The sequence below is a fragment of the Podarcis erhardii genome (assembly GCF_964252035.2).
Source record: "Podarcis erhardii genome assembly, chromosome: 5".
In the NCBI taxonomy this organism is placed as follows: domain Eukaryota; kingdom Metazoa; phylum Chordata; class Lepidosauria; order Squamata; family Lacertidae; genus Podarcis; species Podarcis erhardii.
Window position 1 is genome coordinate 37,014,356 of NC_138509.1, and position 71,202 is coordinate 37,085,557.

The following is a 71,202-nucleotide window of genomic DNA, read 5'->3' on the forward strand; positions in this document are numbered from 1 at the left end:
AGGGTAGTCATCAAAGATTTCTGACAGAAAGCAAGCCTCTGTGCCTGTTTTTAGACTCCATATCCAGGACTGCCGGTCTTTATTCTCTTCCACATAGAGATCCTTGATGTTGTCTCCAGGAAAGGGAGAGGGAAGAAATACACCCTTCCAAAAGGATATCCAGCTACTAGCTATGTGCAGCAACACATCACCTGTGCTTCGCCATCTCTTTACTTACTGCAAGGGTCCATTTCCCCAGCAAAAGGACACCTGGCAACATAAACTGCTTTGTCTCTTTTAAAAACCTGTATGTGTGTGTGTGTGTGTGGTCCCTCCCTGCCCCCCGCCCCATGCCCCCAAAATAAATTTTGTAACTCTGGTCTCTTTTTACAACCAGAGTCACAATATTTTTGGGTTGGGGGAGGGACCACAAAAACCCATTTAGTCCAACCCCAATCTCATTATGATATACTGTTTTAAGAACTGTGTATTGGTCATTAATCAAAATCCAATGCTTGTTTGCTCAGAAGTAAATGATTAATCCCATTGTGCCTAACTTTGAGGTAAGAATTTTGGATTGGATTGTCAATTTCTCCTCAGCATTCCTTCATATATTAGCAACTTTCATAGCAGACGATGGTGTTTTTAGTGTGGCAGTGGTCAGGTGGCTCTTCTTAACTTCAGCGTAGGTAATTCTGTGATAGTTTGTTCTTCACTTATGCCAAAGCAAGGCAAACTTTTTTTGCACAGATTGCTATGGATTCTGTTTCTCGATCTGCGCAGCTCTGATCGCTTTGACACAAGGCTTCTTGTCAGCTGCAAGGCAGACTAATTTAGCTACAGAAGATGAGTCAACCTTTGTTTTGTTTTTTTTGCCTTTCTGGCTCTCATACAGCTTCTGACCACAGTTCAGCCGACAACACATTCTTGGAGGTAATTGCAGTCCTGTTAAAGGGAGTAAGGGAAGTTCTGTGGTTAGGCCACAGAAATGTGTCAGGAAATTATCTGCACACTTGTTTCTCAGAACAATCTCATTGATGCTTTAGGGGCTTCTGTATAATAATAATGTCTCACCTGCTCCAATTGAATCTATTCTCCCAGTGGCGTAGCGTGGGGGGTGCAGGGGGGGCCGGCCGCACCGGGCGCAACATCTGGGGTTAGGGCAAATCCACAGGTTAGGGGGCGCAAATCCACGGGTTAGGGGGCGCAAATCCACAGGTTAGGGGGCGCAAATTACTTGCCTTGCCCCGGGTGCTGACAACCCACGCTACGCCACTGTATTCTCCTACTGGGCAAACTAGGCTAGATATGCTCTCTAAATCCCTAATGCACATTCAAAACATGTTTTCCCTCTCAAAGAATTCTAGGCACTGTAGTTTGTTATGGGTCGCTTATAATTATTACTCTGTGAGAGGTGGAGTACAGGTCCCAGAATTCCTTGAGGGAAAGACTCTGTTGCAAATGTGCTTTATAGAATGTGCACAGCCCAAGTTTCTAGAGTTTGCCACATTTGCACCTAGAACTTGCAGACTGCATATTATTATTACTATTACTATTACTATTATTATTATTATTATTATTATTATTATTATTATTATTATTATTATTATTAAACTATGCACCGATTCAAGAATGATATGTACTGCAGCAATACAAATGCATACCTTTAAGATACCTAGACATTGAGGGGGAAATTCATTTTATGCAAATACAGTGGTACCTTGGTTCTCAAACTTAACCCGTTCCGGAAGTCCGTTCCAAAGCATTCCAAAACCAAGGCATACTCTCCCATAGAAAGTAATGCAAAATGGATTAATCCATTCCAGACTTTTAAAAACAACCCCTAAAACAGCAATTTAACATGTATTTTACTATCTAGCGAGACCATTGATCCCTAAAATGAAAGCAATAATCAATGTACTGTAAATAAGACAGTATTGTAGATGATAAAAATTAAAATTATTATTATTTTCTTACTTGCACTGATGATAGTCATTGTTTGGATGGGAAGCTTTTATCCATTTCTGCGGTCACAATCAGTAGCTGAACAGGGTTCCACACAGTCACAAAAACAAATTAACTGAAAAAGCCTCAAAAACAAAAATGCAAAATAAATAGCAAAAACAAAAGCACCAGACTTAATACATTCTGGAAGTTCATTTGACTTCCGAAATGTTAAAAAACCAAGGTGCAGTTTCTGATTGGTGCAGGCACCCAGGAAACCATAGCCAACAGCCGCATGGGACATTCGGCTTCCAAAAAACGTTCAAAAATTGGAACACCTACTTTCGGGTTTTTGGCGTTTGGGAATCAAGGCATTTGAGAACCAAGGCATTTGAGAACCAAGGTACTACTGTACCATAAAAGTTCTTGGAGTGGGGCATACAGTGGGAAAGCCAAGGGAAAGCTCATTTACTACCATAACAGCCTTAGAGACCTAGAGCAAATAAATGAAACAGAATAAAATCCATCCATAGTATTCACAACAAAGGGCAACACAACCTAAGATCTCAGAGCAAACATTCTCAACAGGAGGGAAACTGGAAGACAATTTCAAGGTGGGGAAAACAGATAGTGGGGGGGAAAATGGAGCATCTTCCTCCCCACCATTCTTCTCCCAATTTCAGCCTCCCAATGCCACCTTTTATTTTTTTTAATCAAAAAAATGCAGTGCACATGATATGTGGTTTCAGCCTCTGTCACCAGGGCTAAATAGTAACAATGGTGACTCCCCGCCCCCCTTCCTTCCGCTAATGTTTTTAGATCCAACGTTAGCAGTTTATAATTTTGGCAAATTAGTTGGGTATGTGGGTGAAGAATGGGGAAAAGGCAACAATATTGCAACAGGTATAATCCTCCAACTCCTGCTCCATAAATTATACATTGACTTTGGGAAGTGAGTGCCATTCTTGCAGCCAGTCAGTCTTCGATTTCATAAAGGCAGGTTTGTAAATCTCTTTGGAAATAGACGCAAGCTGTGTAAAGAAGCAAAAAAGCAAATTCTATGTGAATAAGTTTTCCAAGACCAGTTATATACAAAGATGCAGATGAAACGGAGCTTTTTGTTCGTATAGATTTCTGCTCATGCAGGCCTGCGCGTAGATTTAACATTTAATTATATGTCTTTGGGGGAGGGTAAAGCCAGCCAAAAACTGTAATTAGATTCCACGTACTGCCGAGATATTTCTGGAGATAATCGTGTGGTGGGAGAAGAAGCAATTCATGCAAGGTCTGTGCCCAAATGTAGATTTATGAAACACAAACTGTAAGGGCAGAGGGACGTGTGTGCTATTTTCTGCCATCTGAATGTAATTTATATTCTTGTATGAATATTTTAATAGCATGCAAATATTGCACTCTAAACTGAAGAACCAAACGAATTCCCCAATAGAGCAACTGCCACAAATGATCACAACTTAATACTGCAGAATTAATATAGGACATCTTCTTTCTCCCATTATCAAGGAATAGGCTAACCTCCAACATCCCAAACATTTCTGCTGACATATCTGTCTCGCAACATTCAACAGTGGGCTGTTTCCGTGGTGTGAGGATAGTATAGTGTTTTCTGGTGGCATGTACTGGAGGAGTCAAATGAGCTGTGCCCCTGCCACGTGTCTGTTCAGTTGTTTTATTATTAGACTGCAAACGTACAGGGTAAGAACCAAAAAATGTTTGTCAAATTGAGGAGCTGCATAACTCCATGGCAATCTGCTGCAATGCACTTTTATTTAAAAATCATGCATACGATCGCTTCCTTGCAAGGTTCTTTACACACACACACACACACACACACACACACACACACGCACACACACTGTCCTTGTTCCAAATATAGGCTCGGTGTTGAGGGATACCTTTTCTCCTGCATGTGGCAGCCTCTTATGTGAATTGAATGATGGTAAACGACATCGCACCCTCTGCTCATGGTGGGATCCTTAAGATGGTCAATTTGCCATGAAAATGGAGCTCCCTGATTAAGGGCAGAAAACAGACACCACTAGCAGATGGGAATTGCAATTTACAACCCAACAGGGGGAGCAGTAGCAATGATGTAAAATTCTGAGCAACGACTTAAGCAAAGAATCATTGGGTCTAGTGCACAGGAGGAGGGCAGTGTTGGAACTCTTAATTCCGATCCTGGGGTGACGTGCGTGCCCTGTGACTTGGGCAGGGCCAGCCAGCCACGGGGGCACTGTGGGGCCTCTGAGGAGTCTGCCTGCCTCCTCCCACTCAGCTGCCCTACAACTGAGGGGGAGGCAATGGGCGGACTGTTTGGGGCAATGCAGAGCCTGTGGGCGCTCAAGCCACCGCGTCACTCCCAGGAGAGACACGTGCCTCGGGTGCACTGCAGGCCCCGCGGTGAGTCCTGCCCACCATTTTGTCACACACACCCCTCAGTAGGGACACCCGGGGCGGGCCGCACCTACCACACACCCCTTGCTACGCCCCTGTATAGGTCTCCTCTAAATCATGGATAATATCTGTTGTTATATTGTATTTTATGTTGTGAACTGCCATGAGCTCTACAGATGAAGGGCAGTATAAAATAGTAATAGCAATAGTAATAGTTAAGGTAAAGGTAAAGGACCCCTGGACGATTAAGTCCAGTCAAAGGCAACTATGGGATGCAGTGCTCATCTTGCTTTTCAGGCCAAGGGAGCCGTGTTTGTCCACAGACAGCTTTCCGGGTCATGTGGCCAGCATGACTGAACCGCTACTGGCACAAAGGGACACCATGACGGAAACCAGAGTGCACAGAAATGCTGTTTACCTTCCCACTACAGTGGTACCTATTTATCTACTTGCACTGGTGTGCTTTTGAACTGCTACATTAGCAGGAGCTTGGACAGAGCAACAGGAGCTCACTCCGTCATGCAGATTCAAGCCGCCAACTTTCTGATCGGCAAGCCCAAGAGGCTCAGTGGTTTAGGCCACAGCGCCACCCGCTTCCCTTAATAATAGTAATAATAAGCCCCTCCCAACTGTCCCCCAGACAGCCGCTTGAGGCAGTTGCCTCACCAAGCCTCCTGGTTTTACTCCACATTTGTAAAATAACTGCAAGGAAGGGGAGAAAGACAGCATCAGTGAAGTGAACTTATATCTGTGTGTCTGACCCATGAGGAATCGGGAAGGCTGTCATCACTTAAGCCTCAAGTTTTAGACCTGTTGGGTAAATTTCGGAGATAGGAACTCTTAGCTCATGCCACAGGAAAAGTTGCTGAGCTCATGAAACTCTAGAGATCTAATGAGCTCCTGCTCTTGACATTGTTTTCTACTTATAGTAACTGAATGGTGTCCAAGTGCCTTATCCCCTCTGCTGCTGCAATTCTATGCTCCACCGAGAAGTTGGCTTGGAAGAGACTCTGCATTCCTTTCTGACTCCCCTCACAGACACTCAGCTCAGGGCTCAGAATAAATCCAGCAGCTATTAACACTTTGCAGTCTCTGTGTCTGCTTTCCCTCTTTTTAAAACAATCGTCTGTCAGCAGGGTGACCTGTGAGGGAAGCCTGTGCTCCCCTTGCTAGGTTGGGGTGAGGGCACTGCCAACTTCTTTCTCCAAGGTGCAAGGGAGTCTGGCCACTTGCTGTGTTTTCCCTGGGATTGATTTAAAGTCCAGTTGCCTGCAGTAGCCCCCCATGAGATAGTTCCGGACTGAGAACCACCATTAAAACTGATATTTCCCCAGTGTTTTCATACAGTTGCATTTCATAAGCCTGAATGAAAGCATTAATACAACCATTGGTAATATGAATCACTTAGTTGGTGAAATCTATGAGTGTGTGTGTGTTCTTTATAAGATTTTAATCTAAGCTTTCCTCTCTAGCTGTATGCTCAGGCTTTTGGCTCTGAATTTAGATCATAATGTGGTATGAGTTATGGCTTTTTGTGTGTGTTTGTCCTTTTTATTATTGTTGATGGATGAATGTTTTTATATACGTTGTTTTGGGGTGTTCTTTGTTTTAAGTCACTTTGAGACATTTCATAAAAAGTGAAGAATGAGTATAATAAATAATTCTTCATTAAGTGAAGAAAGCCCTAAATGGTCATAGTAGTGAGAGAAGGGGCAGATGATCTGGATAGTTGTCCACGTTTTCCATTGGAGAGCTAAACAAATCTAACTGTGTACCGTACTGTAATAAAGAAAGAAAAGCTGGATATTCTGTTTTTTGGAGAAAATAGATTTGCCATGTCACAGAGAAGTTACCATGCTAACTTCCTAGACAGGAAGGAAGAACATCACATAGATCTTTGAGGTCAGAATCCTTTGGATGTACTTTTCAAAGGATGCATACCTATGTAATGGAAAACTTTCTCACTGTCCACTGCAGAATGTTATCACTGTGAGAGTGTAAATGTGGAGATAAATGAGAGTAAATGCAGAGATGTGCATGGTATACACATTCCAAACACTTAGACAGGCTCTGATACATAGACTAATTTGGAAGCTCTCTCATGTTTTTCCTCTACCATTGAACTGATATAGCCTGTCACACAGAGGGATGAATGAACGAAGGATGATATCGTCCCTTTTTCCCCACCAGCCTTTTAGCACGTTGGTGTGAGAGACAAGAGTCCAACTGACCTGTGTCCGAACCCTGAGTGTGATGAGACCTCTGAAAAGAAGAAAGAGAACATCACCACAGGACTTAACCTATATTGGGACCCAAGGAATTTAACATCCTCTTACCATCAGCATAAGGGACCCTGGGGTTTCCCATAAGTCTGCTGTTATCTTCCTCTTCCTGAACCATTGTTGCTGTTTCAACTATATAAGTAGCCACACTTGGAGAATTCTAACAAGCTGCTAGAATGTAGGATATCATTAAATAGCTTTAAAGAAAGATCACAGCAGATCACTGATATTTGGCTTCTGCAACAATGTGACACTGGAAAAACATGTCAAACTATTTCCCACCGCTGGGCAGCAGAGTTACAGCTTAGCCACATGTGTGATGGGGCAACACAGGGGATGAGGAATGGAGCTTTCTGTAGGTGGAACATGTTGAAAAGGGGGCTTGGTGTGAGAAGGTTGAAGAGTTCTTCTCCTTGCAGCTGCTGATGGTGTGGGAAGCATCTGAGATCCAGAAATTGCTGGCAAGGAAGAATGGCAGAGTACTCGGGTCATTTTATGCTCAGCTTCGTTGGGACCTGCTACCAGGAATATCACAAGGGGCTATTTAAAGATACCATCCACCTACCATCCAAGTAGGAAAAACTTGTCATCATAAAGATTCTGGCCACCAGAGTCCTATCCCTTCTTACTCAGTAATGAACTTTGGAAAGGTCACACAAGCTTAATGGACAAGTTTTCTGCTGTGGGTGACTTTAGACAAGTTCAGCTGACTCACAAGCTGAGACAGGGATCTAGACACCATGACACACACACCCTAGGCAAGGCTGCTGTGGTGCAGTCTACATGGGGCTGTCCCTTGGAGACTGCGCAGAAAGAGTCGTTCATTGAGAGCCAGTATGGTGGAGTGGTTAAGAGCGGTAGACTCGTAATCTGGGGAACCGGGTTTGCGTCTCCACTGGGTGACCTTCAGCTAGTCACACTTCTCTGAAGTCTCTCAGCCTCACTCACCTCACAGAGTGTTTGTTGTGGGGGAGGAAGGAAAAGGAGAATGTTAGCCACTTTGAGACTGCTTCAGGTAGTGATAAAGCGGGATACCCAATCCAATCTCTTCATTCATTTTATTTGTATGCCGCTTTTCCAAACACAAAAATCATGCTGAAAGTAGCTCACAACAAAGAGTGCTTCCTTCACTTTCCATCTTCCCACTTCTGCTTCCAGTTTCTTTACACCTTCCAGGTCAAGGTCTGGGTATAGTTACACACAGCCCAGCAAGATTCTGGCAAATGAGCCTCATTTCTTCATTCAGGTGCTTCTGTTGTGGTTCCTGTTCACTCTTATTGCTACTCAGAGCAACATTTGGACGAGAAACAAAATATGAAGGAGCTGACACCTAAAATGCCCACCCCTGGCCATTCCCCCCCTCCCAACACACACACACTTAAGTAGAATCATAGAATTGTAGACTTGAAAAGGACCCTGGTGATCATCTAATCTAATCCCCTTGCAATGCAGGAATATCCAGTTATATCCATATGCGGATTGCATCTGCAACCTTGGCATTATCAGTACCAGGCCCTAACCAACTGTGCGATCCAGGCCTCGAGGAGCAATACTGGTTTTAGCTAGGAAAAAGATATATGTATATCAGTTAATCAAATGTTCTAGATTATAGACTTCTCCTTGAAAGATTGTTTTTTTATCCCGGTCCCGGACATCTCTCCTTGCAACTTAATTTCCGAGTCATTTGCTTAAGCCTTAAGACCACAGCTGCTTGCAATGCTTACTTGAAAGCAAGTTCCATCGCAATAAATGAGAGCAACTTCTGAGTCCAAAAGAAGCACACGCTCAACTGGAAAACGGTTCCTTTTCCCCCCATTCCTGTTGGAAGCGAACAGATTGAATTGAGGAGGTGAGGTGAGTGATGCCTTTTCCTGCATGCCAGGCTTGACTCCAACCCCCTTGGATTTCTGCCTGCCATATTTTTACCCCGTTCTTCTCCCTCTCTCTGGCTATGTGTGCAATGCGGAGGAAGCGCCTAATGCTTGGCAATCAGCGTGGGAAGATTGGAACTGGTGGCGAGTTTTAATACAGCGCTGTGGAAACCATCCAGAGACTCTTGTCTACCGCTCCCCCATTGTTCTGTCTCATGCTACACACGTCACCAATTTATGAGGGTACAAAGACACTTAATTTAAGCCACGGCATGAATGAATTTCCCCGCTAAGGGAAAGAGGCCACGAGAGAAGGGGCAGGAGAAAAGAATGATTTGTGGCATCAAAAGTAGCTGCTGTGCAAAATCTCAGGGAAGGGAGCTGGAAAGCACTAGGCCAGGCTCTGCTGAGGGGTCGTGAAGGCTGAGCCCCACTGATTTTATAACGAATTACCCACAAGAACTAATTTTACCCCATGACTCAAACTGAATTGAACAAAAATAGGTAGCACCTAGGTTTTTATTAGGCGTTGAGGGTCAAAGATAATTTTAAATGCTTAAAGCTTAAATAGGAATAGGAAATAAAAGTAAATAGGTACCGTACTCCTACTGGATGTTTCTAAGTCTGTGGATATTTGGGGCTAATACTCCTAAAGCATTGTTTACTTCCTCTCTCCTCTCCTCCCATTGCTCGGTCCCTGCTCCTGCCAACCTAGCAGTTCAAAAGCACATCAAAGTGCAAGTAGATAAATAGGTACCGCTCCGGCAGGAAGGTAAACGGCGTTTCTGTGCACTGCTCTGGTTTGCCAGAAGTGGCTTAGTCATGCTGGCCACATGACCCGGAAGCTGTACTCCAGCTCCCTTGGCCAGTAAAGCGAGATGAGCGCCACAACCCCAGAGTCTCCCCAACCGGACCTAACAGTCAGGGGTCCCTTTACCTTTAAATTTCACAGGGGTAATCCTATAAACAGGCTTTTCCCAGGAAAGGTTAACAGATAATGCATACCTAACTACTCTGCTCATCACCTTGTTAACAGACAGTTACCTTGAGCATCTGAAGAATTTTTCTTCACTATGCTTTTGTATACATTAATAGTGAAAAGCACTTGCTGATGGTCAGTTGTGTGTGTGAAACCATTTCTAAAAACTCAAGTATAGCAAAGCTGGGGCGGGTGGGAGAGGAATATCTATGTTTGTTCAATATAGTATGAGAAATGCAAACAGTACAAATCTCCCCCTTGTTAAAGGGAAAAAGGGAATCAGACTGTGGAGAGGAAAATCTGGAATGTATTTCTAAGGAGGGAAGATAATTTTACATAGGGAACAGTCACAGCAGGAGGATATATGGTATGAAGTATCAGCATTCAATGCTGCCCAAGTTTGGGGTGAAGTCTCTGAAATGCATCCTCTACTATTTCCAGCTGTTTTCAATCAGCATAATTAACAACTAAGCCTATTCATCTGTTTAAAAAATTGCATGAACTGCTTGAATCTCATGTCATTGCTGGCCCAAAGTGTGGCCCATGCACACAGTCCCTCCAACTTATGCAAAGCAGCAGAAAGAATTATCAGGAGGAAACAGACTCATAGAAGTCAGTGCCAGTCTTTGTTTGATTCTCCTCCAAAAGGTCTCTGCTTCAATGTAAGACTTGTCACAAGTTTATTTTAATACAGTGGTAAAGAGCCCTGCATTTCTGAAGCCACAAGGCATGCACAGACAAATAGCATAACTCTCCTCTCTTAAAAGCCAGCACAAAAATAAAATGAAAACTTTGAGAGGTTCTTTCTGTCTGAGAGGCACCCTCTGAGATGTTCTTATGGTTGTGTGATTTTTAAATCCATGAGAGCAATTTTGTTAATAGTTTTACCTTGAGGCATGAAAAGACATTTGGTAAACAAAAAGGATTTGAACAAAAAGCTAAGACTTTGAGAGGAATTGTAAGGGCATTGCAAATAATGAAATGTCCTCACTGTTAACAACTTTCCACTGAAATGGGGAGGGGGGGATGCAGCAAAGGATAGCCTGGACTCTTTTAATCGTTTTCCGTGAAAATAACATGTTGCCTTTGTGCATTTAGAGCCTAACAAATAGAAAGCAACTACTTCTTCTTCTCATTTGCTGACACCCAATGTTACTATGAAGGCAACAAGACATTTCACTTCTGTTTACTGGATTTGCTTACCAAATAATACGAAATAATTCACTTCTGTTTACTGGATTTGCTTACCAAACAAACGCACATCAAGGGTTCACCCCATTCAAATGTGAAGTTCATATTTTTGCATCTGATGATGGATGTTGATTCTAGTCCACAAAATATTGTGCCATAATACATTTCTTAGGGTTGTAGCCAATGTTGTGTGTCCAGAGTTTCACTTGCACAACAGAACTTCTCCTTCTCCTTCTTTCCTTGCAGGTGCACAACATTTGCTCCAGAGGATCTCTTGATCCTTCGGAACAGATTTGGGGGATGGAGAGAGAAGAGGGGAAGGAGAAGTTCTGTTGTGCAAGTTGAAGTCACTGAGGTTGAGGACAAAAAATAGGGACATATTTTCCATTTCTCTCTTCTGACAGAGGTTATCCTACACGGTGACCCAAACTGGGCCTAAACCCCGATTGAAATGGATCTCAAAAAAGTACCATATTTTCCCATGTATAAGATGCCCCTTATTTTTGGGGACTCAGATTTAAGAAAATGGGGGGAGACACTATCCGTGTATAAGACACCCCCTAATTTTTCACAATATTTTTCGGGGGGAAACCTAGTCTTATACACAGAAAAATACGGTATGTTTCTTTCAAGAGTGCCTGAATAAAGTGCTTTGGGGCAAGTTTTGTGTTTTTTGTGAAGGCCCAAAAAACCTACCCAGATCCTTTGCAACAGTGCTATATCTAACAGATAACTCTACATTATTATTTGGAAAAAAGGCTTGGTAGCCAAACATCTCAAGGCTAATCTACTGAAGCAAGATATTGTTTGCTTATCAATTATTGCAGTTGACTGAAGTTCCTAGTTATCAAATAACCTATATTAGTAATTTAAAAATCCAGGTGACATATGCCTAGTCATATAAGCAGAAAGGAGGAGGGGAAATTGTATTAAAGAATGATCCAGCCTTTGTTTGCATTTGCAAAGGGCAGGGTGCAGAGATACTGATATATGCAAACAGAACGATTCATGTACCACCCACACTCAGCTACCAGGGCATGCACACAATGCATGCCATTTCATTGATGCACCAGACATGCTATTGAATACCAGACTGTGAGACTCCTCCATAGGAGGGCACATACATACCCTCAGCCCTACAGCAGGGCATCAAATCTAGCAAGTTCTGGTGAATCAGAGCCCACAGCTTGCTGACATGAGAAAGCATGGACATGGGGGATACTGGAGCTTGTGTGTTTGTGTGTGTCCTCTGTATACCCAGCAGCCATCTTCATATGCAACATCATAGATGAATAGATGACAGAATGTAAGAGCATGACAAAGTGAGAATGTGGGCAGGGGCGGAGTTAGGGGGTGTGGACCACCCTGGGTGTCTTCGCTGAGGGGGGTGACATGTGGCAGTCGTGGGTGGGCATCGCGCCAAATGTCCGCCATTGGTGGATTGCTCCGTGCACCCTCTGTGCCCCGCCACCCTTGGGAGCACGCCCACCCTGGGCAGCACGGGCATATGCTCTGCCGCTGAATGTGGGGAACTGTGGAAGAGATTATACTGCAGACACAGCCAGGGGTGTTGACATATTGGAAGCTTTGTGGGTTAAACAGTAGCTTTTAACTGTTCTCTGCTCTTCAGCAGCACACACAGCCATTAGCTGATGATTAGGAGCTCTGGAAGAGGGAGGTCTTAGATATGGGCAACAGCAGGTGGGAACATATCCCCTGGGCTTCTTGTTTGTTTGTTTGTTTGCCACCTGATTCAGCCACTGACTGAACAACCCAGTGAATCCCAGCTTTTACCTTTCCCTCAGCAAAGGCCATGCTATGATGTTCAAGTCCTTCACAAGAAAAAGATTGCCACAATTATCAAAACACAATTTATTTTTTAAAGTGAACTGTTTACACAGTAGTGTGGTACAGTGGGGGGGCAGGGGGAGAAGAGGCTTTTCCCTTTTTTGCGATACAAATTCCATGTCAGTACTGGTGGAACAAACAGTATAATGATGTGATTTGCATTTTCCATAGACACCACCACTACAAAACAAGTTAAGTGAACACAGAGATATGTACACATACTCCTATTACGATTGGCTTTTTCGTATACAGTCCGTGCCAAAATTACACTATTATTTACAAAATGCTATATATCTGGGGAAGATTAAAGACTATAATCAGAAAGTCACAACAACAACAACAGCTTTCTGTGTCTGTAACAGCTACAAAAAAAAATGAGGTATGAGAAAGTGTATAGAAAACTATTTCTATTTATGTGCAAGATGCATACTGTTATTTTAGACCAATTAGCTTGAGAAGTGCAGCTACATTATTACCCCTTCAATATGAAGGACTTTTAAATTGCTTAGCTTTATTTTACTGTTGTGAAGAGCTATTTCTTGGAGAAGAAAAACATTACTAAACTCTACAACAAGCAAGATAATAGGAGAGTTTGTCTCTACACTGAACAAGGCAAGCTGAGCAGCCAGTGTCTACAGGATTAAGGCATTTCATTCAGTCTCTCTTAAAAACAAAACCGTGCAATCACAGGAAACCCTGTGCGATTATTTTTGTTTTTTTAAGGCATAGCCTTTGTGTACATAGGATGAAGATCTACCTGTGAAGTGCGGTTGCAAAAATAGCTTACTGTTTGGCAAGTCGAAAGACAAGATTCCAGAAATCAAGTCTACAGCTTTGCAGGGGCCTATTTACATGCAGTTCCTCAGCCCCTTATGCTTTTCACACTTCCTCTCACCCCCTCCACACATATCTAAGCCTAATGGTCAGAAATTCAACAGATGCAGCTTTCCCCACTTGTAATTCACTGATGAGGAAAGTGCTGTCTGTTAGAAGTGCTGCCTGTCTGTACAGCTCTTACAAGGCACACACTGCTTCCTGCTGTACTTTTGCCCCTACAATACACCATACCCCTTCCCCCCCCCTCTCTCCCCACTTCATTCCCACTTAAGGCCCCTTTTCACCACAATCCTAAATACCGAATTGTATTCTGGCCAAGACCAGCTTTGTCTTGACTCAGGCCTCAGGTTTGGCAGTTTGCCTCTCTCACACAATCTCCGCTACAACTTAAAAAGTAGGCACGAGGTTTTTTTGTGTGGCTGCCTCTGCAACATCCCCCCCCACACACAATCACAGCTTCCCAAAAAGACACCACACACACTATTACTTCTTCACAAACTTCTCTGCTGCCCCCTAGTTAAGGCAAGTGGACAGCAAGTTAATGGTATATCGATCACTCGTTTTTTACATTAGGAGATGTTCTCACAGAAATTCATATTCTCTCTCCCTCCCCCTGAAGTCCAAGTTGTGGCTGGTAGTTTTTTGTTTTTAAATGTAAATGCATAATGTTCACAGTCATTTTCCCTTTTAAAAAAAGTAGTCAGCCTACCCTTCTAGGTGGCTTGCTAATGCTTATTGGGAAGTTTAAAGTTAGGTGGCAACAGATGCCTCTGAGTTCTATTATCATTCACCAATATGGAGACAAGCTTTCAATCCTGCTCCAGCTTTGCCATTCAGGGAAGAGGCCGTTGGCTACCCGAGGGCTACCCAGCTGTTCACAGCCTGCCTCGTGCCCTTTTCTTGCCGGTTTGAGAGTCATGCAGCCTTTCCTGGGAGACGGCACTTGGACTCCATCCGACTTCCATTCTGCATGGACAATCTTGTAGTTCTGTCCATCGTTATTGTCCCAGAATGTGTGCTCATCGCTTTGGTAATACACGCAAAACTCAATGTTCTGCTCAGCGGCAATGACAGGAGGCAAGTCAATAGCAAAGGAGAAGGTATCGTTGTCAGAGTCTCCATACACGTTGTTCATGTAGACGCAATTTATGTCGGAATAGGTTTTCCACGAATCATAGGTGACCCGAATCCGCACCTTCTTCTCAAAACTCACATTTTTCACTTTCACAGTCCCTGAAACAGCCCTTTCTTGGAGGGTGCAGTTCTCAAGACACACAAAGTTCTTCTGTAAGTGGTTCCGGAAGTCCAAGTAATCCGCCGAAGGCTGAACAAAACCCAGAATCAAGTTCTTTTCCTCGTGTAGTTTTAAGCCAGCAGTTATGTCTTCAAGGTCTAGCAGGTCAAACTGAAGATCCCACCCTGGATTCTCCTGAAACTCAGAGAAGACATGAATGGCGGTGAGAGAGAGACCTTTTGAGTCTGCAAAGACGACTCTCTTCTTGGCTCGTCCGGCAGAGCGCTTCCAGTCACTGTTTTGGGACTCAGTTTCACGTTTCACATTGAGGCACGGTCTGAGAGGCTTAAATCGATCCACAAAGTTCCTTCTCTGATATTCGTCAAGTGGGTTGAGAAAGCTCTTCACAGGTGGCGAACGAGCCAAGCATATTCTCATGGCCACATCTACAGGCATGATAGAACTGGATAGGGGCCTTGGGTCCAAGACTTCTATCATTCTGCAATGTAAACAAAAATCAGTTAGGCTTGCGTTTGTACTGGAGGACATGTGCTGGAGGGAAGCCTCTGCAAAAGACTCCCTTTGCTTACACTCGCCCTCGTTCATAATTCATCATTTGCTGGCTGGGAGGCTGTAAATAATTCAGTCACAAGCAAGATTAGCCAGAACAGTGACTGGCAGCCAGATGCGGAACTGATGAAATAATAACACCCTATTCAGAACACTTGGATGAATTCCACATGCCATTTTGAGTCAGCCACGTTTTTAAATTCATGTTTGCTTTGCACCTATGAAAGCTTTTTGTATTTGTTTTATCAATAAAGCTCAGAGCAGGAGGAGTGCGCACAATAAGGTTCTTAGATTGTAGATTCATACTTGGAAGGTAATCACGGCTCCCAATGCACAAGAAAAGGAAAGCATGCCTATCTTCTGTTAAAATTATAAAAAAGCATCTAAGTAACATTCATGAGAAATAATTCCTTTTTAAATCCCTTCTATGGAATCTCTTACGTACCAAACAGACAATATTTTCATGATGCTTCCTACAACTCTATTTAAAAAATATATATATAGGTTTGCATCCAACTTATAGCACAATCCTGACCCATGTCTACTCAGAAGTAAGTCCTATGTAATAAGTAAGGCTTGTTCCCAAGTGAGTGGTGCTATGACTGCAGTTTTAGCCATACTCAAGAGTAGACCCAGTGAGAGGAATCGTTTGTACTGGGTCTGCTCTGAATATGACTTAATCAGATACATTGCTATTCATCCCTCTCTGAAGCAATTCAATAGTTAAATACATTAAGATACCTCATTAATTTCTCTGTGTACATTACATACAGGAAGCCAGCTATTCCCCCCTGTACATTTCTTGTAGGCAACTATGGTTACTTATGACAGTCTTAAAGTAATGCAGAGGGTTATAAGAGGAATCACTGAAGACTACAATAGTTGGCGCCTGTGGCGTGAGAGAAGCCTTGTTTTAACTGCAGCTTTCCCACAAGCTCAGAAGAGACCGTTTAGGCCTAAGCAAGTACAAATCAACTTTATGAGGAGTCCAGCGATGAGGCTATTGGAATTTTCTAGACTCCTGGGAGGAAGGTTTCAAAGCAGAGCTATTTATGTGGCTTTTCATGAACATCACCCCTCTGTTGGCCCGGGAGGACAATGGCAGGATGACTCCCAATTCTGACAAGGTTGCAAGAAGCAGAAGAGAATGAGCCCACAGAGCCAAACCCCTTTCCTTCCTCCTCACGCAACCCCTTGTCTTTTCACTGCGTTTGCAAGATGAGAAAAGCAGGTATCTTTCCTGAAACCATTTTCTTGCAGAGCTAGGTGGAAGTTTCTGGTCGTTATGCTGAAACAAGCCCTTATTCTACACCAAGAGATTAACTCAAACAGGCGAGGGATGATAGGAGCAAGTTGCTTTGCTGACAGAAAACACGCCAACACCTTCCTTAAGTAGGAGTTAGGTATAGGATCCGAAACCCCCTCCTGTAAAATGCGGCTTTCCAAAAACGCTTCGTCAGAGAACCTGCACTAGGTTGCAGCCACAGCGCGACTCATGACGAAGCAAAAATAAAACCCCCCGATCCTTCCCCGGCTTGCTCGGAAGCAAGTCCCGCCGCGCTCAGCTCCGAAGCAAGTGGGTGCAGGATTGCAATCTTGCTGAAATCGCCCCCTTTCATTCCTAGACATGGCCCTTCCCCGCTGCAAAGGACCCCCATATACATATATATATACACACACATATACGCACAACAGGCTTACCTGCGTTAAATAGAAGAAAGTGGACCCGAGGAGAAGCCCATAAATATGGAGGGACGGTCGTGCAAACGGCAATCGGGGCTTTTCCGTGCGGCTCGACGGAGGAGTAACTTCCGCACGAGGCTTTGGGACTTTTGCTCTCTCTGTGGTTTTAACTCACCCAGGGCGTCCCCCCGCCCCCGATCCTCGCCCGCAGACTCAGCACCCCGCCAGCCTCGCTCCTGCTGCTTATCAAACGCTGCGCCGTCTGCTCCACGTGAAAGCGCCGCGGAAGCCAATCGCGTCGCAGGCCAGGCGCCTGCCAAGCGAATCAGCGGCGGGCTGGCCGCGCTGGGGGAGGCGTGATAGCTCCGCTGCCAGGAGGTGCCGTGGGATGGGGGCGAAGCATGCGGCTCTGTTGACACAGCCTCCAGCGGGAAGACCCTCGGCTCAAGGTCAGCCCCTGCCGGCGACCCAGGAGTTGAGGCAGCTTTTACAAAATATATAAATAGAAAGGCCCAGAATGAATTTGGACAATTGGGGGGTGGGGTGAACATTGTAGTACATATTGCATTGTTTAAATGGATGCTTCATTATATAGCGCATCCTTCTGTATTTTATTTCATTTTTCTTATGTAACTTACTGCACGACTGCCTTCTGCCCCAGCTGCAAGGAAACAGGCCTTTTCCATATTTGTTTTATTTATCACATATATATACCACCTTTTTCTTCTGTGGAGCTAAAAGTGGTGTACACTGTTCTCCTCCTCCCCACTCCATCTTCACAACAACCCTGTGAGGTAGGTCAGGTTGAGACATGATGACTGGCCCTAGGTCATTCAGTGACTTTTGTGGCAGGCTGGCTGGCTGGCTGGCTGGTTCAAACCCTGGTCTTGGTCTCTACAGCCACAGCAGGCGCTCTAACCCTCCAACATTTTGAGTTCACCTTCAAAGTCATACTCTTCCGTTGCCTCCCGAGAAAGACGAATGCCAACAAAATCACTTCAGGACTTCATTGGCTGCAGGAAACAGTCAACAGATTTAATAAATGTTAATGACATTGCAGCCCAGGTTTGCTGGATAACTTTCACCAGCAGTTTGACATATTCAAAAACAGAGGGGACATCTGTGGCAGCCCAAAAGCTAATGGCCAAGGGGAGGAACAGAAGTCTCTTAGCACCACTGACTGGGTTCATCCTTCCAGAAAGGACTGGGGCCACTATAAATTTGTGTCTCTGAGACCTAATCCTGTTGGGCAACCCAGAAGGAGACAGTGGTTGGTGGTACTGAAGCCCATTGAGAGGTCCAGAAAAACCAGCAGGGTCACACTCCCCCTATCCAATTCCCCAATGCAAATCATCTGCCCAAGGTGTTTTCTGTCTTATAACCAGGCCAAATGCCAGACTGGAATAGATGTAAATAATCAGTATCATCCAAAACTGCCTTGAGTGGCGGTGCTTCCAGAGCTTCACTTAAGGATGAAAAATTAGACGATGGGTGATCATTGTCCAGGACCGTTCTGTCCACATCTGATTTATTTAACTAAGAATGCACCACCACCACCACTTTCAGTGCAACAGGTATAATCCCTTCTCTTAAAGATGCAGTAATAACTTCTGACAGTGTGCTGTCCAGACAAGTACGCCTGGCCCTATAGAGCAACGAAAAGGGCCCAGAATTTATTTGTATCTCTTGAATTCAGTCCTGCAAAGACATGTAGAGCCATAACTTTATTCCTTTGATACTCCTATTAAAATTAATAGTACTTTACTACCAAATTTCAGGATTCAGTCTGACTACACCATGTAATTTGGGTGCCCAGGGGCAAAAAGATGCTCCTGCATCTTTAAGAAAGGCGTAGATCCCTGCGCTTGCCGAAATTCTTTCTTCTAATTAGAGGCATGGGACACTCTGCAGATGAGGAAAGGAAGCTACCCTTATGCATGTGAGCAGGATTGCCAGCAATGCATGCATATAGTTAAGGAAGATTATTATTAAGGAAGAGGAGCTAGAACCAAGCCCTTAGCATGTTTACCTGCTCAGCACATTTTGGAATTTCATATTTTTGGCCTAATGTCTGATGCAGCTCTAGACATTTGCATGATTGTGACCTCAATATTAATCTCATGTTCTAGATCAGTCCTGGAGAACCTTCAGCCCTCCAGATGTTGCTAGACTGTAACTCCCATCATCCTTGACCATTGCCCATGCTGGCTGGGGCTGATGGAATCCTCCAGTAGCTGGAAGGCCACAGGTCCTGCACCCCTGTTGCAGAACATTGGATTTAAGCATGCTTACAAATTAGGAGGCTTTTAGTTTTTGTATTTTGTGGGAGTGGAAATATATGAATTCCTGTGACCCATGTGTGTGGGGTGGATGGATAATAAATCGGCTGGGTGCCTAGTTTCAAAACATGGGACTAGCACATAGAAAGCCCCAGCAGAGTTTAAAATCAAGTCACAACTTGTACAGCAGTAAAGTGTGGAAATAGGCTGTTAAATCTGTTTAAATATCCCATTTACTTCACTGAAACAGCGGATCTCTTTCTACCCATCTTATCATTGAACATACCACACTATGTTAAGTAAGTTTAAAATACTTTACTTTACTTACAGATTGCATTGTTCCATGCAACAGCAAGGTGAACACAGGAAGAAAGCTTTTGGGCAGAAAATACAGAATCTTGTTCCAAACACATGCTCTAAGCTTGGGAACAAACTTATACACACCCTCCTTTGTTGGCTACATGGTACAGAGTGGGGTGGACAGGAAGAGAGGGCTTCATTTCCTCCCTCATCGGAGAAGACAGGGCATGACCTACACAGCTGTATTGTCTTAGCCCCTTCATGCACTAACTAGTCCTATGTTTGCTAGCTGTATATGAATGCAATCTCCCACTTATTACTGGAACCATTAAGGTCACAATCCTAAGTACTCCTCATATGAAATCTTACTTCCAAATAATAGTTATTAATAGCATTAGTCTATAGGTGTGTCGGAAGAACAAGAAAACTAGGCCAGTCATTTATTTTTTCTGGAGCCAAGAGCTTATGTAAATTAGTCTGCTAAGCAAGACCACTTTTCTTTGGATTCATGATGCAATATAGCAAACCTCCAGAAAGCGGGAGAAAGCCACTGAGATGAAAAGCAGCTGTTATTTCTCAACCCAACTAAGCAAACAGCTGCCAAGTCCTTTCATTCATTTCACACAAATAAAACAAGTAAGAGGCATGGGTAACGCTTGCTGCTTTTTTATAGGTCAACTGTGAGTCTGCAAAAACTGTTCAGGGCTTGCATGAAATGGTGCAAAGGAACAGCTTATTCCTTATATTAACCTTTCATGCAGTGAGCTTGAGGTGATGTTCCCCATTTGATATTCACGGCAACCCTGTGAGATGGGTTAGGCAAAGAGGCGGTGTGACTGGTCTTGCAGGTTCTAGTCCAGCTCCTACCCTAATCAAAGCAATGCTACAGCCCTAGCCAATCATTTTATCCAATTAGAATGAAGTGAGAGGAGAGCAGGGACATCCTTTCGGATCCCAGCCCTCTGCTGCATCCTCATCACCCAGCCATGTCTCCTTCCATTTAATGGATGGCGGGGAAGTCTCAAGCAGGGAGCCTGAGGTTTTGAAGCAGAGGTTGGATGACCAGCTGTCATGTATGATCTAGCTGAGATCCCTTAATTGCAGGGGGTTGGACCTGCGGCATCCCTTCCAGCTCTACAATTCTATGATTCTAGTAAGCAGGCCTATTCAAATAATTTTATAGGTGGGAAAGTGTGTTTGTATCTACAACAACACTGGCTGGGAGGTATGTTTTGCATTCTTACTGGCTATACGGTAATTTGTGGGGTTATCAGCAGGGCACCCAGAGGCAAACAAAGTCCCTGTGAGTTGTGTAAAAAGAGGGAAATTCCTTTTCTTGCATGACAAACCGCACCTGCTAAAATTCCTTCCTCTGCACAAGTACAAGACCCTTGTTTTCCTTCACCCTGGTGATAGGTCATGATTTGTGATAAATTCCCCCATGTGCATGTACTTTAATATGCTCTCTATGAAGAATATTGCCTAGCTTACCTGTCGTACAGCTGCAGGAGAGGAACACCCAACTAGCCATCACAAAAGCCAAAAGCAATTAGCATCTGCAGTGCTCCCTTCCCGCAATTGGGGTTGCCAGTTGTTTAGCCTGGCCTCTGTAGATATGCCGTTAATAATGGCTGTATATGCAAATACTAGCCGTTGATCTTGTTTCTCTTTCTGCAGATGTACAAAGCTTCACCAGTAGGATCAAGCTGCAAGAATAAGCCATTGATATTTTTTCATGGTCACCCACCCAGCAATAGCTTGCCATTTTGTGATATATTGTTATGGCCTTAATTATGGTTGACTATTATGTTTTGTTTGCCGATTGTCTACTTCTTTCCTGAGCCAGCTGTGTGTGTGTTTAAAAGGGCAAATGACAGGGAGGCTATTCCTCCACCTCTACCCTATGGCTACAAAGCTGTTGGGCCTCCCAGATCTTGTGATAATGGTCATTGAACAATGACTTATGCGGGAGCATTGTGTAAAGGTTTCACTGCCCTGGAGGCATGCTTTGCTTTTCCAGGAAGGCCCCTGACCCCTGCCTATAATTATTTGACTGTGACAAGCACGCAGCCACCTTTTCGAGCCTCCTGCAGACCAGAAATAATCTTCCCACACTGTATCCCGTTTGTTTGTCTCGTTCACACTTTTCTTATTTCAGTCTCAGCGTGCCATCCAGGACAGGGAATGTATAAAAGGGTTCTGAAGGGTGGTTGTCACCCACCTGTCTGCAGCAGTTTTCAGCCATCTCCTTCAATGCAGCCTTTGAGCTGAGCAATGACCCACATCATTAATCCAGGGAAACACCCGCTGTCTCTCTGCTCCAGGGAAACAGGATTGCAAATGACTTTTGGGGGAAAGGCAGCTTCAGAATTTGGGCCAGCTTCTTCACCAGTGCTTTAATCACAGACTGCTGCTTCATTTTAGCTACTTACTACTTTTATACCCCTTCTCTCCTCCAAGGTTGCATGCCACCCCCAATCTCTGCTGTTTCCATTGGGGAATCAAGGCGCGGTGGAAACTAGTGTGTTCAATAAATATGGTTTCTTGTACACATATTTACACCTGGATCTTCTCTGAAAAGAGTTAACAGCATTCGCATCTCAGGAGGCGCCCATCCTTCACAGCAGCGCAGCACTGGATTCCCAGACATCTCTGTCCTCTTTCCCAGCCTTTCTTCAGCTGGCTCACCAAGATGGTTCTGGCCTTTACAGCAGCATATCCAGTTCTCCCCCTTCTTCATGGGTAGGCAAACTAAGGCCCGGGGGCCGGATCTGGCCCAAGCACCTTCTAAATCCAGCCCATGGATGGTCCAGGAATCAGCGTGTTTTTACATGAGTAAAATGTGTCCTTTTATTTAAAATGCATCTCTGGGTTATTTGTGGGGCATAGGAATTCGTTCATTCCCCCCCCCCCAAAAAAAATATAGTCCGGCCCACCACAATGTCTGAGGGACAGTGGACTGGCCCCTGGCTGAAAAAGTTTGCTGACCCTGCCTTCTTCCTCAGCCTCTCAGTTTCAAAAGGACATCTTTTTCCTATGTGACATCATGCCCCCTGTAAACTCCCCCTCCCAACTCTGCTATTTACCCAGAGCTCAGGCAGAGGGTCAATGACTGGCCATAATTGCACCTTGATGGTCCTTCCCCCAAGGAGATTTCCTGGTTTAGCCTGCATTTTAGATCTGGCATCTTCCCTTCAATATTATCTCAATTATATTGTTTATTAATTCCTAGCATTCCCAAACTCTAGCAGTTACAGGTGACCTTTCACCTCCAACCTCTGTAACCCCAGATCTGTGACAATATATAACTTTGCCCCTCTGTTTTGATCCTCACAAAAACCCTGGAGGCAAATTAAGCTGAGAGATAGTGATTGAGCCCAGCGCCACCCAGTGAAGTTCATTGCTGGGTGAGAATTTCCACCTTCCTTTCCCCAGTCCCAGTCCAGCACTCTAACCACTATGCCACACTTGAGATGATGTTATCACATGAAGGTGTATACAGTTGCAAACCGCAGTGTACAAAAGCCCACTGTAAAAAAATAATAATTGGCCTCCGTTCATTTCAAATGGTTTGTGTATACAGCCTAAATGGTGCCCCTGCCCCATGTGCCAAGTACCAAAATGAAATGGGGATGGGGATGAAGCACACCTTCTGGGGCTAAGGTGCTTGTGTGTGTCGCTTCTGTGTTCTGCACAGCACCTTGCTCCTGGTTAGCAAAGCAAAAATAACCTACGTGCAAACAGGTATTGCATTATGCTCCACAATCCCTCTCTGACTTTTCTTGGCAAACGGCTGTCCTTGCATGAAGTGTTACTTTAGGAAGAAAATTCCCACAGGCCGAGGGGAATGCCATATCCCTGCTTACAATCTCCATTTCTGTCCCTCCTTATATAAATTAAACTCAAACCAGTGAATAAGGCTGCAGTCCCATAATAACCACTTATCTGGACTTAAGCCCAGCTGAACTCCATGGGACTTACTTCTGACTAGAGATGTATAGAATTGTCTTTTAAGGATGTCATTGGGACCATTTGTTCCACTTGCAAAAAATATATATCTAAAGTTTATTTCGACGCAGAATTCAGTGCAGAATTTGATTATAATTTTCTTTATGGGGCAGACATGCCCCAACTTCAGTACTCTACATACCAGATGAGTTATGCAGGATGACATTACACATATTTTATTAGGACTGAGAAGAAGTTGTTCAGCTAGAGTACTCTGAGTACCAGATGAGTTATGCAGGATGACATTACACATATTTTATTAGGACTGAGAAGCATGGAAGGAACATGCTTGGTTATCTGGAGGGTAGCTTGACACTGGCAGACATCACAAGTGGCCTCTGAAAGCTAGAGGTGCCATCGTTCACGCTGCACAAGGAAAGCTCATAAAAAGTACAAGGCAGAAATGTCAGAGGCAAAGGACATTGCAAGAGCAACAATCTCCCCCTTCTTCATTTTTGACTCATGCCAATGTGTTAAGTGAAACGTGGACTCTCTTCAAAATCAGACAGTAGGACTGCAAAAATTGGTCCTCAAGCCCTACAAAGGTAGGAGAGGAAACAGCATCCTCTCCTCTCAGTCGATCTGGAACCATTTGCCCCCCCTTTTTTTTACAGAAAAGTATGCAAATGTCAGCACTTTTTCCTTAAACAAATAATTGGTACATTCAGGTAGCAGCCTAACTTGTGTGGGTATCCTTTTTTAAAAAAAAACCATCAACAGCTGGTATTTGGTGATTGAAGATAGCTGCCCTATGAAGGCTGATACTGTATCTTGTAAACCAGTACTCCGTTGCAGAAATGAGATTTCTCTGAATGGTGACTCTGTTTCCACCAGAGCTCTTCAAGGACACCTTCCCCTAGTCTGCTTCTTACCTGTTCCATTTCAAAGTTTTTCAGTTCCAAAGTTTTTAACTTTGGGTTTTTGTTTCTCTGGCATAAATAATCCCTGATTAAACATTGCTGCATTTTATGCTCAAACCTGACAATGGCATTTTGTCTCAAGTGTTTGAGGTGAGATTACCGCAAGAACTCTTTGTAGTCTGGGCGATGTATTTTTAATGTCACGATTGTAACAGCTGTCCTTCAGCTCTTTCAGAGCAGCCAGGTGTTTCACTCCAAGGTAGCACTTCTGTCGCCAGTATGTTTCCCTAGCATTAAAAGTATAATAGTGTCTTATTACAAAAATGATTTTTCTGCTCGCAAGCTAAATGTACCTATTGTAGTTACGAGTGCTACATGACATCTTGACATATTGGCTAGTGCCCAGGACAACATGAATGATACACTAATGATAAACAATGCAACACATATCTCTGTGCCATATTGTGTAGCCACTCTCCTCACAGAAATACCATAATTTCATGGATTTCCTTCTTCCTTTTCTTTTCTTTTCGTTGTTTTAAAAGAGATAATTTTTTCTCCAAAGTGCAGTGCCAGTTTTCTGTGATGGGAGGCACAGAGATGGAGGGAGTCCTTTCAGTTCACTTCTATGGGTTAAAGATCCAGTTGAATTTCCAAGTACAGTGGTACCTCAGGTTAAGTACTTAATTCGTTCCAGAGGTCCGTTCTTAACCTGAAACTGTTCTTAACCTGAAGCACCACTTTAGCTAATGAGGCCTCCTGCTGCCGCTGCACCACCACTGCACAATTTCTGTTCTCATCCTGAGGCAAAGTTCTTAACCCAAGGTAATATTTCTGGGTTAGCTGTGTCTGTAACCTGACATATATGTAACCTGAAGTGTATGTAACCCGAGGTACCACTGTATCCCATTGAGGCAAAAAAGGGCTCATAGCAACACACACGCTCCTCCCTGCTCACAAGGCCGCTAACTTTCATGATGCATATTCTGCATATTCTCCAACTTTCATAATGTATATTGTGACCAATACCCTGCAGATTTGCTGAGGGATAATTCAAAGAGGAACGTTTATATCATAGTGGTGTATTTGGTGGGTCAAACAGATCAGACTGTAGCCCTATTTGGACATTCTGAAACTGTGCCCAGTAACTTACAACCCTCTCTACAATCAGAGACCCTGATCATGCACAAGTCCTGGCCATGTTGATCCTTGAAGACTAGAAGTGCCTTCAGTTTATCCTTGCTTCTGACCTTCCCACTCAATGCCAGAAGGCTAGGAGGTGGAAAAAAGTGAGGCTGACAGGCATTGCCCCTCCACTGATACAATTTTAAAATGCTGGAATAAAGCCCCCCTTTTTTTGTTCACATGATTTATGAAATGCATTTTCTCTTCCTCCTTATGTATTTTCTCAGCATTTGAAGTAGCCCTTCAGATGTGGCTCCAGCTGGATCGCTGCTGTACATTAGATGATCAGAGAACAGCCGACGGAGAAATGGGCAAAACTGCACATTTCCAATTGCTAAGTAAAATCTCATCTTTGCATAAATCTAATATTAAAATCATAAGCGGGACCAACATTGTGGAAAGTTCAGTGTTCCAAAGGTAGCAGCCTTGAGTGTGAGTGTATGAAATAATGAATCCTATCTTTAGTAACATATAAAGAACCTTTCAAAGTGATTCACAGAGGGACTTGATGGTAATCCAAAAATGTTGGACCAGCCATCAATACCAAGTCCACGATGGGAACCTTTATAGCTTGACATCTGTCTGGAATTTATGACTCAGGCACATGATCTCTTTCTGCTACCTTGTTGACAGGTGTCAATCACATCCTTGTTGGCAGATTCCCAGCATAAGGAAAGCTACCCTCCCAAAGTCCACTTAAGGCAAAATAAGGAGGTGATACAAGGTCATGAGCCTGCCAAGGATGATGCTGCCAGCAATGTACTTGTTCTGTTTATAAATAGAGGACTCTGTTCCATTGCTTTGATGTTGGCACCTTTTCCTTTAAAGGGGAAGTGACAACTGCAAATTTAAGAAGCACCCTTGTTTTCTTTTAAGCTAAGTTAAAAAGAGTTAGTAAATTCCATTTAGGAATAAAATTATTTCTTTGATAGCACTTGGGAAGACCAATATAGATGATACTTAAATTAGCCCCTTTCCAACTCTGCATTACTTGTTGTCTCTGGTCAGCTCTCACGATACATTTTTAGCGAAGATGAATCGTTCACAAAACGTTAACCTCTTGATGTTGACCTCCAATTTCAGCCTCAGAATCTGAATGTCAACTTTTAAAAAATCACAGGGTATAATGCTGTCCCAATAGTACAACACAGATGAGCATTGTTTTTAGACTGGACTCTTTCCAGTGTAATATTTTCTTACATCAGGTTGTTTTTGGATGGATTCCTCTGGAGTCTGCTGACACACAAAGGCAACTGAAGGGATCCAGCTTACATAGTTTCATTTCCTGGAAACATGCAACATCATTTGCACAGGCAGGGATCCATCAGGATAATCTCAAAAGCTATGAAATGGAGGAAATCCATTTGAATTGCCTCCCCACCCATTTATTATTATTATTAGTAGTAGTAGTAGTATAATTTATGAAGCATCTCACATATTCTAAATGCCATACATAGATTAAAAACTTCCTATTCACAGGCTTAAAATCTGAAAGGCATAGCACAAAAGGTAAAATGGATAGAGAAGGAAAACAAACAAACTCAAGTACCAGTTCCTCAAGTTACAGAGGCTGTGGACACACTCCCATTTGTTCTGCCTCCAGTTCAGTGTATTCTCACCACCGGTTTGGGAAGTCGTATAAACACGCTGGCCACAATTCACATCTGTCCTGGAGTTTCTTGAGAAATATTGTGTTTTCCCTCAAACACCTTTGAAACGATTTGAAAATGTAAGCCACCTGAAGACATCCACACTCCCAGTCCACCAGCAGGTGTGAACAGACGGCGATTTTTTTCAAAAGCACATCCAACTGTGCTGATGCGTACAATGATGTGCAAATACTTGGGGGAGGAGTGGCCTCACTGAGTTTTAATACAGTAATGTGTACACAGTCAAAATTGTTCTTAGAATGACCACCTTGAAAGGAAGGGAGGGGCCCAATGGCTGTGGATCTCAATGGGCCCTGCTGTTCCAGCTCTCCTGCTGCAGCAACCCATGGCCCTGTAGTATAAGAAAGTGCTTAGTATTATAAGAAAATACATTAAGCCTGCAATTTGCTTGGGGATCAAGCCTAAAGCCAAAATCATGTATAGCCAAAGCACATTAGGGTGGGATTACCAAAGCTTCCCCCTCCCCCCTGGATCCCCCCCATTTCCACTATTCTATTCTATCATTTCATTTCATTTCATTTCATTTCATTTCATTTCATTTCATTTTAATTGCCAAGCATGTAAAGCTGAATGTGCACAAGCTAGATGTGCATACGTTGCAGGCTTACTGAATTCTGCATTTTGTGATCATTTTTGTTGTGCATCATGAATACAATGGGCACACAGTCCTTTCGCGATGATGCAATTGTCATGCCCGCATGTGGAAGCTCTGCCTAAGGGTCCACTTTTCCCTCTCCCACTTCCTGCACACAGGCAGCATAAGGTATATTAGTGGGGATGATAGACTTGCACCCATATCCTGCATTTCCACCCAGGCCTTCCTCTCTGTGCCTTCAGGCATAAGCTGAGGAATGAGGGAAGTCACCTTTTTTGAGAGCCTGTGCACACCAGGGCTGTGTGTAGAGGGCAAGCGGGCTGTTCCCTGCATGTTTCTGAATTTCATTGTTTATATGTTAAATATTTTTAAAAGTTACCTGCAAAAAAGAGCTTCATTCTTGGAGACTGCCATGTGGTTTCCAGGCTAGAGTCACTCCTGGCATGAAGCACACAGAGTTGCAAAATATACTCTGTGGCATAAAGCCACATTAGCTTTGAGGTTTTTTTTTTTTTCTGGACAAAGACAAAATGTCGTTGTTGAAACTCCACAAAGAATCGTCTTACAGACTCGTAATCCCAGCCCCGTTCTGTCATCGACCCACGTAACTTTTTACCAACTCATTTTTCTTTTAAACTATTTCGTTCTTTCTTTCTTTTTTTAAAGGATTAAAATGTTTGTATGTTCATGTCAGCTAACGGATGCCTGATAGTTTGTTTATTTATTCATTTCTTGCAAGAGGAGTTTGCTGTACAAGGAAAATAAAAGGAGCTTCATTCTGTATAACCTGTGGCCAAGCTTGTAAGTGAATTGGGCTTTCATGGTTCTTAGGTGGCGTAGGACACAATCTGATATTTGAGTTCCATTGGCGGAAGAACTTTAGGATTTGGTAGAAGCGGGTGGCGCTGTGCAGGGACACGGGTGGCGCTGTGGGTAAAACCTCAGCGCCTAGGACTTGCCGATCGCATGGTCGGCGGTTCGAATCCCCGCGGCGGGGTGCGCTCCTGTTGTTCGGTCCCAGCGCCTGCCAACCTAGCAGTTTGAAAGCACCCCCGGGTGCAAGTAGATAAATAGGGACCGCTTACCAGCAGGAAGGTAAACGGCATTCCGTGTGCTGCGCTGGCTCGCCAGATGCAGCTTGTCACGCTGGCCACGTGACCCGGAAGTGTCTGGGAACAGCGCTGGCTCCCGGTCTATAGAGTGAGATGAGCGTACAACCCTAGAGTCTGTCAAGACTGGCCCGAACGGGCAGGGGTACCCTTACCTTTAGAAGCTCTGGTATGCCAACGAACCTGGGACATGCTAGACAAAAGAGACACTGGGGGAACACACCAGATATGCCACCAGAATGGACAAAACACAGCAAAAGTTGTATCCTACATTTCTCCCTCTTCACTCTATCATGCCCTCACCTGTTGGGCATCCAGATTCAGGCACTATGTGCCCCAGCTGCTGGCTCTAGCTCAATGCTCCTTCCTCGCTACAGGCTGTGAGATGGTACAGGATCCATCCCATGCCCTGTTTCAGGCAGACCACAAGCTCCCTCTTATGCCTAAGTAGTAGTGACGGGGTAGTCCTAACTGTTCCTCTGTGGGGTTGTTAACTTACAGCTCCTGGCAGACACCTGCACTCTTGCGAACTGCAGGGCAGGCCGTTGTGCAACAGGCCATGGTATTGTGCCAGAAGGGATGCCACAACAGCAATGCTGCTCTCTGGAGACTTTCTGGAGCGACTGCTTGACAGCCCAACAGGTGTGCATTTCTCTTTCAGGACATGAATTTCATACAGTACAGGCAATGACTTTACGACAAGGTGGGGAACCTTAGGATCCGTACCAAATATGGCCCCTCCAGGCTTAAGTGATCCTCACAACGCTCCCAAGGTTATACCCATCTCACTTGCCCTGCTTCACAGCCCAAGATTTTTTGCTGGGCTGGAGTGTGTTCTTGAACTCTGATAATGCCTCTTGCTCACCCGGATGGAGAACAGGGAGAAGGAGTTCCAGTTACAGATAGGTAGCCGTGTTGGTCTGCCATGGTCAAAACAAAATAAAAAAATTCCTTCCAGTAGCACCTTAAAGACCAACTGAGTTAGTTCTAGGTATGAGCTTGAGTGTATCTGAAGAAGTGTGCATGCACACGAAAGCTCATACCTAGAACTAACTCAGTTGGTCTTTAGGGAGAAGGAGTATGTGTGTATAGAGACAAGGCTAGTGCACAAAGGTAACATGGGTTACTCCACCCACTTTCACCTCTGGCCCCACCCACCACGGGCATGTGGCTCTTAGCAGGTTGCCAAGTGGGCCACATGGCCCTCAGACTGGAAAAGGTGCCTCCGCCATCTTTTGTTTGTTGCAGTGGGATTCATTTCCTGCATCTTTGTAGGACCTGGCTTCAGATAGGACTCTGGCAGGGGCATGAGTTTGATGCGGTCGAGAGCAGTGACATCTCCTCAATACGCTCACTGAAGTTCCTTGGACTGCTGGGGGTGAAGCCTTCAGATGGGGATGGTGGGGATGAAGTAAATTACCAAGAAGACAGTAGCCCTGGCCCATAAGAGTCCAAGCTGAATGAAGTCCTAAAGCTGCAGGCCCACTTTCTTGGGAGCAAGCCCTATTGACCACAGTGGGACTTATTTTGTGTAGGTGTATATACGGTTGCATTGTAAATATTTTTGCCCTTCAAACATAATACTTTCTTACTTTATTTTATTTGCGGCATGCAAATGACTGCTAACTTTGTTTTAATACTTGATTACATGTTCTTCTTGGGCTTGATCAGAGTATGACAGATTAATTATTTGAGTACTGGATGTTTGTTCGTTTTAAACAATGATTTGTGATCTGTGAGTCAAGGGAGAAAATGCTTTTGTTACAAGTACTTTTCCTTGCAGTGATACTGTCTCTGAAACACTGTCTCTGAAACACTGTCTCACACTATACAAATAAAGACATAAAACAAAGACTATAAAACACCACAGGAATATAGGAAGGGGCCTTACACTGAGTCAAAATATTGGTCCATCCAGCACAATGCTGTCCAAACTGACCAGCAGTGATTCTTGAGGGTTTCGTAGGAGACATTCCCTGCCCTACCTGGGGAGGCAGTGGGTTCTTGCCTGGACACTGAGGTCTAGCTCTGAGGGCCTTCTGGTGGTTCCCTCCCTGCGAGAAGTGAGGTTACAGGGAACCAGGCAGAGGGCCTTCTCAGTAGTGGCACCCACCCTGTGGAACACCCTCCCATCAGATGTCAAGGAAATAAACTTTCTGACTTTTAGAAGACATCTGAAGGCAGCCCTGTTTAGGGAAGTTTGTAATGTTTGATGTTTTATTGTGCTTATACGTTGGAAGCTGCCCAGAGTGGCTGGCGCAACCCAGCTAGATGGGCAGGATACTACTACTACTACTACTACTACTAATAATAATAATAATAATAATAATAATAATACTATACCTGGAACTTTTTATGTGCAATTCTGAGATCTCTACAATATGGCAACCCATGCTAAACCATAGTGGTCCTTGTGGAGAAAGATGTGAGTTCTTCCTATACACCAAGCGAGTATAGCCCTTTTCTTACATTGGCTTTCTTTTTCTTTATTTCTTAATCAGACACAGTTAATTCCTATATTCGGGGTGCTGGCGGGGGGTGTCTCTTACAAGGTCCTCCTTGTTTTGTGTTTCACAGAGGCGAAGTCTTTGCTCAGATATATTAGCAGAGTTTGAATTCTTTTTCCAAGTTTTTCTTGGATTTCCTACACAAGGAAGGTCCTCTGTAAAATAGACCCAAGATGAATGGAGCCTTTCTCCTCCAGATTTAGTCTAGATTCTGACTTGCGTGAACCTTAAAATAGGGGTTTATTAGGGGCTTGATCTGTTTACTTCAATTTGCTTCCGTGTGTTTTCTTTTTTCCCCCTCTTCAATTTCTCTAGGGTCGAGGCTGGCCTGGCATACAGCTTAGCTTTGAGTTAGGCGGGTGAGAATGATACTTCTCTTGAGTCTGAGATTGACAAGAAAGCCATTCTTGCTCGACCAATTGACAAGGGACCTGGAATTGCTTATTGGGGTTGCATAGGAGCCATTACTCAAGCTGCATTTGGCTTCTCCGTTATTGGAGGGGGGGCAGCTGCTCTAACTGTAGATTTCTTCATTTTAAAACCTCTGTCAAGAGTCCCTGCTAAGCATCACACTGCCTTTTGTTGGCTCTGTGTTAATTCCTTAGAGGAACAGTACAAATTTACAAATGTACTATTTAACAGTTCTTTCAAACCAACAGGCATTTAAAATAGTCTCTCTCCCTCTCCCTCTCTCCCTCCCCCGCTCTCTCCCTCTTTTTAATATTGCCCAATTTTATTTAATACTGCCTACCAGAGAGACCAATATTAAATCCAAATTTTTCATAACATCCAAGACCACATGGATGATACCCATACCTTTTCCAAGACCTTCCTCAAGGGCGGCACGTGAGATGCTGGGTGAGACTTATACAAAATGAAAGAGTCCACATTTGAATTTCTTCTGTGAGGATTTAACCTTTGCCTCTCTTAGTAAGCTCAGGCCAAGCAGATTTTAATAACCAGAAAGGGCAAGGATTTGAAAAACAGTTGAAAGGTCCCAAGCCTTTAAGAAGCTTGTCTACAACCAGTGCTATTTTGGGGGGGGGGGTACACAGGGGTACGCATACCCCTAAACATTTTGTGAATCTAACAGAAGAAGAAACTAAAAAAAATTAAAAATTTTGTTTCTTCTCTAGCACAGTGAACCGTCAGTTTCATTTCTACCCCCAATGGCAGCCTCATTTCCTGTCACAATGTTTCCTGAGTCTTAGATGGAAGCGAGCGTTTAATGTGTGAAGCAGTGTGGAATGTGGATGTTAGTGCACACAACCTCATGCCAATGTGGAAGTTACTGTCAGCTGTCAGCTGTGTAATATGAGGTAATGCATGTTCCTTGTACTTTTGTCCATTTACTGTATTTATTTCTCCCAATTTGAACTATAAAATGGTCATTTTCTTGAGTCAAAGAGAGCATTACCCCCTAAACATTTTTTAAGAAAAAAAAGCACTGTCTACAACACCAGCTTGCACAAGCTGAAACATGTCCAAAAGAGCATCTCTATCCATCTATGTTAAAGATCCTGTGTCAGGGGTCAGCAGACTTTTTCAGCAGGGGGCCGGTCCACTGTCCCTCAGACCTTGTTGGGGGCCGGACAATATTTTTTTTGGGGGGAGATATGAACGAATTCCTATGCCCCACAAATAACTCAGAGATTCATTTTAAATAAAAGCACACATTCTACTCATGTAAAAACACGCTGATTCCTGGACCGTCCACGGGCTGGATTTAGAAGGCGATTGGGCCAGATCTGGCCCCTAGTTTGCCTACCCATGTCCTGTGTGGTGTAGTAGTTAAACTGCCAGAGTAGCACCTGGGAGGCCAGGGTTTGAATCCCCATTTGGCCATGAAGCTCACGGGGTATCCTTGGGCCAGTCGCTGCCTCTCAGTCTAAACTTACCTCACAGGGTTGTGATTAAATGAGGAGAGAGAGAACCATGTACGCCACTTTGAGCTCCTTGGAGAAGAATTTAAATTCATTAAATAAAATAAAAATAAATACATAAAATAAAAGCCCATGACATTCAAGTCAGAACAGATGTGAGCAATTCCATTTGCAGCATATAATGCAAATTGCTCTCCAGAAGCATCCACAGAATTGTCGCTTTTCTACACTGTGATTCCATGAAAGTATTTGGAACACTCTGTTTCATTACTTTGCTATTGGTTTCATGCTAGGCCTTTCAAGCTCCAATATTAAGCATTTGTTCTCTTTTCTTGGAAAGGGAGCAATACAAAACAATCTGCATGTGGCAATGTGGATAAATATCTGAGCCATAACTCCATGGAATCAGCTGTTATATAAATAGGAATGGAGCCACCTCTGACAGTGAGGGTCTCTCGCGGCTTTAAGTTGTTGGTTTTGATAATGCACACTGAGCTTGTGTTGCCTTTCTCTTCCATTGTCGTCTGTTTTCCCCACCCTCACTGGTTCGTGGGCAGAAGGAACTGGCGCAGATTGTGTTCTAAGATATAAACAGAGTTCTTGGCACTAAGAAAAGAAGGAACAGATTGTCAGGACTTCTAGAACTTACATTCCTAGATTCTGGACGCAGTTCTCTTCCATCCCAAAATACAGACCTAGTTGAAGTGCTATCAAGCTTCCGGAGACAATTAAATTATCCAAGTCTTTGTATTAGAAAGTAAATTAACATCAAACCATAGGTTGTTATGAAAAGATAATAGCATGGGTCTGATCCCTTATATAACCATGGTTGCAATCCTATACACTGGGGACAGGGAACCTGGTGGACTACAACTCCCATCATCCCTGAATGTTGGCCATGCTGCCCTCCAAAAACTTGCTGCCACTCTGTTCACAGCAGCTTCTGCTGCCTGAAGCAGCCGTCCCACTCTGCCTAATGGTGGGACTGGCCTCATATTCACCAGGGTGAAAATTCAGTGTCCATGTGTGTCGTACTTTTGGTATTGATCTCTCCCAAATTTTTCTCAGAGGGAAAACTATACAGGTAACAGACGAAGCCAGGGTTATTTAACATTTCTAAATACCTTAGGTTTTAAGCATGAAACGTTTACAAAAAACAATCAGTGCCTGTGGCCTGCTATTGACTTAAGGAGCAGTATATCTTACCCTAGTGTGGATGCTGCTTAGATCTCCATGGACTGGGTGCACTTTTTGAGCCAGACAGTTAGCAGCCACACCCTGCAATACTTTTTCTCTTGCTGACTTCAATTATTAGCATGACATGGACACAGGCTTCCAGGCTGCAAGTTGCAACAAAACAGCCAGGAACAACTTTTGGTGGCTCCGAAAAAGGGCACTGAGTACAGAACAAAAGCATTACCTCAAACTGTTGGCAAACTCTTCCTCCAGCCAGAACCGGACTTGACTAAAATGCATATTCAAGCCAGTTAGAAAGTAGATGGGATGGTTTATTTCAAAGGTGTCAGCAACTATACATCAAGGCTCGCCTCTCTCTTTTTTTTAATGCCACCAACCTCCCTCCTTTTTTCACGTTCATCTGTGAGAGGAATCGCAAAATAGCTACTGGGGAACATGGTGTAACACAAATGTGGCTGGTGCAGGGGCACCGTATGGCACAAAATGGCTGACAGGACCACCACAAGATATGGACATCCCTCCTTCACCACCACCATCAGTGCGGGAAAGGCACCTACATCAGCTGCTGCTACACTCACTCACAGTGAGATGTTCTTTGCACAAGCACACACCTGGTCGGAGTGGAATAGAAGGTGGGTGTCCAATCCTGGCATCCCATGAAATGTTGGCATGTTTAAGATGGTGTGTTCCATATAGGAGAATAGGAGCCAGGGCAAACAGGAACTGAGCAGGAAGAGCGAAGAGTGGCTGCATATACACACTAACCCCTTAAAACACATTTGAAGCGCATTTCCCCCTTCAAATAATTCTGGGCACTATAGTTTGTAAAGGGTTTCTGGCAACTGAAACTCTGCAAGGGTTAAACCTGAGTGCCCAGAATTCTTTGTGGGAAGGCAGCCCCTGAGCTACACCCTTGAATGTTTAGGGACACAGAGGGGGAACCTGAAAATAAAGCAACACTGTACCTAGCAGTGGTAGCTGGTGGCTCTTGGGTCTTCTGGAGTAGAAGCGGGGGGGGGGGGCACCACACCTGAGGTACTGTGTCCAGTTCTAGACACCACAATTTAAGAAGGATATTCACAAGCTGGAGTGTGTACAGAGGAGGGCAATGAAGAGACTGAGAGGAGATATGATAGCCATTCAATTATTATATGTAATTCAAATATCTAAAGGTTTGTCACATGGAAGATGGAGTGGGCTTGTTTTCTCCTGCTCTGGAGGGTAGGACCTAAACCATTGGCTTCAAGTTGCAACCAAAAAGATGCCAACTAAAAATCAGTAAGACCTGTCAGATGGTTAAGAGCTGTTTGACAGTGGAACAGACTCCCTCAGGAGGTGGTGAACTCTCCTTCCTTGGAGGTTTTTAAGCTATGTTTGGATGGCCGTCTATCATGGATGCTTTAGTTGAGATTCCTTCATTGTAGGGGCTTGGACTAGATTATCCTTGGTATCTCCCTTTTGATAGGGATGAAAGAACCTCAGTTTGCTATGTATTTTCATTTATTTTTATTGATTTAGCGGGGGCAGCTGCCCCTCCCGGGGCCCCCTAGCTATGCTCATGTTTCTCACTCTACGATTCTATGATTCTAATATCCTATTATGTAATGTTTTTGCTTTCTATGACATTGCTGCTTTATCTTCTTCAGTCCAGCCCATCTGAAAATTGCATGCTTTGTTATGGATCACTCTGCCCTGTGGCTGATATATAGTAACCTTTAATGTCTTAAGCATCAAGGGGAACTTTATTCCAACACTGTTCTCTTGCTTGGAGCAGTTTCTGCAAATTCATATGTAACAAGGAAGTCCTAGAAGCTTTTGATCTTCATGTCATATTTTCCTGTCAGGACTTTGCCCACCTTTTGAGCAGACAACCGTCTCTACTAGATATACCTGTATGGGTGGGTTTGCCATTTTCTTGCTCCAAAATGCCTTTCCACCTACAGAATGAGATTCCCCCCCCCCCCCAACCATGGAAAAGTAACTTGGGGTGGGGGCAGAATTCTGAGCAGCAAAATGCCTGGAGGGCAAAGGGTTAAGCAACCCTTCCCCATTAACATTCTCTCATTCAAGCTTGCAGACTCCTTTCATTTAAAAAACAACAACACCTGTCAGGAGATTATTGCATGCATGCTGTATAACAGTGGTTCTCAAAGGTTGTGGCTCGCCACACTGGTGTGGCAGGAGCGGATTGCAAGTGTGCTGGGAAGATTCAAGGACGATCAAAGAAACTTTTAAGTATTTCAGTTTAGTATAGCAGACCTTCCAAGTGTCCCTATTTTCCAGGATGTCCCTGATTTAGAGAAGCCCTCCTGGTTTCTGATTTGATTCCACTTTTCCTTAGGATGTCCCTATTTTCATTGGAGAAATGTTGGAGGGTTTGGAGTTATCTGACCCCCCGAGCTATCTGAAGGCAATCCTGTATAGGGAATTTTTTTTAAATGCTTAATGTTTTATTATGTTTTTATATATGGCGGAAGCTGCCCAGAGTGATTGGGGCAACCCAGTAAGATGTGTGGGGTATAAATAGTAAAATTTCCATTATGGAATGGGATGTCCCTATTTTCATCGGAGAAATGTTGGAGGGTATGGTATAGTACAAAAATATTTCTCTTTTTTTTGCAGAATATGGATAGATATCTTTTCAAAATGAGAGCAAGAGGATCAAGTGATGCTGAGGACAATCCTAGCTGCCGCTTGAATGGACTGCTGGAGAAGACTTGTTTAATTCAAAACCAGTAGCCAGTGCCCCCCCCCCGCTGCCCCCATTGGCTATGCATTCCCATATAATATCTACACGGCCCACAAATGCTATGATATCAAAATGTTTCAACAAAATTTGTTCCAAGTAAAGGGACATTTACTTCCTTCAGTTTTGTTAGGTAACCTTTTATGGTCTGTTTTTAATATTCATCCCTTTTTGCAGCTCATTATAATCAGTGCTTTTATTTCTTTTTTCTTTTAGAAAAAAATGTGCCAGTGCTCATCATGAAGTTGTTACTGTAAGTTACACACTTTTAACAATTTGAGGAGGAAAGGTGCCGGTACCGCGTGCCCTTGAGTACCCCCAGGAAAAAAATGGTACCGATTATAATTTTTAAAATGTTCTGATTACCCCTTTATTTCAAAATATCTAAAGGTGCATTGAACTCCATGGAATGGGCCAGATTTTCACAACATCCCTTATATTTGAATATTGACCTTTTACAAGGCTTTGGATTTTTGAATGTTGCTTTTGTACGTTACTTTCTCATACATTTGCTTCACATTGTGAGAGCTCTTCTAATCGGTACTATTATAGACCCATATTAAAGACAGAGGAAAACTATGGGGCAGATGTATTCATTTATTGGCTGGAATGATGCTTGGGGAGGGAGGGTAACCTTTGGGGGTAGAATATCCCGTTGCTTTCTTTGTACATCAAAATGCAGGATGCCAATGAGTCATTAATACTATTATTTCAGATGCATACATTCTGAGATCTTGCCCTTGGTGCAGCGATTATCACAACGTGGTTTCCTATTTCTAGACGCAAAATGGAACCTGTTGCGACTCTATAAACAAATGGTGCTGAAGGATGATTAGTGTTGACACAGAGCTAAAAACATGTGTTCTTTGGCTTTTGAAAACAGCCGTCCTTTCTTACTATCTGTTATGTAGGGGTGTCTGTTAAGTAGAATTAAAATCCTGTCCATGTCAATTGTAGGTCACTGCTTTTCAATCAGCCAGTTTTGTTTTAACTCTCAGCAGGGTAAGAGAGTAAAAATATAAGAATATGAGAAGTGCCCTGCTGGCTCAGGCCAAAGTTCCATCTAGTCCAGTGTCCTGTTCTCACAATGGCCAACCAGATGTTTCTGGCAAGCAGAACTTAAATGCAACAGAACTTTCCCCACTTGTGATTTCCATCAACCGGCATTGAGGGTGTTAAGTTGTGGGTGAACATATCAGACGACACAGCGATTCTTCAACAACTCTTGTTTATTCAGAGGCCAGAACAGAACAGAGCTGAAGGGCTCAGTCAGCCTGCTTATATAGAGTTCCACTACAACGTTACTGTAGCAACTTTCTAAAATCTAATAACTGAATGTCACTTTCGATCCTTCATTTGCATAACTATCTACAGTATCCCCCTGCTGGCCCAGGGTGAGCACTTCAGTACATAACAGAGGGGAATACTGCCTCTGAACGTAGGGAATTGCTTTTGTAAATGGAATGATCTAAGTCACATATTCATCCACTCCGGGCCTCAGTATTGGAGGGTATGTTTCCCATAGGTTCAGACCCTGGTGTGGAACTTAAGAAACAACCATCACTTTATTAAACAGGAAACAGGGATCAGAATTCCAAGCAGATGAGTCAGGGATTGACAGGATGATTCCAACTCATGATAGGTTTATTATCTGTGCTGTGGACAGGATGGGTGTCCTGACTAGGGGAGAGGATAATACACAGGGGAAGGATAATACCCATGTGCTCCTTGATAGCAGATAGCATACTCTTAAGGGGAGTATAGATCAGGCATAGGCAAACTCAGCCATCCAGATGTTTTGGGACTACAACTCCCATGATCCCTAGATAACAGGACCAGTGGTCAGGGGTGATGAGAATTGTAGTCCCAAAACATCTGGATGGCTGAGTTTGCCTATGTCTGGTATAGATGTCTGGTATAGACGTTGAAAAGCAGTTTAAAGCCCTCTTAAACACTAGCTCAGCTGCCTGGAGTCTGCAAGGGGTAGCTTTTTGTATTCCCTGAGTCTTCTTGCACATTACAGAACCCTAATTATGCAAGGGGCCACAGGAAATTGCACCCAGACATAACTATGCATGACCATTAGTGAGTGCATGAAGGGATTAAGATCAGAGAACTGTGTTCCTGGACTCAGGTAGGCCATGCCATCTCTTCTCTGATGAGGGAGGAAGTGAAATTTTCTTATTCCTCCTGTCTCTCATCTCACCATGTATCTGACCAAGGAAGATGTGTCTAAGCTTTGCTCCAAGCTTAGAGCATGTGTTTGAAGCTATTTATCTGTGTTTTCTACACCAGAGTATTCTGCCTGTGTTCTCCTTCCTGCTGCTTGGGTAAATGCATGAATCTAACATTTGGAACATTTGGTAAGTAACACATTTTAAGCTTATTTAACAGTAAGTGGTCTGTCCATTGCAAAAGGGGCAGAAAGAGAGGAGCGCTTTGCAAGTGGACTAAATATGCAAAAGGCCTACATTAACAGCCTACATGCCAACGCTTCACTGTACTGCGTGAGTGTGTGGCTCTCCCCTTCTGGAGAGAGAATTCAGCCCCACGTTTTGAATCAAAGCACTCAGCTGATTCTTTTATTATTTACCGTGCACACATGTGTCACAGGAATTCATATATTTCCTCCCACAGAAACTTCTAAAGAAACAAAAGTCTCCCTGCTGTGAAATAGCAATGGAGAGGGAAATGTCTTGTTCCCATCCTTACTGCCCCTCCAGGTGTTTAATGCCTGAAAAGGGTTTAAGAAAGCTTTGACTATGCAAAGATGGCATGATCAGAGGCATCTCTTCATTCTCTCTATAGCACTCGATGGTTTTCAAACTACATTCTGGAGGACCCTGGTGTTCTTCAATGAGAAAACCAGCAAAGATGAGCTGGCTTCCATGAAAGACCATTTGTTCCGCACTCTTGATCTTCCCCCATACAGTTGCGCAACATGTGGGGAGTTTTGCATATATTCTAAGTTCACGTCCTGGTTTGTGCAAACTTTTTAAGTTCACCCTAGAACATATCCCAGAATGCTCTTCAGCACACAAGGGCTCTGCGCATATGCACAGGGATTCCAAAGCAGACAAGTCAGTGAGGAAAGGGTTCTTGGAAGGCAAAAAGCTTGAAAACCACTTCAGAGCATTTGATGTGCCAGGCCTTTTGAACTGCCACCCTTTATTCTCACCCTCCTGCCACTTCAATTCATTATTTCTATACCTCAGAAGCTCACTAATTATTGAGGTGTTAAACATAATTATATTAGGTCATTGTTGCTATTGCTAGTAATTAGAATGGTGCATTGTGTAGGCTAAATCAATCACAGGGATGAGGCTGAGAACAGGCTCACCTTTTGTATGCCTTGAGACGAGGTGTTCCATGAAAAGGATGTCTAAATTGCTGAGAAACTGCCTGTCTAAGCTTTGTCCTGAACTGACATTTAGCCATTTTATGTGTGGGCTGCTGAAGTCACATTATTACGGCTTTTAAAACTCAGCTGCTTCCTTGTTCTCCTTCCGTGTCCTTTCTCCCGATTAAAAATCTGGCAATGAAAACATCACCGGTCTTATGGCTAAATGCTCATATTCACACAAAGTCTATTCTGTAGAGTTCTTTGGGGCAAAAAGTATCTTCCTTTGGGGGTTTTCTTCCCTCCTTAGGAAGAAAAAAACACCTTTTATATAACTTAAGAATCCCCCCTTTCTCTTGGAATATTTGAACTCTCCTAGATATCCTTCTAATAAGTGGGAATTAAAGGAGGTGCAGTTTACTGGAAATTGAGTAAATCTGGAAAAAAAAATGTTAAATATCAGCCAGACCTGGCTGAACCAAGAAGGGGGTGGGTTTCTCAAGCTGAGAAATAGCTACTGTGATTACAGCATCCTAAATCTTTCTTTCTTTCCTTTCTTTGACATTTCTAGTTTCCTGTCATGAAAGCTTGTTCTCTCACAACTCCCACTTCATCAAATAGACTGAGCATCTCAGTAAGTTAGGGAAGTATGCATGTGTGGGCAGCTGGATGGGGAATCTTTCACTACCAGAAGGCTGGAGGCTAGCCTTATGTAAGTGAATACGATTGGCTAGCACCTTGTCAACATGTGACCCAAGTCCACGAATGAAAAATACTGGAACAGCATGTGCTGTGTTTTGTGTTTTCTTTACCACCTGCTCAGCCAATCTGTCCTCAGTGAGATATATTTGTGATCTGGCAACATGCCTGTGAACTTTGGGATCTGACAACGAGCTTTAAATTTGTATTTCAGTTTGTATTTACTGGTGTTGGAGCACATGGGTGCGCAAACAGATTGCTGTGTCCTCCAGTCATCTTTCTATGCCTCCTCTCCCATTACATAAGAAGCAAGAACTGGCTAAGGAACATCAGATATGTGATGGAAATGCTAAAGGAGATTTAGAGAGAATCTCCCAGGCCTTGAATTATTTACATTGGTCTATACACTGTGGAAGTTTAGAAGATGTACCTTGAGCAATGTTTTCGGGAGAGTCTTCAAAACTGAGTCCAATGGGAGTGTTAAAAAGATGAAGTGATAGGGCTTATTGACCAAGTCTTTGGGTCCATTGGGCGTTCACTCAAGAGACCTTTGAGTTGGCATCTGTCTGTCTTGGGAGACAAAGGAGAAGTGCGAGGTCAAGCTGTTGGATGGTTGCAGCACCGGCTGTGGCTGTGGAGACCGATGTGGAAGAGACATGTTTTGTTGCAGATGGGGCAAATGAAGGTGTCCAGTTGTGCTATCCAGTGGGTACAATTCAGAGTCTATTTATGACCTATAAAGCCCTACATGGCTTAGGTCCAAGCTATCTGAAAAACCATTTCCCCTCATATGACCCTGCCCAGGTTTTGAGATATTCAGGGGAGGCACTTGGTCCTGCCACCCTCACAGTCCCTTTTGGTGGGGACGCAGGAGAGGGCCTTCTCGGTGGCTCCTCTCAGACTCTGGAAATCCCTCCCTGGAGAAGCTAGATTGGCTCCCTCTTTATTGTCCTTCTGCTGGCAGCTAAACCTTCTTGTTCCAGCAGCCTCTGGGGAAATGACTGCTTTTAATGGAAGGGCTGGTGCCGTGCCATGCTGTTTTTATTGTAATTATTTGTATGCTTTAAATGGATTTTATATATGTATATAGTTTTTAATTCTATTAATTTTTATTTTTTTTTAATAAATATTTATTAAGGTTTTTTTATAAAAGAAATGCACAGATAATAGACAACATTAGTTATGTCATAACAAAATCTCATAACTTCTTTGGACTTCCTCACATCTCCTGCTCCCACTTACTAATTTTTAAATTTTGTTTTTTCTGTTTTCAGCAATTCTTGTTTTTATCTGTCAGCTGCCTTGAAAAAGTCAGGGAAGAAGAAGAAGAAGAAGAAGAAGAAGAAGTGTTTAGGATTGCAGCTGAAGATATGACAGCTGAAGAAGTAAAAAAAAGCATGATGACCAAACCTAGGTCTAGTTTTGTGATATTTATAGCCACAGAAAAATCTACAATGTATGTTTCTGTCAAAGGAAAGTGTGCCTTAATTCCATCCCCCACTAATTCCAAGCTATGCATTGTAGCTATCCTTCTTTGTGCTTTTCTGCCCCCTGGTGGCAAAAGTATTTTCAAGTCTTCAAATCCTTGAAGAATGGTAAGGAATTTTAGGCTGGATAATTTACCACTAACCGCCATGTTGCTTCATGCTATATAAGAATCAGTGGCATAACACTGCATATTGAGCATGAATAAAAACACAAAATAAAAACACAAGTAAATAATTAAAACAAAAACAACACTACCCCTCCATCCCTTATGCTTTGAGGGACTGCCACATGCCACACAGAGGGGTGTGTATCCTGGCAGTCCATAGGCTCAAAACAGCAGCCCAGCCTGCAACAGTCAGTGTGGCATAATAAAAAATGGCTGCAATGGTAAGGTGGCATAGCACAAAGGGGTGCCATATGTAAGAGCAGAAAAAGAGGCAGGGCCACAAAATTGTACAGGCGCCCCATCAATGAGTATTAGTCACTGCCTCACTTGTTCACAAAGAGAAACTCTTTGCCCCTCTCCTCTGTTTAGAACGGAACAGAGGGAGAGTGTCTGGCATCCAAACACAGGCAGGTTTAAAGGGGCACGTTCCATCAAGAAGGCATGCCAGTGCAAACAGCTTTGTGGATTTCTGAGGGGATATTTACTGAACCTTGTGGTGGGTGCCATAGGGTTATTTCTTAATGAAGTTGCTCAGTCATGAGAAATCATTGAAAGAATGCTTGTGGCTAGAGATGAAATAGAATTTTCCTACTAATTTCAACGGAGTTGGGAATAAGTAGTTCAAAAGGACCTAACTGTGCCAAAAACTGGGCAGAATGGATACAGGGAGTGTGTGTGTGTGTGTGTGTGCGTGCGCATGCATACAGAAATGTAATCTATGGTGGCAATGTTTTGTCTGCCAACCGAATTCTGAAAACTGGAATGGCAGTGCCAGTGGAAAAATAAATTGTCATAGTGATCATTTGGTATTGTGAGCTTAGGCATCTGATTGCTGTGTAAATGAATTCATCAATATGCTTTTATCTAAACTGCTGCTTGATGTTGATCAGGGATTTGACAAAAGAGAGTTAATGGCTGTGGATGGTTGCCTGAATGGGCAATTCAGCTGGAGAAGTGGGGTCTCAGACCTTTGAGCATGTTTTCACTTTAGCATGCATTTAAACACGTCCAGGGGTGGATTTACTGGCATCTTTAGTCCAGAACAAAACTATGAATATGCTATTAATATAATTTTGTTTCCCTCAATATATTGAAGATTAGGGTGGTATACAGGGGTGACTGTCTCCCTTGTAGGAATCCATTAGAGCAAGGGTGGCCAACTCCCAAGTGACTGATCTACTCACAGTTACTGGTAAAAACTGGCAGTGATCTACCCCCTTTTGTGGGGTTTAGGTCAAAGTTATTGAGCTTTTTTTGGGTTCAGGTGAAAGAGTTGCTGAGCTTTTTTTAGGGATGAGGAAGACCCGTTTTTTAGGGGTGCAGAGAGAAAATGCTGAGTTTTTTTTTTAGGCAAGCCAAAGTTGTTGAGCTTCTATGGGGGAAGCTAGTGATCTACCACAGACATCCAGTGATCTACCGGTAGATCACGATGTACCTGTTGGAAGTGCCTGCATTAGAGGAATGGGGAGGAGGGAATTGCTCTGCCAATGTGAATTGGAGGCAAAGAGCAACAGCATTTCTATGCATGCTTACGTTGAAGTAAACTCATTTGAATACTTTGAGTCAACATGCATAAAACTATGATAAGAGCAATATGAAGCCCTGGTCAGAAGCAGCAGGCTGGAACAGATCAAAGTGGATCTGCAGCTACGTCCTAAGCCAGAGGTCTCCAACTTTTGTTGACCAGTGGGCATAGTTGAATTTTGAGAGAGTGCTGGGAGTGCTGCTGTGTGGTGTGTGGCATCACACAAAATCACTGTCATTATGGCCATGGCATAACCCAAAAATAGAGATAGTAACCTCATGGTGAGCTTTCCCCCCATAACTGCATTTCTAAACTAGAAACCAGTTTATGCCTGTCATATGGCTGCTAAAGGCCCAAGAACCCTGTTTTCCCCAATGTCAACCATGCCCCAAAGCCTAGGCTGCCATCCTATACCCACTGACCTGGTAGCAAGCCCTATTAAACACTAAGAGACTTACTTCTGAGTAGACATACATGCTATTGCGCTGTAAGTGAATCCTTAATTCTGCCTGGTCTTCAGCTCCTACATAGCATGAGACAAGCCTAAGTCTCCTTCCGCATTTGTCTTTCTGTAGGGAGGGGGGATTCTTTAACCTCCACCCACACTTATTGTGTAGTAGTATTTGGAGAAAATGACATCTATGGACTACCTGCTTTCAGATGAACCCATCACAGAAAAGATGCATCCTGGATGCTTGGGGAAAAGGAAGGGCCAACTAGGAAGCGTCCAAGGACTAGAAAAGCAAAAGTGCACCAAGTGGGAAGGAAAACAGCATCTCTTTGGGACCCCAGAGATCCTGTTGCCTAGTGCCCAAACACATTACATATCCACTGCAGCTCTGACTTGACTCATTGGCTTAAAACACTAACAGGTAGGAGTAGTCAGGCTACCTCACATAAATCACTAGCACGTTTTGTTTCCTATTTTTCTTGGAGGGCTATAGACTTACTTTGTAAATACCGTAAATGAAAGCTTAAGAGTCTGGGGTCACTGCCCAGGGGCACCAATAAAGGCCTGGTTAGGCACCAGTTGACAACCCCGTCCTAAGAGCTGCTGCATGCGCTGGCCAGGGCAGAAGGAGGGTTATTAATATTATTTTGCTGCACCAGTTCTAGGCTAGTGCATCAGAGGGTCCCAAATTTTGCACCTTTCCAGGAAACTAACCAGTTTTGGATCCACTCTACCACTCTAGAACCTTAGGATGGTGAAAATTATGATGGCACCACACACTGCAGCATGCAGTGTGGACCTCCACAGTAGTGTCTTTCCAAGAAAAAAGAAACAGAGAATGAGTCTATGAGAGTTAAACATCCCTAAGGCACTGACCAGGTGATCCTAACTGTACATAAGACTGGGCTGAATGGATTAAGTGTTTGTGTGCCTGTGAATGAACGAATGAATGTGTGCAAAAATGTAATACATTGTGGCACTATTTTATTTGCCAAATCAACTTTGGAAATGAAAATAGCTGTGTGTAGAAGAAAATGTGGTCAAAATGATCATTTGGTTTAGACATGATTACTGTAAATGAGTCTATCACTATGCTATTATTCATATCTCAGGGATATGAATAAGAATGTTAATGAATTGGATAGTTGCCTGAATGGGTAATTCACCTGAAGGGATGTGCTGAAACAACTAGCAGTTTGGAGTGTGTGTTTTTCCAGTTAGCATTAGCTGGAACTGGGATATAATATAGGAATACTATGCAGGGTGCTCTCTTGGGTTTTGCTGCCAGTTTTTAGGAGTCTGCTCTCTTCACACAGGCTCTATTTGTATATTCATACATAAAGTGATTACAAAGTCTTCTGTGCTCTATAATCCAAAGAAAATTAATTCCTAAAGTAAATTTTAAAAAGCTGAAATATATTTCTGTTCTTCACAAAACTCTTGTGTGTTTTGCTTAAGGCTGCAAGTAGATCTTGGTAGCAGCTAGATTTTTTGTTTTCAAAGATGCGGGATCAGTTATTGCATGCTTCTTTGTCCCAGAAATCTCCAGTTCAACCTGAAAACTTCATAGCATCAGAACTTAAGCCACTGTTATCCAAATCCCATGCTTGTCTACCAATGGAGCTTTCTCCCAAGCAAAGGATGCATAAAGAGTAAGCCCCCATTAAATTCAATGGGACTTACCTCTGAGTAAGCATTTTCAGGATTGTCCTATAAGTCTGAAATCTCCTCTTATGCTCTATTTTAAGATGATGACTAAATTTACACTTTGTGGCTTCAACATCAAGTTCAACTCCCCCACCCCACCTTTTTTCTTAATACCAGGTCCAAGTTCTATTTTGTTATGTTTTCAGAGGTTGTAATGCAAGTATAACCCAATCTGAGGTTTTGGAATTTTTCTTATGGACCAACAAAACTGTTGCTTTTATAAACCCTTTAGTAATAGCCATGTTTCATTATATTCACACTATAGTTATTTGCAAAGGAAAAATCCACACAGAGTGAGCTTTTGATGAGCCTCTAACTGAAACTTTTGAGAGACTTAAATCTTCACATTACAGTTCACAAGAGTCGTGCTTCATGTGCTGAAACATTTTCCTTTGCATTGAGAAAGATAATCAAATATTGTTGTATTACAAAATCTTGCAGTTTAAAATAAATAGAGCCGTATCAATTATGCTTGCTATTTTTTCTACCAGACATGTGTTTTTGAAAACCGAAATTAGCAATGGGGCAGGGGGGTCCCAACAAGCAGTTATCCTACTTGCCTATGACACCGACACTGGGATGAAGCCACAACTTTACACTGTGCTGCTGTCAGGTGTAACTGAAGCCACCAAATTCTATAGCGGGCATGCCCAAAACTGGCACTCAATACCAAACAACAATCCCATTGCAATGCCTAGGAAGCTTTACTCCTATATTGTACTGACTTCATGAGGAACGGTTGAGGGAGTTGGGTATGTTTAGCCTGGAAAAAAATGAAATGAAAGCTCTTCAAATAGCTAAAGGTCTGTCACATGGAAGAAGGAGGAAGCTTGTTTTCTCCTGCTCTGGAGGGTAGGACTCGAACCAATACATTCAAGTTACAACAAAGGAGATTAGGACTAAACAGCAGGAAGAACTTTCTGACAGCAAGAGCTGGTCAACAGCACAGCGGTCTCCCTCAGGAGGCTGTGGGTTTTAAACATAGCTGTCAACCGTCCCTTATTTGGCGGGAAAGTCCCTTATCCCAGCGCCATGTCCCGCTGCTGTCCCTTATTGATGATGTCCCTTAAATTTCCCGGGTTTCAAAGAAAGCAGCTCCTCTCCCTCCCTCCCTGCCGGCCAGGGAGGAGGGAGGCTCCAACTGTGTTGCTTGGCTGTGTTGCTCACCCAATAAGGAGTCTAAGAACGACTGGGGGGTGAAGCTTGCATGCCTTGTGCCGATCAAATCGGCCGTGTTGCCTGGGGACTCGCCTTTGCTCAGTGCTTCCCAGCGGAGAGGTGACGGTGGTTTTCCTTGCCGGGTTGCTGCGCTGTGGGAACCACCATTTGAGGCTTCGTTTGGCTGCTGGCTGGAAAGCCTTTGGCTCGGAGGGGCTCAGAAATTGAACATACATGTGCTCTGAAAATCCCTTATTTTGGCTGCTGATCCCTTATTTTCGGGGCTGCTGGTCCCTTATTTTCAAATCTGTAAGTTGACAGCTATGGTTTTAAAGCCGATTGGATGGCTACCCATCAAGGATGCTTTAGTTATTCCTAACACGTGTCTAAGGGATGCGGGTGGCGCTGTGGGTTAAACCACAGAGCCTAGGACTTGCCAATCAGAAGGTTGGCGGTTCGAATCCCCGCGACGGGATGAGCTCCCTTTGCTCGGTCCCTGCTCCTGCCAACCTAGCAGTTCGAAAGCACGTCAAAGTGCAAGTAGATAAATAGGTACCGCTCTGGCGGGAAGGTAAACGGTGTTTCCGTGCACTGCTCTGGCTCGCCAGAAGCAGCTTAGTCATGCTGACCCGGAAGCTGTACACCGGCTCCCTCGGCCAATAAAGCGAGTTGGTCACGACTGGACCTAATGGTCAGGGGTCCCTTTACCTTTACCTAACACGTGTCTGCCCAAGCAACGGCACCCACGGGAAGCTGACTCCCAAGCATCCTTTCTCAACCTGTGGGTCCCCAGATGTTGTTCAACTACAACTCCCATCACCCCTTGCTAGCAAGGCCAGAGCTCAGGGATGATGGGAGTTGTAGTCCAACAGCATCTGGGGACCCACAGGTTGAGAACGGCTGCTCCCAAGGAAGCCGGGCTGGGGGGCGGGGCGGGGCTTCAACCGCTGGAGCAAACGCGGCTCCCTCGACGTCACTCCGCCGCTCTAACCGCCGCGCCGGCAGTTCTCTCGCGCACATCGCGCATGCGCCTCCCCTCCCGCCTCCCCCCTTCCTCGTTGCGCGCGCACCTCGGCTGCTCCGCCTCCCTTCCCCCTCAGTGGCTGCCTCGGCCGGAGGCGACTGTGGCGTCGAATTGCTCCCCGCGGCGGCCGCCGCCGCCACCGCCGCCTCCCCCCGCCGCTCTCCGCGGAGAGAGCTCGGGCCGCCTATGGCGGGTGTTGGGCTCTGAGGGCGAACGCGGGAGGAAGTTGGCTCTTGCCCCCGGCATGGCGGGGCGGCGGGGCGGAGCGGCGGCTGGTCCCCTGGGGGAAGCGCTGCCGCCGCCGCCGCCGCCGCTGCTGTTGTCCCCGTGCTGCGCCGGGGGGCCGTCGTCGTCGGAGCCGGCCCGCGAGCTCTTCGAAGCCTGCCGGAACGGCGACGTGGAGCGCGTGAAGCGGCTGGTGAGGCCCGAGAACGTGAACAGCAGGGACACGGCCGGCAGGAAGTCCAGCCCCCTCCATTTCGCCGCAGGTACTCGCGGGTGGCCAGGCCGCCGCCTCGGGCGTCTCCGCCCCTGACTGTGCATGTGAACGGGGGTTCGGGGTCTAGTGGCTTTAGGGCCGTGGCCTTGGGCCCCTTCCACCGAGGAAGGTGCTGTTCGTTTATTTGGGGCTTTAAGGGGAATCATTCAGGGAGTTGGTGGGTGGGTGTCCCCACGACCGCACGTTTCCTTCGTGGAAATAAGAGGAGCCTATAAACCCACCCCCTTCTCGTCCCTGATCTCTGGCCATGCAGGAGCAACTCACGAGATCCCCGTCCCTGAAAGCAGCCTGTGGGGGCTCGTGTTTAAATGGCCACCGTAGCCAAGAGCAGCAAGACTGACCCCCCTCCCCCCCCCACATACAGCGAGGGAGGCCTGCAAGTGGTGGCGTGGGCTCCGTGGGCGGGATGCAGTGTTTTCAGAGTCTCCTCGGGAGGGCTGCTGCATACCTGAAAGTGGCGTCCAAAGAGGAAGCAAACCGGTACTGGCCAAGTCCAGACATTCAAAAGGTGTCCAGTTTGAGAAGGAAACGCGTCGGTGGTGAATTTGTTAATAAGTTTGCAATCCACTCTCAGAGCTAAAACGAGTGATGGTCCACATCCTGTAAACATTAGTTCACCTTGTGCTTTGTGGGCGCTTTCAGGAAGATGTTGTTGCTCAAGGGGGATTAACAAGCACATTGTGTGTAAAACATGCACATAGAGGAGTTGTTGTGATTAGCCAAGTGTGTGTTTAGAAGTTCCTGGAAATCATTGGTCACAATTGCAGGTGTGCAGATGTCACATCAGAGTTGATAATTATTTTGTAATTCCATCTTGTAATTGCACACAAGGATGCCTTCTTCAGATCCAAGGCTTAGGTGGTGTTTTGCAACGCTGAGGTTGCTAGAGTTGACCCAAATAGACAAACTGAGAAAAGGAGGCTGGAGCTTCTTAGATGCAGGTTTTTCCAAAGCCTACTGATTTTGGCTTGCTCCCAGATAAGTTTCTTTTGGGTTGCACGTAGCCTTAATGCCCAAGTTGTTTAGTCCATCTGACACGGTGAACTACTTAACTGTCATTAATTTGCCCAGATAGGAACATGCAAACTTATCCTATCAAAAAAACCCCAAATGATGTCTAGACCAGCAACAGACCACATTAGCATATCACACCAAGCCATGCTATGGCTTTTAACAAACATGCAAATATACTCCTTCCAGAAGCACCTTAAAGACCAACTAAGTCAGTTCTTGGTATGAGCTTTCGTGTGCATGCACACTTCTTCAGATACCTGAAGTGTGCATGCACACGAAAGCTCATACCAAGAACTGACTTAGTTGGTCTTTAAGGTGCTTCTGGAAGGAATTTTTTTGTTTTGACTATGGCAGACCAACACGGCTACCCATCTGTAAATGCAAATATACTGTCTCCCTTATACTTACACGTAGTGGTTGAGAAGGTTGCCTGGTTTGGATGAAACACTAAACCAAACTTTGGCTTAACAGCTGTTCTGCATTAACCTAAAATACCAGGGAGGAACAATAGTGGTGCAAGGTTTTCTCCAGAAGCATGTTTGCATTTGCACAAAACTGTGGTTTGACTTAGTGTGACATGCGAACTAGGGCCCAGGTATTTAAGGAGGGGGCAGCACGCAAGGAGAGGGAGACTGACTAACCCTTGCAATTCCCATCAAGAAATCCCCCATGTGGCATTTAGGTTTATGAAGAAACTTAATTGCTAGGGCAGGGGCAGGTCCAAGGAGGGGAAGTCATAGGCTGAATCTAGAGACAAATCCCTTTAGCCCACAGGCCATCAGTTCCCCAACCCTCAGCCATACTCACTGGGGGAACCCACTGAGGGGAAGACATCTCTACAAGTACTTTAGCCCCGAGCTCTTCAGGGCTTTGTATTGTATAACCAACACTTGGAATTGGATTCCGTGGCTTATCTTCCATAGATACTCCAGAGAAAAGCATGTCCATGTGGGCTGGTGAAAGTTGACTTGCTTGCTTTCACCTCCTGTGCCCACCAGCATCCCCTTCAAACCTACCTTGAGAGTTGAGGGCTCCTGAACTGTATACTGCAGACGTGTGCATTCAAATCCTATTCTGTTAGACCACAGTATTTTTTAAGAATTGGAAGCAGTGTAACAGATGGATCATTGCTTATGGCAGGAGCAGACAGAAGGTAGATCTGCATGATTTGCAATAGATATAGAAGGGTTTCTGACTGAATTGAATATTAGTATGTAAACTTGATTTTTTTTAAAAAAAGCTCTGGGATGGCTGACATTTTGTTAATCATTTATCTCAGTTTCTATGTTTCCTACTTGTAAAATAGAAGCATTAATTTGCTTTTTGCAGCTTGCTTGAGTTTTGTCTTAGAATCCCTGATCCCTGAGTAACTCAGATATAGGCTTCATCTTTTATATACACATTGTCAGATGCAAATTGTCTACCCTGTGCCACCATTTGTTAATCTAGCTCTACCTCATAGCCACTATGTTGCACCAGGCAACATATATCCTGAAGGCTACCCATCCCCAGTTGACATTGTGTATAGTTACAGTTATAGTTATCCCATGGTTCCCTCAAAGAGATGCAGGGGATTCTGTATTGTTTACTGATGATGCTGACTCTGGCAACTGTTTCTCTGTCCAAATGATAAAACTTCCATTTGTTTACTATATAATGATACAAAATGGATGTTTATTGCAGAAAGTAACATTTTAAAAAATCCACAGTTGGGCAATACCTTTATTTGAACCACCAAAATGTCAGATGTTTGGAACTAAATAGGGTATTGGCCAACTGACAATTTATTTATTTATTATGGGCACACATTGTGTTTTTGCAAATACTGTTTGAATAAAATTAGGGAATGTATACTTAGAACTGATAAGAAAATACACAATATATACTCCCCCCCCCACCATTTCTTGAAAATATGGAGACTTCAAAACTTCAGGAAATTTAAAATCTCCAAAATAGGAGCTGTCTCCTGTTCTGTTCTTCAGCCTTTCTTTTATTTGGTTAGCCAGAAGCAGTTCTTTGGCATCTTGTCTGGTTATAGCACTCATGGGAAATATATGGAAGATTAGCAAGTTAGATTTTTGTTTCTTAGCTCTAGCTTTCTTCCCTTGAAGACTGACTATGTAAAACTACTTTTTTGTTTCAGGTTTTGGTCGAAGGGATGTAGTGGAATATTTGCTTCAGAGTGGTGGTAACGTTCATGCACGAGACGATGGGGGCCTCATTCCACTTCATAATGCCTGTTCTTTTGGTCATGCTGAAGTTGTCAATCTTCTCTTGCGGCATGGTGCAGATCCTAACGCACGGGATAATTGGAACTACACTCCCCTTCATGAAGCTGCCATTAAGGGCAAAATTGATGTCTGCATAGGTAATTGTTGAAAACACTTGCGGTCTCTGGATCATTGGTGGTTCAGTCACCATTCAGGTGATATGTGGAGAAGTTGCAGAACAATCAAGAATTGATCCTGGATGTTTTTTTTTTTTCGACAACAGAGATGGATACCATTCTCATCAGGGCTGTGTTTATTGAACTAGCTCCTAGGTCCTGTGATTTTCATAATATGACAATGGTTCCAGAGCTGAAAGTGATCCACAGGGAATTTTTAAGTAGTGCATCATGGGGGCTGGGTGGCGAAGGTATGAGAACCACTGGTTTAAAAGTGTCTCCAGTGTGTTTTTTATATAAAGTGACACAATCATGCATATCTTTTAAATTGGAAAACAAGCTTTCAAACAATCTGAGGCTTTCTTGTAGAAATGAGGATACATTGTTCTTTATTAAAATAATATAAACTAGTCAACTATCCGTGAAATACCAAGTTGTTCAAAATATAAGTGGTTATATAGATAGTATGTAAATGAATTTTCTTCTTTTTCATTTTTGTGAGAAGCTGGTTATGGGTAATGTCCAGCTTGGTTGGACAGGATCTGTCTGCATACATTCAGAGACATTATCTATGTTTGCACATAACAAACCTAATTAACAATAATATAACCAACCTCAAGTCAGGGTATGTTCTTGTTACATCCATAATCTTATTTGTATACTGCCTTTCCATAGTTCAGACCATGCTCATTACATAATTACAGCGTAACAATAATATACAAAATAAAGATACAAAAAAAATCAATAACAGCAACAAAGCCCCCCCAACAAAAACCCCTAAACAAGACCCCAGACCTAATAGTGATAATAGTGGCTTATTGGGGAGTATCAAACTGTAATTACATGTGAGTGTGGCTGTTATTATAAGGTCGATGGAGCCTGCCTCCTTCTAGTTGCAGAATAATATGTGCATTGAAATGTTTCCATACATTTCTCCTTTCCCACCTTAGGGCTCCAGGAGGGATTTACTTAGCGCTCACATTAATTTCCTTCTAGAGCACTGTGTTGGAGAGGGGAGACTGATAGAGACACAGGAAACACTTTCCTTCTGTTCTAGCTAATGCTTTCTGCTGTATGTACATGCAGCAAGGAAGGAAAGGGAGTGTATGTGCAGGCATAGACTGTACTTGTGACTGAAAAAGAAAGCATGGAAATTGTGTTTTCACAATGGAGTATTTTACAGCTGTTCTGTTTCATCCTTAGGACCAGTTCTGTGACTACCTTTGCTTGATTCTGCTGTTTGTATAACTGCTTTTGAAAATATGTGTACACTTCCCAGGTGAAACTAGCCTTTTACACTGAAATGTTCAGGGTTATGTTTCATTATCAGGTTAGCATAATTCTAACTCTTATTTTATAGTTTTAGATTAGGGCAACTAATCCCTTAGCATCTCCGCTGAGCTACTTCCTTGTCAAGTTCTGATGAAAGCTTTATTTTTTTCTCCTTTTAGTACTGTTACAGCATGGTGCTGATCCAGCTATCCGAAATACAGATGGAAGAACAGCATTGGACTTGGCGGATCCATCAGCAAAAGCAGTGCTCTCAGGTAAATGTTGTCTTTTTGTAATCTGTAAGATTTATGTTTTGGCTACTGCTAAAGGAGGTATTGCTCCTATTATGCTTGGTGAGAGTAATACTCTTTGTTAACTGGAGAAGACCTGCTAAGAAAAAAATTGAGTAATACTTTGTAAGATTGGTAAAAGAACAGCCCATTTGATTTTTTACCACTCCTATGGGAAAGCAAATATAATGGCTTGTTTATCCTACCATCATGCAAAATAAGTAATATTTGAAAAGAGTGCTACTTGTGCAAGTTTAGTAGCTAGCTTCAGAGTTGATTGTTTCATTTTGAGGGCTAAACATTTGATTCCAGCTGTGCTATTTATCTAAATTGGCATAATTATATTTTGTATATACCATAGGTTTTGCTGCTTGCCTGAATGTTTAGCTGTTTTTGACTTTATAGAAAAATAATGGGGTGGTATTCAGCTAAGTTTTACTGAGAGCAAGGCCACTGAAATTAATAAACCATACTAAGTTAAGTAGTTCAATTTCAACAGGTCCACTCTAAAGCCTAGTTACATCACACCCAGTATTTTAAAATTATCAAACTGGATCCAGTTCAGGGTGTTGGTGCTCATAAAAGTTGTAAATGACCTTGTCCCAAGTACTTGAAGGAGTAACTTCCTCCACATGTCCCAGTGTGTTGTGTGCAGTCAGAGAAAGAGGAATACATTTTTATTCATCCAGGCCTTTGGAAGTAAATGACTTTATAACTGTAATTTTAATTATTGTGTATTGAATATCGCTTTATCAGATTTTGTTTCTAGCAAGCCAGCATACTATTTGGGGAGGGAGGACAGGATAAAAAACACAGAAAAACAACAAAAAACCCTTGCTTTATAAAAGTTTTACACATTTGTATTTGAAATAAAAAAAATCCTATCTCCTTTTTGCTAACTTTCAGGTGAATACAAGAAAGATGAACTCTTGGAAAGTGCCAGGTAGGAAATAATAAAAGATGTGAGCTGGATCTACTGCCCAGCCTCTTTCAAAAATACCCGAAAAATGAGACAGGCTACACATTGAAGATTTTTTCATATTCTGCATAACAAAGGCTATTCTTATGTACAGTTATGGATTGGAAATTATTACCATGATCTTAATGTCTGGCATTCTCCATGCAGTGGCAATACTTCTCCAATGCAGGCAATCCACTCTGTGTGTGGAGGTGGGGGAGGCAGGGACAGTGCATGAATGACATTCAAGGAAGGGCCTGCACATGCATACTGGCATGGGCCTCAGGGCCAGGCTGCCTTGCTCTCTACGCTACTCTACTTGACTCTTTTAATTGGTTACAGTACTGGAATTCACAATAATGGCCTACGCCCTAAACAAAAAGTTGGCCCTGGTCAAACTTCTTAACAGGTAAATCACATACACCCAGGGGATTTTGTCTTGACAAAGATAGAATCCGTCTAAAATGCATTGCCCCCGGACAAACAAAACAATACTTTTTAGGAAACCATGAACCAGCATGCAAACAACCTGCCTGAGGCATCATATTAATCTCAGTCCCATTCTTAAAAGGCAAGTGTCTAGTCCAGAAGTAACCCCCACACCTGCACACCTTAATCTAGAGGGTTGGAGAAAGCTCTGCCCTTATGTGTCCTCCTAGATTTCACTCTTCAGTGAAAGGGGCAAACTTTTACACTTCTTGCTGGAATCTTCACACACATCAAATGTGAATGGAATGCTGCTCTCGCAGTGTTGGATGCAACCGCTAGTGTTCCTACAATAAAATACAGTGGTGCCTCGCAAGACGAAATTAATCCGTTCCATGAGGCTCTTCGTATAGCGGTTTTTTCGTCTTGCGAAGCAAGCCCATTGACAGCTTAGCGCTATTAGCGGTTTAGCGGCTTTTAGCAGATCAGCTGATAAGCGGCTTAGGGCTTAGGAAAAGGGGGGGGGGGAACCCCGCAGGAACTCGCAAGGCATTTTCGTCTTGCGAAGCAAGCCCATAGGGAAATTCGTTTTGCGAAGCGCCTCCAAAACGGAAAACCCTTCCGTCTAGCGGGTTTTCCGTCTTGCGAGGCGTTCGTCTTGCGGGGCACCACTGTAACAATAAATATGTTGCTAGCAACTGTGATTAAGGATTTTAATATATGATATATGAAGTACAGTAAGCTAGTACCATTGCACCAATAAAATCTATTCCAAAGTTTTATTTTTAATATTGCAAAGCATTCAGGTAGCTGTTTGTAGTTGCTTTGCAGTTTTGTGTAAGTTGAATAAAGAAGGCTGCATGCCATATCTTTAATTGCCTTTTAGGAGTGGAAATGAAGAAAAACTGATGGCTCTTCTCACACCACTAAATGTCAACTGTCATGCAAGCGATGGCCGAAAGGTATTTTTGTTTTCAAATGCCCACTTTAAAATGTTAGATTTAAAAAAACACCACACTTTACATTAAAATGTATTTGGTAATGTATTTGGTAACATATACTTTGGTTAATGTTTTGAATTATATTTTAATTCAAGAATGTTTACTTAAAGTAGAAATCTGATATTAAGTGTGTTGCCTAGCTGTATAAACAAAAGAGCCATGTATGTTCTGTCTTGGCAATATCAGTTGTTCTTTGGTTTTTAATAAAATTGTACTTTTGAAAGCCAGTTAGAAAAAAATGTTACTAAGGAATCTAATATAGAGATTATGCATTGGTTTTCTTTGCCAAAAATGCCTGTTGTGTCAGTAATATTACTAGTGTGCTAGGTAGCATTAATTACTTTTGCCTGGGGTGTGGACAGAAATCAAAATCTGTTGTCCCTTATTTATTATGCTGTCCTCTTTAAATATATTTATGTAACTAGTTTAGCTTGAGAAAAGATTGCAGTAATTTTTGCCTTTGAACAGAGGTGGGAAATTAAGCCTCATTCTTTCTCTGGCTCAGTGTGCTGTACTCAAATTTAACTTATTATGAGAAAGGCCCTCCTAAATCTATGGGTTGGATACAGAGGTAGCATTCCATGGAAGGAAGAGCTCTGAATAATCAGGGAAGGCTTTGATCCAGCAGAAAATGAAGATGCTGGATTAGATGGGCCACTTATCTGATCCAGCAGGCTCTTTTTATGTTCCTAAATATCCTTCTGCCAGGTAGTAGAGGATGTGACTTTTTGCTGACACTCCTCCCTTTGCAGCCCCCAGTGTCATGCTACAGATAACGTAGACTGCTTTAACTGATTTATTATAATTCTTTTAATGGAAAATTTCCTTATATTTATATAACCGTTAGATTTATTTGTTTTTTTATTTCTAGTCAACTCCATTACACTTGGCAGCTGGCTATAACCGTGTTAAGATTGTGCAGCTCCTGCTTCAGCATGGAGCAGATGTACATGCCAAGGATAAAGGGTATGTTTTTCTTGGGAGGTTGTGGTATGATTTTATAGATTCTGTTGAAGCATGGATTAGATTTTGTCTCTGAAATGGGCATGCCACGACTTGTGGCACTTTGTTCAAAGAATAGGCCATCTTAACCGGGCCTTTAGAAATTCTAAATTCAGAAGCCCTCTTGGACATTAACTTTATTTGAAAGGGTTGGGATGCCTTAGCAAGCCCCACTTTGGGGGGCATATAATATTTGCCAGTTTGTGCACCCCTTCATGAGTTGAAGCACAGTCTTCTGAAGCATGGAGGGGTGTAAAGACTGGCAAATGTGTTGCCCCGGAGGAGGCAGTTCTTGCCAACTGCTTCTACTCTTACCCATGTAATTTCCAATCATGTGGGAAGGGAATGACTGATTGGTGCTTTAATCAGATGATTACATGAAGCTTTTCATTAAATAAAAAAGGGCATGTTTTAACATAGACTTGCATGAGAACGATGCAGAGTCTTTCATCCAACATGTTGTACTCAGTCAACCCAGGGGTTTTATAACTGTTGCATTCCTTCAAATTTTGTGAGTTAATTCTGCAGTCGTTATCTTCACTTACAGGCTGATCATCTGCAAATATTTATTTTTTACCCCATCGCTGTCTCTAATGCCAACTGACTTTCTTTGTAATCTAATTTAACTTGATTGAATGTCTCCAGTTAAAAACAACTATATTATTTGTTGACTTCAGTAGGACTTAATTGTTATAAGTTGACCACGTAGTTGTTATACTTTTGAAGAGCATTGAGCCCAATGACAGAGGAACTCCCACCCCCCAGCCAATGTTTGGTTTTTCATTTTGTCAGATGAATGTTTGGGCTTTCTGTTTGATACTAATAATGAACGGTGTTTGACAATATTTTATTTGTTAAAGGAGATTTTTCAGTGTTCATGTGCTAAGTTTTTGGGATTTCCCCCCCACAGAGATCTTGTTCCTCTTCACAATGCTTGCTCCTATGGACATTACGAAGTAACAGAACTTCTAGTAAAGGTTAGTTTCTTAATTGTGTGCAATTTTTATGGGAAGATTATTGCAATTTTGTTTCTTTCTGTTTTGGTATTTTGAAAATTACTTCCTGTCACCTAGATTTTCAAAATGGGCTTTCAAGTATGCATATTATTTAATGTGTAACCCATTTTAGATTGCATGAGGTAAAAGAAATTATGGAAGAAAATGTTGGGCTGATTGTGTTTAGGGCTTGTACATCTGAAAATGCTAAATTTACACTTGACTTTCTGTATGGGATCAAGTAATACTACTTTTTCTTTTGATAAAAATGTCTCATGAGAGAAACATGGGATTAGGAGAGTGATTCAAGATAAAGATACTGGGCTTCTGAAATTACTGTAATTATATTGGCTGTAACAACCACTTGCCCAACGTGTTTTGAGATTGTTCCTGGAAGTATTGGTCTTGGGTTTTTTTGTTTTTTTAAGGAAACTCAAGTTCAAACCGTTTATGGATAAAGGCATGTGTCTTGTCATGAAGCTAAACAGTCACAGTTTGAAGAAAAGGAGGACTACTAATCTAACATTAGAGTTCTCAACCTTCTGTATATGAGTGTTTATGGGGTCATGTTAGATGGATCATGTCTTCCCTATGACATCAGAGTTCTAGTTTAGTATTATCCAGCATAAAATCATAAGTTATCTTTCCTCTCCTAGCATGGAGCATCTGTGAATGCAATGGATCTGTGGCAGTTTACTCCTCTGCATGAAGCAGCTTCTAAGAACAGAGTGGAAGTGTGTTCTCTCTTGCTGAGCTATGGTGCTGATCCTACACTGTTAAACTGTCATAATAAAAGTACAATCGACTTGGCCCCAACACCTCAGTTAAAAGAACGATTGGCATGTGAGTATAGAGGAAATGGGATTCACTGAGAACAACTGATGGATATGAACATCCCCCCCCCCCCCCCGTTTCCAGTAGGGACCCACACGTTGTAGCCAGTCATTATTTGTGATACCTACCATCCTTGCTTCTCCCCTGAGTCCTCTAGTACACACAAAATCAGAGGCACAAAATATCTCTCTCTCTCTCTCTCTCTCTCTCTCTCTCTCTCTCTCTCTCACACACACACACACACACACACACACTCCATATATATATATACACTAGAATATATATATATGTTTCTAGTATCAAGACATTTAAAGGCATCTTTCCCCCCCTCAAGACTAGGCATGACGACTATTCTGTCAGAAGACAAATTTCTTATCTTTGAAATTAGAGGAACCATTCTTAATGATTTCTGCAAATGTGTCTTAATGCAGAACAGTGTGTGTATTTGTTTGAAAGTAATTCTATCCTAGCAGCAATAAGATGTACCTGTGATAATGGCTTGAGACCTATACATCATGAAATCTTGTTTTCTCTTCTAGATGAATTCAAAGGTCACTCACTGCTACATGCTGCAAGGGAATCTGATGCAGCTCGTGTAAAAAAGCACCTTTCTCTTGAGACTGTAAATTTCAAACATCCCCAGACTCATGAAACTGCCTTGGTAATTTGTTGAATATATATTTATGTTGTGTGGTAGCTAAACTAGGCAAGTTGATATGCAGCTATTTTCCTTTTAACCAGCTTCGGTGGCCATACTGTTTAACATGCATTGTTGTTTTTTAGGCATAGTTTATCCAAACCATTTGTTGATAGTTCCTTGAACTTCATTCATCTCTAAAATACTGATTAAGGAGAAGGGAACAACTAAGACGCCTGAGTAAAGGTGTAGGGCCTGTGTGGCTTCTGCAACTGGTTCTCAGCTACCCTTCCTTGTCCCCTGCCCCCTGCATGCAGCAGTTAGCCTTGAAACCAGCCTCCCATTGGAGCCCATGGAAGGCATTTTCAAGTCTTAATTGCCACATGGGGTGGGTAGGGTACAGTTTGGGAGAGCATGTTAACCTCCAGCACTATGACCCCTCCAAATGACAGTTATGCTTTTTTTCCAAACTTAATGGGAAACATTTTCCAGGTAGTTCTGAAAACTGTCACTAGTGCAGCAGTTCAACATGGAAAGAGGATCCCAGTTGACTTTAATGCAAGGCTGTTTTTAGCCTAATTGCTGGTTGGGGGTGTGACCTTTCTGTTGTGGAGATGGTAGTGGTGGAGGCTTAACCCTTCCCAGAGGTAATCTCCATGAAAATCATTTCTCCCAAGCACTTAGGCCTGAAAAAAATACTCCCATATTTCCATGTGGTTTGGTTTGAAAGTCACATATTTTCATATGGTTTGGTTTCACCATAAGCTGATAAGCAAATGATATAATGATTTCACTTTTTAATAGCACTGTGCTGCTGCATCTCCATATCCTAAAAGAAAACAAATCTGTGAGCTGCTTTTAAGAAAAGGAGCCAACATCAATGAAAAGACAAAAGAGTGAGTTTTCATTTCACTTTTTTATTCCACCCTGCTTCCAAGCAGCTCAGGACAGTCCTTCCATTAGTGGTTTGGAAATTGTCCAGTTTGTGATAAACATCATGATTGTAGATGCATACAACAGAACAAGTTAAGAAAGTGAATCTAAATGCTGCCAAAGTCCTTCTGGCCATGTGAGATGAGAACTAGGGAGACAGGTGAAGCCTCTGGTTCATTCCACCGTGCAGACTTAGTTGCCTTAGAATGTGCTCACTGCATAACAAGTCAACTTCAAACCATGGTTTATGAAGCTATCTTGTTGAAACCATAGTTAACGTCAGCCATAATTCCAGGTGCAGGCAACATGACAAACTGTAATTAACTTGAAACAGAAGCAAAAGCTTCTGAACTACTTGGTTGCATGGAAGGAGGAGAAGGCTGCAGCTTGTTCTGGTTTATGGACTTCATGGTAAACTTTAACAGGACATGCAGATGTAGCCATTGACTTGTCGAAGGCCACACAAATATTATTTTAATGTTGCTTTTATCAATGTATAGTACCTTGCTATATTTTTATGAGAAGTGCAGTTTATAAATACTTAAATAAATAATGCATAATTGGAGTTCTCCCCAGTTGCAAACTGATGCTCTAGCCATTGTATTTGAATACTAATTATCAATTATCAGTTTAAGAAAACTCAGTGGAAACTGTTATTACTTTTTTTAAATCAAGCTTCCTGACTCCTCTCCATGTGGCAGCAGAAAAAGGTCATAATGATGTTGTTGAAGTAGTCATGAAACATGAAGCAAAGGTATGAGCCACTTAATTGTACTCAGGCATATTTTCATATATAATAAAGTAGAGAATTGCAAACCTGCAAATTTTGTAACTTACTCCTAATAATAACCTTCAGGCGTGTACCTTTTTGTGATTTTCCCAACTGTTACATTCTTGGCATTATAAGATGAAGATTTTTGGGAATGTTTGAACTCTTGATAAACAGTCCATTTTTGCTGTAAAGATGCTTTGCAGGCAATAAAATTTGCAAACCAATATTCCACACTGTAGCTTTTTGGTTTTTGTAAGTAGAATTCCTTCAGATTGTTCTTGAAAAATGTATTCTGCACACTTTGTTAATGATATTTTTAACATTCTGTGATCATCTCTAGGTCAATGCTTTGGATAACCTTGGGCAGACATCTCTGCATAGAGCAGCACACTGTGGTCATCTGCAGACCTGCCGCCTGTTGTTGAGCTCTGGGTGTGATCCATCAATTGTGTCACTGCAGGGTTTCACAGCCTCTCAGATGGGAAATGAGAGTGTTCAGCAATTATTACAAGGTAATAATTTTAACACTTCTGCCTTGTCAATGTATTGGCTACTTAAGCAATCTTTAGAAATTTTTTTCTGTCGGAACTGAAAAATAATTGATGTGTATGATTTGCAGTACCAGCAAATGTTTGCTGCACTACAAGCTAAAACTAATTCTGAAACCTTCATCCCTTGCGCCCACAGATTCTTCTCCACCTGAGGAACATGCTGAAGGAACTTCAAAACAGAAAAAATGTCATGGGCAATTAATGGTGGCCTGTTTTCTTAGAATAGGTACAAATGGTTGGCCTTGCTTTTTCAGGCTAGGCTATTGCACAATGTTAAAGTGGGGGAGTGTTGTCACTCTTCTTCAAGTGACCCCCTTTTCCAATTCAGAGATGAAGAGCGTAATGACTGGTGGTTCCCTTCTTTCTTTCATCTTGCTAAAGTTATGTCTACAGTATAAGATTGTGTGTTGCAGTTGCAACTTTAGTTGGCTGTTTCATGAACCTTTGTCATTCAGCTGGTGGTAATTATCTGACAGTTTGTGTATGTTAATACTGCATACTGTAATTCATTATGAAAAATACTTATGTCTCAGTAAAAAATGTCAGATTCAGTTCCAACAGCGCATGTCTAATTTTGCATTAATAATAGTTCTGCAGTTACTTGTTGTACCTGAGTTTCTCTAACTGGTAATTGAAAGTTTTGTTGGTATGTTCAGTTAAATTGTAAATCAAGCCTTTTGTCTAGGATAGTTATATTTTTGTAGACTATGAGATCTCAAAATGGTATTCCTCTTAAGGGTTAGTATTAATGACTATTTATTATTGTCATCTGTGCTATTTGAACTTGGTTAAGTAATTTATACCCTCATTTATTTTATAGAAGGTGTCCCTTTAGGCAACTCAGAAGCAGATCGGCAGTTGTTGGAAGCTGCAAAGGCAGGTGATGTGGACACAGTAAAAGTAAGTTTAGAAACGGATTGTGGCTTTTCTTTCTCTCAAAAATATGACATATATAAGTGTTGCAGGCTAATTTGTGAAGATTATTCTCAGGTCTTCAGAGATGAGAAAACGTTGAAAATTTAGATAACTATTTTAACTAAATAGTTAGTTAGTTAGTTAGTTAACTAAATAACTAAAATTTAGATAACTATTGCTTTGAAATACAAAATTATATAAAAGTTCTGATTTCAAGACAGTTGCTTTTCTGGGGATGGAGTTGGCTGAATATTTGGCTGAAGTAACGTGTGTCTCAATTGTTGTGTTCCTTAGAAGTTATGTACGGTACAAAGCGTGAATTGCCGGGATATTGAAGGCCGCCAGTCCACTCCACTCCACTTTGCAGCAGGATACAACAGAGTATCAGTGGTTGAGTATCTTCTGCAGCATGGTGCTGATGTTCATGCAAAAGACAAGGGGTAAATATTCCATTAAATAGCTCGTAGCGAATATAGGGAGTGGAGCAGAGGGAGGAAGACAATTCTCCATTCTTCCTTGTGTTAGTGCCTGACACATGTATTGGATCAAGAATGCTTTGGGTGGAGGCTATGCTTCAGATATTATTTTCTAGAAAAAATAGGTATCCTAGGGTATCATGGCTTATCCCCCCCCCAATAATCTTTTCGTCATCTAAGTTTAGTTTCAGTATATAGATAAGGCATTATCCACCCCACAAGGCTAAATGTTCCCTCAAGCATATATTAAATATCTAGGAATTTTAGAATTCAAGTCCCCCTCTATACCTTCAGCGGCTTAACATTTGCAAAGCCTGGAACCCCAGGCTTCTAGCTGATGTCAACTTTACAAATTACAGAATTATGATGGCTGTATGATCTTTGTGTTGACCTTAAATATATACACTGCATTAATCTTCCCCAATCTGGTGCCTATGCTGATCAGAATTGTAGTTCAAAATATATAGAGGGTACTAGGTTGGGGAAGACTGCTTTGTAACTGGAGGCCATTTGAATTAAATGTATCTAGTTGACTAAAGTATTCAGTTTATCTCCATATGAACACATAATTCTTCATGTACTTCTTTTTTCTGAAATAATTTTTGTTTTTAATAACGGCTATACTTAAAACAAAATAAAAAAATTCCTTCCAGTAGCACCTTAAAGACCAACTGAGTTAGTTCTAGGTATGAGCTTTCGTGTGCATGCACACTTCTTCAGATACACAGGTGTATCTGAAGAAGTGTGCATGCACACGAAAGCTCATACCTAGAACTAACTCAGTTGGTCTTTAAGGTGCTACTGGAAGGAATTTTTTTATTTTGTTTTGACCATGGCAGACCAACACGGCTACCTATCTGTAACTGGCTATACTTAACTGTGTGTTTAGGTCAGTCATTAGAAAATTGAGGTATTTTTTAAGATACTGAAAATGTTAGCCAAAATTAAGGCACCCTGCCGAGTGATGCAAACACTGATGGATGTTTTTCCTTCATATTTTCAGAGGCCTTGTCCCTTTGCACAATGCTTGTTCTTATGGACACTATGAAGTGGCTGAACTGCTGGTTAAACATGGTGCAGTTGTCAATGTAGCTGATTTGTGGAAGTTCACTCCTTTACATGAAGCTGCTGCAAAAGGGAAATACGAGATTTGTAAGCTTCTGTTACAGGTGCGTCACATGAAAACTGAAGCATGTTTAAGTTTCATTAGTTTGCTTATTTCCATTTAGTGGTATTAAATTTGTGTTTAAAGAAATGTTTCAAACTATCCCATGTTCTATATTAGAGCAGCTACCACAAGATTCACCTTGTGTTTGTTGCATTTAGAAGCAGTCCACTGTGTTTGATTTCTGCGCCATATTGTTCCCATTCAATTCATTATTTGGGTTAAAATCTGAAGTTGTCTTTCATCCCCATGGATTATAATGGGGAATTAAGTGGATTAAGCCTGCTAAATGTTGGACAGACTTTCTACAGGAATCTTTAAAGGTGTTTGTGTGTTTATTTTATATACTGCACTTTCAAATAAAATGTTGCAAGACTGTTTACAACTTTAAAACACAATACTACAGATCCCACCACCTCACTCACCCTCTGCTTTTCCCTAATCAGCTTGGTTTCATTTCTCAGGAAAGGGAAGGTGGGAGAATGATTGTCCATTTAACCTTTTGTGGGGTGGGGGTAATGAGGATGTTTGGAGGGTCCATTAGCCTCCTGAAGATGCCTTGTTAATAGCAGGACCCAAGTCAGCAACATGGAACCACAACCCAAATCACCTTCATTTGCCTCATTAATTGGGGTACACATAGAGCTGGTGAGCATTCTTAGTATATTTGAATATTTATTAATAGAGAAAGAAATAATCAGCTGACAATGATACAAATCTTAAATATGTTTCTACTTGAGTTATGAAAGCTAATGAATGTGTTGTTGGGTTTTTTTCTTATTATCAACATAGCATGGGGCTGACCCCACAAAGAAAAACAGAGATGGGAACACACCATTAGACCTTGTTAAAGATGGTGACACAGATATTCAGGATCTCCTTAGAGGAGATGCAGCTTTGCTAGATGCTGCGAAAAAGGGCTGCTTGGCTCGGGTGAAGAAATTGTGCTCTCCTGATAATGTAAATTGCCGTGATACACAAGGCCGACACTCCACTCCGCTCCACTTGGCAGGTTGGTGTTACCATATTAATGCATTTGTTAAGGATCTGTCTTGGACTAGAACTTGAAAAGGGGTTATTTAAAGTAATTGGATTGTAGTCAGCAGTTGCAAAAGCCAAAGGCAGATCCTCAGGCTAATCTTGCTTTTTTACTTCCTTTCCCCTGCAGTCTTCTGTACCCTCAAAAATTGCTATTTAGACAGTTACAATGGATTACATCCAATCTTTCTCTTTTCTTTCTTTGCACTCCCCTTCACCCTGAAAAAAGAAATCTCTCCAAAGCATTGGAGGCCCAGTGGAAAAACATGGGCTGTATTGTTCTGTACCAAGGGAATTGAATTTGGGTTGAGAGATCTTACAAAAACCCCACCTGGTTTTAGGCAACCTTTCACACTCAGTGCAGTGCAGACTACACTGTTCAGGAGGGCTTCCCTGAACCTCTGGAGGGGGGCGGGAAAGGGGAAGAGAGATTGGATACAACCCAATGAAATTGTCTCAATAGTAGAAAATAGCAAGAGTGACGGGTGACTGTGCAAGTCTAGTATCTCGGCCTTGTGAGCTTGCTAACAGCACCTCATGGGAATGGACGCACACACACAAAGCTGAATATGGAAGGCTATGTATGTGAAGCTTGTGTTTTGCCTTTGAGTTGGGCTTCTCCATCTCAGAGTATACATATAACCATGTTTACTCTGCAATTAAAAAAAAATAGTTCAGAATTTTATGGTTCAGGTAAGCTGGAAAAGAAGTTTGTTGATACATTTATAGTAATATTTTTCAGGTGCCTTTTGATAATCCATAAAAAAATTATTCTCTTGCTAGCTGGTTACAACAATTTGGAGGTTGCAGAATATCTGTTACAGCATGGAGCTGATGTAAATGCACAAGATAAAGGGGGTCTAATTCCTCTACACAATGCAGCATCCTATGGGGTAAGTATATCATAAACTCTATGGGAAGAAGTGAATGATTGAACCAGAAGATCTAAAATTTATTTGAGCACAAATCAATGTTTGTTGGTGTTTGCTTAAATACAGGATTGTGTGTTCACTCTCCCAGTATTTTGCCTGGATACAGCCCAGGGTGTATGAGGGTTTTCTAAACTTCATAATATTTGTGGAAAACAGTTCTTTTTCATAACTCAGTATTGAGTAATACACACACACACACACACACACACGTGTCCCTCATGCTGTTTCAACTCATGTGTATTTGCATGTTTAATTTCAGTGAATTCCAACTCAAGCTGTTGATTTTTACACCTATCTATTGAGAACTTGTAATTAAAACTTCTGTTGTTACTGCTCTGATTGTGTGTGTCCCCCCATCTTACTCCAAAGAATATATGGGATAGAGGAATACTGCTAACAGACTAGAAGCAGTACTTCCAAAACCAGCTGCCACAGATGATTTTGGAGGGTGAGGGTCGACGTTTTTAGTTACTAGCACAACTCTAGTGAAGAAGGGAATCTAACCAGAATAGTTTACATTGTGAGAAACTAAAGTTTACAGGCAAGATAAAGCCATTTCTTACTTTTATTTCCTGATCTGCTCTCTAATCTTAGAACACTTTGAAGGAATAGTTTCCAAATTAGGCTGATGGTCAGAAGTAGAATATCTCAGAGGCGACGGTTTCATGAAAGCTATGTTGTGGCTCTGTGAACCAAGTTATATACTTTGCTAATGCCCTGAATAAAGAAAGTGTATCAATACATTTGATTTCTTGCAGAACACGTGTTCTTTGTACGAACATTGAGTGTATACACTGTCATGGGCTTCCTAGATATGGAGATTACCCAGCATGATGTTCCCTAGGAAAGGCACTATCCAGACGTTGCCCATTCTAGTGACCATTATAACAGGTAATCTCCATAGCTATGTTCTACTCACAGTATTGTAAAACAGACATGCTGTTAAGCATGCTGGTTGTTTACACACATGGGTAAAAGGTTACATGTAGATGGGGCTAGGGTTTAAGAGCATGGAGTATGAACTACAAGCTGTCTGCTCAAATCTCAACTTGGTATTGAGGTCATTTGATGGCCTTGGGCAAGACGCTGTCTCTCCAGCAGGCTGTTCCTCAATGCCCCACAGTCTCCCTGTATAGAGATGGTGACAAACAGTTGAATAAGAAAGGCATTTCTAGCAATATCATATCTCATATTAGAGCTTCCAAGACAGGGTGGCTATTTGAACAAACCACAAAACAGGGTGGGGTGAGCTGACCTGCGTGCAATAGCGGAGTACCGAGACTTGAACTGCCCTCTTTGTTTTGATGGAATGTATTTTGCAACGTTCACTTTTTAGGAAATCCAAAGGAAAATTGCAGCAAACTCCCCCCCCCCAAGGGTTGCACTACATAAATGTATTTTATTTTCCAGCATGTAGATGTAGCAGCTTTACTTATAAAGTATAATGCGTGTGTAAATGCTACGGACAAATGGGCTTTCACACCTTTGCATGAAGCAGCCCAGAAAGGAAGGACACAGCTTTGTGCCTTATTGTTGGCACATGGAGCTGATCCTACTCTGAAAAACCAGGAAGGACAAACGCCTTTAGACCTAGTCACCGTAAGTGATGGGATTTTTTGAGAAGTTTGCATTAAGCTTCAGTTCCTGGCTCCTGACGCAGACATGAAATTTGAGAGATTAAAAACGTGTTGTTATTATGGTGGGCTGGAAGCTAAAAAGCAGTTCCCTAAAGTTGGGACTGAAGATGGACTCAAGGAATTTAGTTTAGGTGTGGCTTTTGGAAGTACATTTTTCAGAGAGGAGATAAACTATGTTATTGAATTTGTGCTCATTTACAAACATATTGCTTGATGTTATTACCTAGTATTTTCTGGGCTACTTTATGTCTTCAAGTTAAACTATTGATAGCGACCTGCCATTCACAGTTTGTGACTAAAAATGTCTAGGTCCAAAACTCGCAACACAGAATTTCTTACTTAGTATAATGTTAAAGATAGCATCATTGTTCACTCTGTGGCACCCTAGGAGCTTGCAGTTTATATTTAGCCTAGGATCATAAGCATACTTTCCTGGAAGTAATCCTCTTGAACTTAAGGGGACTTCTGAGTAGGTATGTATAGGGCTGCATTGCCAATCTTTCTACAATGGTCTTTTTACCTTTTTAATGTGTGAGGTGGGGTACACTGCAAGTGAGTGATTTTTGTATAGGATTTGTCTCTAGGGTCATGCGTTTCATTGCATTGTAATTATACACAAGCAGACTCTGGATAAGAGTGATAATATATCTGGTGATACTAGTAAATAGCAGAATGTAAGAAAACTTGGCTTCTTAGGATAGCTCAAGTAAAAGGCCACTCACTGTAAACCTTACCTTGTATTCATATATGCTTGAATAAATTTGTGAATGTCTTAATGATATTCTAATTTTTTAAATTATTATTTTCAGGCAGATGATGTTAGTGCATTATTGACAGCTGCCATGCCACCTTCCGCCTTGCCATCTTGTTACAAGCCTCAGGTTATAAATGTATCTCAAAACACAGCATCTTCAGCAGATTCACTTTCTTCTGTTCCATCCAGCCCTTCTAATCTGTCTGCTGCCAGTAGCCTTGACAACTTGTCTGGTAGCTTTTCTGAACTTTCAGTTGTTAGTACAAGTAGTGCTGATGGGGCCACTGGTTTGGAGAAGAAGGAAGGTGAGTCCTTCCTTTACTGGTGAATTGGCTTACTCAGATGGGTGGATGATTTATGAAGAATTAGGACAGTCCACACATGCATCAAAGACTGCAACATATACCAATGGTGCTACAAGTGGTATTCCTATCCACACCAGTTTCATTATTGCAGACAGATAGAATCTGATGTAACTTTAGGCACAGTAGTGCTCTGCAGGTCATTCAGTGAAAGGCATGTATGTGTGATTTGGATTTTAGATAAATAGATATATCCAAAAATGATCTTTTCTGTTTCTAAGATAGTCACATGCCAATACATCTTTTTTCAGGGCAACTTGATTAGCCGTATGGTAGAAAGATTACTTGAATGTGAGGCTTATGTGTGTTAAATTTATGAATGGTTTCTCACACAATGCCCTCATCCTCCCAGTGCCATTCCTGTAGTTATTTCTGAAATAATTTTTTGTACTTCCACTTCGTTGGATTTATGTACAGGTTTGAGAAGATTTCCCTAAGAATAAATTGAGCTAAATATGTTTTATTTTGATTATATAGAACATAAGGTCAGCAAGTACTTTGATTTTATACTTAAAACATGCATTGTCTTCATTCACGGGTAAACCATAGTTAATGGTTTACTGGGATTGGGTCATTTTGCCCATTTTGCTACAGTCCCCAGCTTAATTGTGTTAAACAAAAATTTTAGTTTGGATGTGTTTCACTACACACAAACTATGATTTGTACCCAAAGTTTGTTCTTGACTTGCTGATCATAATTTTAATATTAACACTAAGCCGCAGATTGTGGGTTTGTTTCTCTTGTGGGAAGGAGCACAGCAGGCAAAATCAGCATGCTTACTGCAGGCTAGTGCCTATGGTTTACCATGAACTTGTAAAGTGTACCACAGCATGTCCCAAGTGTTATTGGACCTGTATCCAGAAGATTGTTTCTAATTTATACTCTCGTGAACCTGCAGAAAAGGTAAAATACACTTAGCCCTTTAATATGCAACTAATGTCCGCTTTTCTTATACAGTTTCAGGTGTTGATTTTAGCATAAATCAATTTGTGAGAAATCTTGGACTTGAACATCTAATTGACGTATTTGAGAGAGAGCAGGTGCGTAGCTTTATTGTTAGGGAAACAAGTTGCATGATGCAAATGTAAAATGAGAAATTTTAAATTGTGCGCGTGTGTGTGTGTGCATAATAGCTTCAGTTCTTAGCAACTTGAAGTTTTCCATTCTGAAGATCTGTGCTGTAATCAATGAATTTAATGTGAAACTGCATTTATGTTACTTTTCTTTGTAGATAACATTAGATGTACTGGTTGAAATGGGGCACAAAGAATTAAAGGAAATTGGTATTAACGCTTATGGGCACAGACACAAAATAATAAAGGGAGTTGAAAGACTAATCTCAGGACAACAAGGTATGTTGCAGATGAAATTTTCAGGGTTGTGTTGCAAGTTGTGGAGGAAAAGAGGAAGGGAACATATTGATGTGGAGGTGTGGGCTTAATACCGCTCAATGTCACCCTAAGTTTTTTTGGGGGGGGTTTAGAGCATGTTTGTGATATGCAAGCTCATTTTTCTATAGTATTGGAACCAGGAAACCTTGCAAGCAGAAATTATTATGTATTACATGAATTCTGTGGCTTGAATCCAATAGTTCCATTAGCGCAAGGACTTCTTGCTTGCACAAC

The 71,202-nt window shown here is 42.5% G+C and overlaps 2 protein-coding genes and 2 long non-coding RNA genes across 8 annotated transcripts in view; 3 read left to right on the forward strand and 1 right to left on the reverse strand.

Moving 5' to 3' along the window:
* Positions 1-674: 674 nt before the first annotated feature.
* Positions 675-6,825, forward strand: LOC309342001. Its single transcript, XR_014156648.1, has 2 exons — positions 675-912; positions 6,526-6,825. It is a non-coding gene; the product is annotated as an uncharacterized lncRNA (long non-coding RNA).
* A 5,690-nt stretch (positions 6,826-12,515) lies between these two features.
* PPP1R3C (protein phosphatase 1 regulatory subunit 3C) lies at positions 12,516-17,087 on the reverse strand. The gene is made up of 2 exons (XM_081863939.1): positions 16,849-17,087; positions 12,516-15,076 (listed from the first exon to the last, which is right to left on the reverse strand). The coding sequence occupies exon 2, from the start codon at positions 15,073-15,075 to the stop codon at positions 14,131-14,133; it is 945 nt and encodes a 314-aa protein (XP_081720065.1). The 5' UTR covers position 15,076; positions 16,849-17,087; the 3' UTR covers positions 12,516-14,130.
* Positions 17,088-17,580: 493 nt separating this feature from the next.
* On the forward strand, positions 17,581-43,534 carry LOC309341982. 3 transcript variants are annotated; one of them, XR_014156632.1, is made up of 4 exons: positions 32,249-32,662; positions 37,046-37,302; positions 37,386-41,143; positions 42,483-43,534. It is a non-coding gene; the product is annotated as an uncharacterized lncRNA (long non-coding RNA). The 3 variants fall into 3 exon arrangements; XR_014156630.1 differs by lacking the exon at positions 32,249-32,662 and adding an exon at positions 17,581-17,624 and having other exon boundaries at positions 37,046-41,143; XR_014156631.1 differs by having other exon boundaries at positions 37,046-41,143.
* A 5,179-nt stretch (positions 43,535-48,713) lies between these two features.
* TNKS2 (tankyrase 2) overlaps positions 48,714-71,202 on the forward strand; it is a 29,740-nt gene continuing 7,251 nt past the window's right edge. Inside the window, exons 1-22 of one of the 3 annotated variants that reach the window (XM_081863124.1) lie at positions 48,714-49,215; positions 52,384-52,608; positions 54,078-54,173; positions 55,095-55,131; positions 56,459-56,534; positions 57,445-57,539; positions 58,486-58,552; positions 59,227-59,413; positions 59,944-60,065; positions 60,846-60,937; positions 61,650-61,728; positions 62,087-62,258; positions 62,434-62,523; positions 63,118-63,197; positions 63,507-63,652; positions 64,692-64,857; positions 65,646-65,865; positions 66,675-66,784; positions 68,234-68,422; positions 69,270-69,519; positions 70,535-70,617; positions 70,809-70,929. In XM_081863124.1, coding sequence (XP_081719250.1) covers positions 48,729-49,215; positions 52,384-52,608; positions 54,078-54,173; positions 55,095-55,131; positions 56,459-56,534; positions 57,445-57,539; positions 58,486-58,552; positions 59,227-59,413; positions 59,944-60,065; positions 60,846-60,937; positions 61,650-61,728; positions 62,087-62,258; positions 62,434-62,523; positions 63,118-63,197; positions 63,507-63,652; positions 64,692-64,857; positions 65,646-65,865; positions 66,675-66,784; positions 68,234-68,422; positions 69,270-69,519; positions 70,535-70,617; positions 70,809-70,929 — 3,190 coding nt within the window. In that variant the 5' untranslated portion in view covers positions 48,714-48,728. The remainder of the gene's footprint in view (positions 49,216-52,383; positions 52,609-54,077; positions 54,174-55,094; positions 55,132-56,458; positions 56,535-57,444; positions 57,540-58,485; positions 58,553-59,226; positions 59,414-59,943; positions 60,066-60,845; positions 60,938-61,649; positions 61,729-62,086; positions 62,259-62,433; positions 62,524-63,117; positions 63,198-63,506; positions 63,653-64,691; positions 64,858-65,645; positions 65,866-66,674; positions 66,785-68,233; positions 68,423-69,269; positions 69,520-70,534; positions 70,618-70,808; positions 70,930-71,202) is intronic. The other 2 variants (XM_081863123.1, XM_081863122.1) reach the window with 2 other exon arrangements.

Bases quoted from the DNA above. Each gene is read 5' to 3' on its own strand.
- PPP1R3C (XM_081863939.1), bottom strand. From the start codon at position 15,075: ATGATAGAAGTCTTGGACCCAAGGCCCCTATCCAGTTCTATCATGCCT.